Source organism: Callospermophilus lateralis, chromosome 4 (genome assembly GCF_048772815.1).
Source record: "Callospermophilus lateralis isolate mCalLat2 chromosome 4, mCalLat2.hap1, whole genome shotgun sequence".
Taxonomy (NCBI): domain Eukaryota; kingdom Metazoa; phylum Chordata; class Mammalia; order Rodentia; family Sciuridae; genus Callospermophilus; species Callospermophilus lateralis.
This window is the reverse complement of record NC_135308.1, coordinates 47586482-47658570: the sequence shown is the minus strand read 5'-3', so window position 1 is coordinate 47658570 and position 72089 is coordinate 47586482. Positions and strand designations below refer to the sequence as shown.

The window sequence follows — 72089 nt, the reverse complement described above, 5'->3', positions numbered from 1 at the left end:
GCTTGAAAACGAGGTGTCTGCTGTCCTTGGGAGGACTTGCCTGCAAACGGGATGTTCTGCCAAGTGGGCTAGGAGGGCGCTGAGAAAAATTTTATTATCTGTTCTTAACAAATAGCAGAGCTCAGCATACTCCGGGCCGAGAGTAGATTAACCATGAGAAACAGGTCACTTTGGATTAGAAAGTAAAACTTCTGTATGCTATGTTTAATTAGCTGAAAGACCTGATTTATTGATGTTGGAAGGCTGCCTTCTTTGTTCACAATACTATAAAAAGATTGCTTGTACACAATAAAGGACTTTTTTTCTGCTGCTGCTTTGCTTGCTCTGCTTCTTCTTTCTTTTCTCATGCTGACCTGCAAGTGAATTACTGCAACACTAGTCACCTTCTAGACTGCTGTTAGTAAGACCAGGCAATCTCTCCATCTCAGCTGCTTTCTTCTTGTTCAGTAAACAAAGACCATCTCTGCTCAGGGAATGGAGGGTGGGTTTGGAGTTTTCTGATCCAACCCTTGGGACAGCCTTCATTACCACGACCAAGAAGGTGACTGAACATTCAAGAGCCAGACTGGATTTCCACACAACCTTGTTCTGACTTTTGTTCTATCAAGCACAGGTGCACGAGTTAGTTCCATGTCACAAAGTTGGATGACATCTACCATTAAGCATTAATTTTGAAAGACAAAACATGTCAGTTGGACAAAGCTTTCCTACAATGCCATTGGCAGGCCAGATGTTCTCTTACTTGATGGAATACACCGCTTAGAATCTCTATCCTAATTCCTGAAATTTAGTACTCTCATAGGAAAATATTTCTCCTTTACTTATTTTTTTAAGCAGTTAAAATATTTCAATTGTTAAGTAGTCATAGGAATTCTTCTGGTTTCTCCCTGTAATTATTTTAAATTTCTACAACAGTTGCTTCTGTAAACTTAGTGACAGTGCCATCATTGTTTTCAAATGAGGTCACCCTTTGGATGAATGGGCTTCACCTTCAAGTTGCAGCAAAGTACACTGAGGACAATGATGAAAACTGAAGGTACTGAACCCAGTCGTCCTCAGAGGTCAACTGACAGTCACTGCTCAGTTGTGAATTAGAGCTGCTGTGCACTGCAGATCCATGCTACCCATCCTGCCAACTCTGCCATGGAGGAGTCAAGGTTTCTAGCACCTACGATGCTGGGCAAACTCTGTACAAGACATCCAGAGTTGGGTGCTATTGTATGTTACAGGCAGAGCAGCACGGATCATCAGGCTGAGCAGCACAATTCATGATCCTCAGAATTTATGCACAGAGTTGGTCCACCATTGTTTTATCTTTTTTTTTTTTTTTTTTTTTTTAATGTGGTGTGTCATATGTGAAGAACTAACAGATGCAACAATCACGGGGATCTTTGGACAGTGACAAGAGTTGAAGGTACTCATGGAATGGTTTTATTTTGCTTTACCACTACTTCTCATCTGAACCACTCCCAATTCATCTGCACTTTCATATTTTTCACTTTCGGACAGCTTCTCAATGTGTTAGGGTTGATGTTCAGATAAAGTTGTACCCTACCTGCTTTTTATTGGTATGAACCTTGGTTATAGGTTTACGACTCTATTTAGCACAACTGTTTTGTATCAAAGTTCCTCAGGCACATTCACACTGTGCAAAAAGCAAAACCAAACCAACAGTTGTGAAATGAAACATTTTATTCCAAAACTTTCCATTAGTCTGTCCTCCTATAGTTTCACTCAAGGGACCATTCTCATTGCTCTCAGCATGGTTTCAATGGAGTCTTTGCATCACAGGACAAATCATATTTGAATGGGACACTATAAGGTGTTACAGTTTTTGATATGTGGTATCCCCCAGAAGCTCCTGTGTGAGACAATGCAAGAAAGTTTTGAGGTGAAATGATAGGGTTAGAGGAGCCCTAAATGAAGTTGTTCCTTAATGCATTAATATGATTAAAAGGGAGATAAGTGTAAGCAGGAAGTAGTAGTTCCATGTGAACATGCCTTGGAGGTTTACATTTAGTGCCTGGTGAGTTGCTCGCTCCTTCTCTGTTTCACAGTGGTCATGCCTCAGCTGCTTTCTTCCACCACACTCCTCTGACATGATGTTTTGCCTCATTGTGGGCCCAGAATTATGAACTCAGCTGACTATGGACTACCTCTGAAGCCATGGGAAATAAACTTTCCTCCTCTAATTATTCTTGACATCTCTTTGATCATAGAGACAAAAAAAAAAAAAAAAAAAAAAAGACTAGAACAGAAATAGGTGCCAACAGGTGAGTGGCTTGCAGTGACTTGTCAGACTATGTGGTTCAGGAACTTGTGGAGACTTATGGTAATTGGGATAGAATTTTGAATAGCTTAGAGATATAAGCTGGAAAAGCTTTGAACATTGTAAGTGAAGCTTATCATGTGATTCTGGTGCAATCTCTGAAGACCAAAATGCTTATAGCACTGTTGATAGGAAAGACTGCTCATGGGGTTGCACAGGAGGATTCTGTTGGAAAAGGAACTAGAAGACATGTCACATTTTGGCAAACATATTGTATACATTGTGCACATGTCCTGTCAAATTTATGTGGCTAAATTTAGAGGTAATATACTCATTAATCTGCTGGAGGAAATTTCAAAGAAGTACAGCATTCAAGCAGTGATATGGATGTTGCTAGCAAATTTTATTCATGTTTTTTGTGATACTGTGGAGCAGAAGGAAGAGTGTAAACTTGCATTTTGGTTATAAAAGGTGGAGTAATGCTGAGCCTCAGGAAGTTGTAGTTGTTAACACATTATAGTGATGAAAGAGACTCTAAAGAAATTACACAGACACAGTAGAGAGGTAGCTTAAGGCCATTTCAGGAATTGGCAAGATCATACAGAAATCATGATCACAAGAGAAACTTATGAAGAGAAACTACCAGGAAGTTTTTTCTTTTCTTTTTTTAAAAATTTTTATTTGTTTTAATTAGTTATACATGACAATAGAATGAACTTATATACTTTGATGTGTAATACATAGATGGGATATAATTTCTCACTTTTCTGAGTATACATATTGTAGAATCACATTGGTCATACACTCACATACATACATACAATAATAATGTCTGTTTCATTCTCCTATCTTTCTTATCCCCACATCCCCTGCCTTCCCCTCCTTTCACTTCCCTCTACCTAATCTAAGGTAATGCTATTCTTTTTTTTTTTGTATTACAATTCTTAATACACATATATACCACAATTTTTGTATTTCTGTTTGTATATAAAGTATGTTGACACCCAATTCAAGTCTTCATACATGTACTTTGTATAATGATGTCCATCACATTCCACCATCCTTGCTAATCCTCTGCCCCTTCCCTTTCCCTCCCACCCCTCTTCCCTATCTAGAATTCATCTATTCCTCCCATGCTCCCCATCCCAACCCCACTATGAGTCAGCCTCCTTATATAAGAGAAAACATTTGGTATTTGTGTTTTTGGGATTGGCTGACTTCACTTAGCGTTATCTCAGGAAGTTTTTTCTCCATGGCTCAAACAGCCACTCAAAGGTTGCCTCTTTCATGGTCCTCAGAGGTTTGGCTACTGCGTGAGATGGTGGCAGACATTGGCTTCAACCACATGGTTCTTGTTCTGCAGGAATGTAGGATGCTGGAATTAGGTGGTCATGAAGGCTTCCAACAAGATTGCAAAGGAAGGCCTGGCAGGTCAAAGTGTAATGAAGTGAGAATCCATGTAGGTAGCCCTGAGAGGGTCACATGTGCAGCTACGAAGAAGGCTGAAGCTGCAGTAGTTACCCCTGGGATGAAGAGATGCTGGTAATGTGGATGATATGTCAGGGGATGTTGCTGACTGAGGATAGAGCCGGCCTATGTGAGAGGACATGGGAAAAGGCTGCCCAAGTCCTTTGGAGCCCACTGTCCACAATATGTGCCCAGATGCTCAGCATGGGGATAGGGGACTTGTTGGCCCAGCTGGATTTCAGTCTTGGTTGATAGCCATCTCTTCTTTCTATGTGTCTATTTCTCCCTTTGGAATGGAAATACTTATAACTCTGCCACTGAATATTGGATATACATGAGTTGATTTTTATTTCCACAAAGGTTGACAATAAATTTAATTTGAGTCCCAGAAGAGACTTTGGACTTACAGTTTGGGGCAATGCTGGAACTGTTCAGATTTGTGTCTCCAGTGTGTCCTGGAGATACACTGAACATAGTTTCCATGGTGAGATGTTCATGGCCTTTTGGGGATCATGCTTGGCATGTGAAATTTTGGAGTTAGGTGTATCTCAAAAGCTGAAGTGAGGTAATGTAGGAATGTTCAGAGGTGAAATTATTACATAATGAGACTGGTGACATAATCTATGAACAAATCCATTGGGTGGATTAATGATTTGAAAATATTATTGTATTGGATGGTAAATGGAGAAGTTGGAGAATGTTTGGAAGAAGTAGGTCACTGGGGGCATGTCCTTGGAGATTATATTTTGGCACTTGGTCCTCCTTTCTCTCTGCTTCACAGCAGCCATGAATTTAAAAGCATCCTGCAAAAACACCCTTCTTCCATGATGTTCAGACTCACCTCATGACCAGAGTGGAGCTGGCTTCCCATAGACTGAGACCTCTGAAACATGAGGTGTTCTGCATCACCTTGGGCCACAGCACAGCAGCCAGCCCAACACAGACTGAGATCTCTGAGAAATGTGGTCCTAGGCAACAGCAAGAATATTGATCCCATCAATATGGTTCACAAATAAAGATATGTGTGTGTGTGTGTGTGTGTGTGTGTGTATAGGAGTCACTCCTACTTTGTTTCATGCCCCTCCTCACCTGAGAAGAGCTGTAGGACCTCCCATATATATATATATATATATATATATATATATATATATATATATATATATATATATATATATATAAAATGCACCTCCCATTTATATATATATATAATAAAAGGAACTTCATCCCATTCAAAATGAACATATTTTGCCTGAAGCTAAAATCAAAGAGTCAGGCACCATTACTGGTTCCTGATTTCTGCTGGACTGTTCCACAGATTATTCTAATGCTTTTCTAAAATTGTAGCATGCTGGAAATTATTGAGGAAACATGAGTAGAGCTGTTCTGGGGTAACTGGTGGCAGTTTTGATTGGGTAATTGATACATCTAGATGGCCTCCTCATGTCAAGGAGAATCCATACAGGTATCATTTGGAGTCATGGGGTATGAATGTCAAATAACTGATAGGAAAGCAGCCCCAATTAACACTCTGAAGAGATGAGAATCATTTGGTGGGAAAAGAAGCATTGCAGAGTCCCAAGGAGCTCTACACTCAGACTAGCAGTGGACATTGGGCCTTCCTCCCTATCCTGGGGGCCTTCCTCTGACCAACAGGTCTTGTCCCCAAGCCCTTTCTCTGTCATGCATTCCAGCCAGAAGTCACAATAGGTGAACTCAATATTGCTCCTTTGGTCTCCAGAGGAACAGGTGTCCAGCTGAGCTCCTTTGGTTTGGTCACTAGTGTCAAATTGGACCTCACCAACTGATCTGAATGGTCGATCTTCAGAGCAAGTGTGGTTGCAGCCTGTGACAAGTGGCCCTTTTGGTACATCAGGCACACCTGACCGGTAATGCTTCCATTCCGTGGCAGGATCACCGAGCTGCTCCAGCAGCTTCCATTAAACCTGCCTCCAGGTACTTCTGCCAAGATCTCCATCCTGCCAGGCCTGGATCAGCTGCCTCACAGGCCTTCTCTTGCAGGTGCTGCCCTCCTCTCAGGGGCTCCTGCCCCTAGTCTCCTGATGCCTCCCTGATAAATCCAGTGCTGTCCTACACCATCTTGCAGATGTTCGGACCATCCAGAACAGTAAGAGTCCGTCCTCCTCGCTACAGACCAGTACTCCTGCCTTCAGCAGTTGAACAAGTCCATTGGGCTGTACAGATCATGACACCCACTCACCACCCTATTCCTCTTTCAGAGGACACAGAGCTAACAATTGAAGAGCAGCCTGAAGAATTAGAGGTCTACGGGGAGGAGGAGGAGTTTCCCAAAGGAACAGACAGACAGGAGGACGTGGAACCAGGTGCCCTGAGAATAGAGGAAGAAACATCAGTAAAGTTTCTGAAGACCCTGGTAGACCTCAGTTCTCTGGAACTCAGTCCTGTACTGGGGAAAGAAACACCTTTAATGAGAAGACCCATGAGTTTCCTAAGATCTTCCATGTGGGACACCTGTCATCTGCAGCTCCCGCAGACCTGCTGCAGGAGGGCTGCCCATGGCTCAGGCTGATGCAGAGGCAGCAGTGCTGCCAGAGGCAGACTCCAGCTGCTCCTCACTTCCAGACAAGTGGGCCAAAGTAAGGCTGGAGAAACACCATCTGCCCAGCTCTCCAGGCTCCCAGGACTCAAGCAAGGGGGTGAGTGGACAAAACCATTTCTGGGATTCATCAAAGAGCTGTCCTCCAGCCAGAACTGCTAACTGGTGGTTTCAAAAGAGAAAGAAGCCAATGTCTACGGCCCTGACACTGTGGCTCCCTGTCATCACCAAGGTCTTCCGCCCCCTGTTAAGAGGCCTCTCCTGTGTCTGCAGGAAGACATAGGCACCCTGCTGATGGAGATTCCAGGTGCAAAGAAGTTGGAGGATAAAATGGAGGCCTTGGAAGTGAGAAAAGAAGCTCTGGAGGCCTCCACCACCAGTTTGCCAGTCCATTCTTGTGCCCATCAGAGGCCCATAGTGAGGCTACTAACATGCAGACTGCATGCACAGACCCCTCCCACATCCCAGCTATCCAGCCAGCAATTACTGGCAATTCCAGCCTGCTGGACACCTAAATCTCTCCGTTTATCCACCTTCCCCTCACTAAGTAACAAGTAGTGGGGAATCCCTTGTTCTCTTCCTCTGTTTCATCCCACTAACTCTGATTCTCCCTTGAGACCCAGTCCCAATATAGGAGTTACTCCTACTTTGTTTTATGCCCCTCCTCACCTGAGAAGAGCTGTAGAACCTCCCATTTTTCACTTTCCCACACCTCATATCCTGTTCTCTTTCTCCTCCAACCCTACAGCCCTGCAGAATGAAATCCCCAACCCCCATGTGCCTTCACTCTTATTCCTCATCCATCTGTTCCACCTCCTAATGACCCACTTCCTCCTCCTTCTGGTCCTCCTCTATTTCCTCCTCCTCCTTTTACTTCTCCACTTGCTTCTCACCACTAGCTTCTCATCTTCCTCCTCTTCCTGCTCCTCCTCCTCTTCATTCCTTTCCAAGTCCCTTCCACCTGCACCCCCAATAGCCTTGGCCAGAACTTAACTGCTACAAGAGTCTCTCCCACCCACACAGCCAAGTCCTCTGCTCACCTGACTCACCCTCCACTGTGCTGTCTGAGGACATGGCCATGGACACTACTCCCTCTTCTATGACAGTAATATTTCCAACTGCACCTGTCTCCAATGACAGCTCCTGCCCATGCCCCAAGGTCTATGGCCCTAGGCAGCACAGGCAGCCCACTGGCTCCCCAACACCTCAGGTCTCCCACCCCAACCCCCATTTGAACCAATCCTTTGTCCCACTAACCACACCTCAGCCCTCATCTGGGAGCCCTCCTGGGTTCCATGGAGAACCTGCCTTTGCAATGCTGCCCTGCTTATAGTGATCCCAGTTAGGAACCATGCACTGCCTCCCACCTGGCACACAGTGTCTCCGCCATCATCCTCCTAGCCTGCAGCACCAGAGGAATCTGTAGATACCACCCCTTCTTCCTAGGCTGCCCTATCACTGTCCCCTCCTGCCTCCTAGAAAAAATTTGGAACATAATATGGGCTGCTTCCTGGTTCTGGGAACCACCATCAGAGTGGCAGCATTGCCTCAACTGCAGTCTCCACCAGCTGGGATACACAGCAGGTGCAGGGAATAAGTGTAAGTCTCCAGATCCCCAGCAGTTCTAGAGCCACCTCTCAGTCCTCATGTAGAGCCCTGGTGGGCAGTGGTAGCATAACACATTCATTTAGGGTAACCCACCCAGGAAGCTCAGCCCAGGCTGTGGGCTTAAACTCAGTACCCTTCCAACAGTGAGTGGCAGCAATGAGATGCCTAATTTTTTGGGTATGATATCACCCCAGACGCCCTTGTGTACATCACTCAACAGCTGGCCAGGCTTTCCTATGGTGTAGTGTAGGGGTTTAGAGTCTCCAGGACAGGCTGGGACTTGCTCATACGTGGGCTGGATATGGGACATCATATCCAGACTGCTTAATTTGCCAGCTCCCCTCTCAAGTCTGTGGTGTTCTTGAAACCTGCACTGCTGGGACTGGTTTTGAAGTGTCCATTCCAGACGAAGAGTGCTGCCTGTATTAAACACCATGGATCTAAAACACTCACTGTGGAGCATAGAGGAGATCTACATGTATGCCTAACCTGACACCACCACAAAACCCACACTCCGGTTTGATTGTAACCTGTTTGATCGGAGCTGGGCAATTTCCTGGCCTTCAATCTGGCTAAGATATAGGAATAAGCTTCTTATTCCCTCATATGTTTGCCTCCATGGGCTTCCTCTTGTCCCAAAAATGTATATAAATTCTTATTATTTCTAGTTTTTCTTTCTCTGTTTATACATCTACCTTGCTTTCTGATTAGATGTCAGAGAAAGATATTCATATGATCATAGTAATGTGTGGAGCCTGACTAAATGCAAATTTGGAATAACAACATGTTTTTTACGTGCAGAAGATTGATCCAAACGTGCTCTTCCACTGAGCTTTACAGAGGCTTTTTATTTTTCATTTTGAGACAGAGTCTCACTACATTGGGGAGGCTGCCTAGAACTCAACAACTTCCTGCCTCAGTCCCTAAATTACTGGGATTACAGGAATGCACCACCACACCTGGATGGACTAATAATTTTTAAGTCCCTTTCCCTTATTCTTAAATTTGGACCTTTGGGTGCTTTTTAATTAAGCCACATCCCCGGCCCTTTTATTTTGAAACAGGGTCTCCCTAAATTGCCAAGGCTAGTCTCAAACTTGCCATCCTCCTGCCTCAGTCTCCCAAGTTCCTGGGATTACAGGCATGCACCACAATGCCCAGCAAACAGAGCCTATTTGTATGCTTTTTATTTTTATTTTTTATTTTTTTGCATTATTGCACTGACTAGGACCTCCTGTACAGTGTTGCATAGAGGTGTTAAAGGCAAATTTCCTTGCCTTACTTGTGATTCTAGAAGGAAAACATTCAATCTTTCATGTTCTAAGTTTTTTGTAGATGGCCTTTATCATACCGAGGAAGTTTTCTTCTGTTTCTGCTTTGCTGAGGGTTGAATAGGTGCTGCATTTTGCTCAGTGTTCTTTTCTGCATCTGTTGGTCATATGAGGCCATATGACTTGTTTTGGCCAATGAAATGTGGATGGAGTTTACATCCATTTCTTCTGAGCAGGAGCTTTGATAATCAGTGTAAGATCTGCTATATTGTCTTCCCACTGCTGCAGTAATGGTGGAAGCTCCTGCTGCAATGGAGCATTGGAGTGAGCTTGTGTGAGTGCCAGCAAGAAACAAACTTGATAGGAAGAGGATAGGAAGGGCAGCAGAATACAACAGACACTAGTATGGCAGTATTATAAACGTGGCTATATAATCAAAGTATATAGTATATAATCATGCAATCTGTACACGTGGGAATAATAAGAATTCATACCCCATTTGAAACAAATGTATGATATATGATATGTCAAGATCAATGTAATGTTTTGAGCAACTAATAAATTTCTGATGTTTAAAAAAAAAAAAAGAAACAAACTTGGTTGGGATAAGTCCAAGAGTTTGGAACTATTCATTAATATGTTATCTTTTAATGGAGAAGATTTGCCCTTAGGACAAACTACTTGTCTTCATTGAGTTTACATTCTTACATAAGGGAAACAGATGTATACCATCATATCAGAAATTAGTGCAATGAAGAAAATAAAGCAGATGAAGTAGGATGTGGGATGGAGGATGTTTTGGTTTTAGGTGAAGTTATTGGGGGGGGGTGCTCTCCTTAAACAAGGCAACGATGGAGCTGAGAGGGAGGGAGCCACGAAATATCTGAGTGGAGAAAGGTGTTCTAGGTAGAGGGAATGGCTCACATACAGCTCTAACACAGGCACTCCAGATTCTCTAAGGTATAGAGGGTGGTGATAAAGTTGAAAGAGCTGTCCTCTGATAGAGTATATCCACCCAATGACCCTGTGGGTTCAAGCCAGGGTTGGGCCAGAGAGGGTCACTGCTGAGCAGATCAGCAGTGGTTGGTAGACTGGTTAGCAATGGCTTTGCTAGAATGCTCAGACATCAGTATTCTTCCACTGCCGGGATTTTCAACACTTCATTCAGGTCTCATCTCTATCTTTGCCTTGTTTAAGACCTTCCCCAATAACTTTACCTAAAACTAAAAGTAGGGCAGAGAGTAACCAGACCTCTCCCTGACATTCTGGCATAGGGGCTTCACTTGAGAAAAATAATTTGAATTTGAGACTAAGAGAGTTCATGATCATTGCTTTCTTGAAAGTCATTCTCCACCTTAAAAGTTATCAACAGCTTTCTACTGTCCCTAGGGAAAAGTCTATACTGTCTACTTAACCTCCTGACACTCCCTTCATAAAACTCTTCCAGTCGCACTGGATTTCTTTCAGCTCCTTTGTAAGCTGCGTTCTCTCTGAGCTCTTGCAAAGGCTATTCCTTTTGCTGGAAATGCACTTCTTCACTCCTCCTGGGTAACAACCCTCAGGACAAAGGTAAATTCCTCCTGGAATATTTCCAGGTGGCTAGTTTAGATGTTGTCAAATGCTACCTTAGCATTGTCCTTCTTCTAATATGGCACTAATCACACTGTTTTAAAAAAATCAAATAATTTAGGTATGCAAAGAAATATATTTTTAAAAAGTCCCACACTGTGCACACATATACCTATTTATCACCCAATTTAAGTAATAAAACGCTGCCAATTGAAGTCCACTCTGAAGTAGGCCTACCATTCTGCTCTCTTCCTACCCCGAAATTTTACTTGAATTTCGTGTGTATCTTTCCATGTTTGTCAATGCAGTTCTATTACATGTGTATAAATATTCTTACACTCACCATATTGTTTTGCCTCAATTTATGTTACTACAAAGTCAATCTGCAATCTGCATTCTCCCCCTCACCCCTACTTTTGAGATTCACCCTCATTTCTACTGCTACAAGTATCGCACACATCCTCTTACACAGTGATAGTTTCTCTGCGTACACAGCCAGTGGATCTGAGGAATACTCATTCCTTGAGGCCTTGAACTTCTTCAGAGATTGACAACAGGATTTTCAAAGTGGTAGTAAGACTTCGTGGTTTTTAAGTTGTGTCTCTTTCTCTAGATAGTAAGCACCTGGGTGTATATGTGTGTGTGTGTGTGTGTGTGTGTGTGTGTGTGTGTGTGTGTGTGTGTGTTGGGGGATACGACCCTTTAGTCTTGCTTACCTAAGGGGTCGTATTCCCAGAACTGTGGACAGATGCCTCTAATACCCACTTGTATGGTGAATGTCTTGTTGCAGGAATTTAGCAGAATGTTGCCCAGGGAAATGGTTAAGGATTGGGGAGCAAAGACTCCTGGCCTGCAGGAGTCTTTGTTTCTCCGAAGACACAAACACTGCCGCAAAGTGTAGAAAACCTTAGCTCTTAATAAGCTTCACCTAGGGCAAGGCCTAGAGAGGCCGGACTTAGTGCGGCCCGGCCCCGCCCCTAGGTCTCCCCCGCTTCCCGCACTTCCCTCCGCCTTCCCCGCGGTGACTCAGACAGCTGCAGTGACTGCTTCCGAGTGGAGGCGATGACGGGCGCGCGGCCGCCCACCGCCGAGAAGCGCAGGGCGGAGGAGCGCGGCGGCGCTGGAGCTGCGTTCCAGGAGGCGGCGCCGGGGAGGAAGCTGCGGCTGGAGAGCGCAGCGGGCGACATGCGCGGGGCGCTGGGCGCCGGCTGGGCGCTTGCTGCGCTGCTGCTGGCGGCGTCGATGCTGAGCGCCGCGCTGCTGGCCCCTGGCGGCTCCCCAGAGCAGGGCGCCGAAGCCGAGCCGCTGCGAGGTGAGTGCGCCGCGGTCCTGCTTCCCTCCACGGCCGGCCAGTGGGCGCGATGAGCTGTGCTGCGCACAAGTGTACTCCCCACGGTGGCATCTCCCAACTCGGGACGCTGAACCAGTCCTCCAGAGCCAGTTTTTGTTCGACTTCGATGTTTGAGCTTTTCCCGGGACAGGAGTCCGTGTTAGGCACATTTGTCTACAGATGCAGGCACCGTGCGGCCAGGGCAGGTGGTGGTTAGTGCAGTGGAGAAGCCGCACCCCAGCATCCAGACAGCACCCACCCGAAGGCGACAAGGCCCGACAGAGGCGCGTCCCGCGCTTGCCTTGCCTTCACTGAGAGCGGTGCTGCGAGGTAGCCTGGCGCCATTGTCCGCCCACTCTCCAGGAGGCTAGGGGCATCCTGGCACATCTTTGGGCGACTTTGGGTATGATGCCTTTGATCGGGAAATCTGTCACTTCACAAATGCAAAGCTAAGTAAGAGCCAGTAGCGGAGGAAAGGATGGAACCGAAAGCCATGCCTCATCTGGTCTATTGTTTGGAGAGACTTATACAAAAACGTAGTTCCCCCCCCCCCCCCCCACACACACACAATCCCTTTCGAAAGAGGACAGGGCGGTCGAAATAGTAAAACCCATTGGTGTCCTGCGGGGTAGGAAAGCCAGGCGCTGAAACGCGGGCCCGGAAAGGTCACTGGAGCTGCGGGACGCTGAGCACGTGACCCCTAGTCACGAGAGGGACGTTTTCCCGGGTTCGCTTTCCCGAGTGAAAGTTCAACACGCCGTAACTGGAAGGCGGCGGTGGAGGGGCGTTGCCTGAAGCCTAATGTCCGGTGAACTTTCCGGTGTGCCTCCCTTAGGCGACTTTTACTCCTAAAGCAGTGGAGCAGCAGCTGAGGCTGTGATTTGCTGGCGCCAGCGTTTTGCAGGGAATCCACAGTTAGCTTCCACCCCATGGGAGGGGCTTTGCAGCGGGCAGGGATTGGTATTTTGGCCTGGGAGAGGCAATAGATTCACCTAGTGGTTCCCTAGTTTGCCTGCTCCCGCAACTAACTAGTGGAGAAAATAGTGAAAAATAAGAATTCCAGTGCTTCTAAACACTTGGCTGAGGACCCCCAGATCTCTAGTTTATTTCACAAGTCTCCCCCCAGAGGATGATTTGATCTGCATCCAGGGATCTGTCAAGTCCACAAACTCCCTTAAGTCAGTGTTTAGGGCCAGGGGCCCAGGTAGTCCTGTCACTCGGGAGGGTGAGTCACTTGCCTCTCTTCTCCCTCCTTCCATCCCCTTTTCCGTATCAGAACACAGGAGTTTGCGTGTCTTGTGTATGTGGAGTTAAGATTGCCCCCTTTCCCCAATTAGAATCTTGTAGGAGGAAGACATAATGAATTTCTAAAAAACATCTCAGCTGAGGACATTTTATATACTGACTCCCTCCGTCTGACCTCAGTCTTATTTTCCTGTACGCCCCTCCTTTTATATTTGAAAGGACTCCAAGCTATTATGTACTCTGCCCATTCACAATTTGTCAGGGGCAGATCCCATCCAACGCTGTTCCTCTATATTTTAGCAACAGTTAGTAACAATAATTATTTTAGGGAAAAAGTGATTTTTTTCTTTTATGATACTGGGGATTGTACACCCAGGACAAATGCTTGACCGTTGAGCTACAGCCCGTGGCCTTCATGCTCATATTCTTAGGTGTTCCATTCCCATAATGTTCCTGTGAAGAAGATGACCAGGCTTTTTGTGCCAATTAAAGCCCATATTTAGGCAGGACAACATTATTCGAAGAAATGACCTGGGGACTTAATATTACTTTAAAAAAATAAGGAAAAATATATTTAAAAACATGCTCAGCAAAGGATTGGTGGTGTATCTACATGGAAGAACACTTACCTAGCATGTGGGAGCCTTGGGTTTGAGCCCCAGAAGGAGGGGTAATATGCTCACTGTTTTAGCTTTTTCATCACTGTGACCAAAAGACTTGATGAGAATAGTATTGAGGAGGAAAAGTTTATTTTGGCTCACGGTTTCAGAGGTTCAGTTCCTGGTCTGCTGACTCCATGGTTCTGGGCCCAAGGTGAAGCAGAATATCATGAAGGAAGGGGATGGCAGAAGAAGGCTCTGGACATGGAACAGGAAGCAGAGAGAACTCCACTCACCAAGGACAAAATATAAATCCCCAAAGCATATGCCCAGTGACTGCTCCCTCCTGCCACACCTTACCTGCCTTCAGTTATTGCCCAGTTAATCCATATTAGTGGATTAATCCACTGATTGTGTTTCAGCTTTCATAATGTAATCATTTTGCCTCTGAAAATTCTTGCATTGTCTCACACATAAACTTTTGGGGGACACCTTAGGTCTGAACCATAACGCTCAGCAAAGCAGAGAGCTACAACCAAAAATTAAATATTTGGAAATATAATAAAGATCTGATTTACAATAGTACATTTATCCCTGTTATTCAAAGATGTCTTTATTTGGCTTATTTTCCAACCAAAACAAAAAGTGTGTGTCTGTGAAACAAACTCTTTTTTTTTTTTTGGCTTTTAAATACAGTCAACCAGGCATGGTGGCACAGACTTGTAATCTCAGTCACTTGGGAGGCTGAGGCAGAATTGCAAGATCTAGGACAGCCTTGAGTAATTTAGCAAGACCCTGTAGCTCAATGGTAGAGAACCCCTCGGTTCAATCCCCAGTATGAACGACAAATAAACACTGCAAAAACAGACTACAAAAAACCCGTTTGAATAATGCAAAAAAGTACAAAGAAATATGTCAAAAATCTCTGGTCTCATAGTCTCTGTCTATGACCTTCAACCTCAGCTGCACATAAGAATCACTTTAGGGCTGGGGCTATTGCTCAATGGTAGAGTACTCTCCTAGCATGTGCAAGGCACTAGGTTCAATCCTCAGCACCACATATAAATGAATAAATAAATAAAATAAGGTATTGTGTCCATCTACAACTCAAAAATATACTTAAAAGAAAAAAATCACTTTGGAAGGGTTGTTTTTGTTTCTGATTGGGAAAAGATTCTGACTTAACTGGTCTGGAGTAGGGCCAGCACACTGGAATTTTGTTGTTTTTTCTTAGAGCTCTCCTGGTAATTCTGATGTTCAGTTGAGACTGAGCCCTCTGCATATTCCCAAATGACATAATTAGTAATGACGACAATTAAGAGCTTTCAGAGTCTAAAATTCACATGGAAAATCCAAGCATAAAACAAGATTCATAGAAATTTGAGTAAAAAACAAAGTCATTCCACTATGAAGGTGGACTATGATGGTGTTTAGAAAAATTACAGAGGAAAAGGTGAACATGAAGTTAATTCTAAATTTGAAAAGGAAAATCATCAAAACTGAATAAGACAAATGAAAAAAATGTCTTAAGACAATTATGACAAAGATGAAAAAGGATTTAATATTGTTGTTATGTAAAGAAATTCTACAAATACTTAAGGAGACCCCGGGGGCAAAGTGGTTAAATATATAATCCAATAACTCACATGAAAATATTGATGTTAACATCTTTTTTAAAAATATCTAGTTTTTTAGTTGTAGTTTATTTTACTTGTTTTTATGTGGTGTTGAGGATTGAACCCAGGACCTTGCATGGGCTAGGTGAGCGCTCTACCACTGAGCCACAATCCCAGCCCTGATGTTAAACATTTGGAATACATACTTAAATTTGGTTGTCATTAATCATAGTGCTATTTCCTATTCATCAATCTGAAATGTAAGGTAAAAAAATTAAAAGGCTAATCATGACCAGCTGCTAAGGAATGGTGTGCTTTCTCTCAGGAGGCTGCTAGGTACCTGGTTAGATTGACTTCACCTGAAATCCTGGCTGCTAGTAAGTGGTGACCTTGGCAAATTGGTTGATCTGTCTAGGCCTCAGATTCCTCATCCCAAAATGGAGACCTGTTGGGCCTCTTAGTGTGTCCCTATAGTCCTAGCTATTCAGGAACAGACTAAGAACTATTTCTGTGAACTATTAGGGCCTGGCATACATTAAAAGCATAGTTATTGTGTTGCCTGGGAGTTTATAATCATTTCAGTTGTCATCGTAAATCACTAAAATTGAGAGGAATTTCAAAATATATGTCATAAGCTATTCAAAAAGGGCTGTTTTTTATTTGTTTTTAGATATACATGACAGTAGGGTATATTTTGACATACATACGTGGGGTGCAACCCATTACAATTTTGATCCCATTCTTGTGGGTGAACATGATGAGGAGTTATACTGGTTGTGTATTCATGGGCATAGAAAAGTTATGTCCTATTCATTCTATTGTCTTCCCTGTTCTTATCTCCCCTCCCCTCCCTTTGTTCTCATTTACCTAATTTAATGAATTTCCATACTTCCCCCTCCTCCTGCTCTTGTTATGGGTTAGCATCCACATGTCGAGAGAACATTTGACCTTTGGTTTTTTTGAAATTGGCTTATTTCACTTAGCATGACCAGTTGTATCCATTTACTGGCAAATGCGATGATTTCATTCTTTATAGCTGAGTAATATTTCACTATGTATGTATACCACATTTTCTTTATTCATTCATTGGTTGAGAGGCACCTAGGTTGGTTCCAAAGCTTGGCTATTGTGAATTAAGCTGCTATAAACAATGATGTGGCTGTGTCACTGTAGTATGCTGATATTAAGTCCATTGGGTATAAGCCAAGGAGTAGGATAGCTGGGTCAAATGGTGGTTCCATTTCAGATTTTCTAAGGAATCTCCATACTGCTTTCCAGAGTGGTTGATCCGGTTTGCAGTGAGGTGAAATCTCAGTGTAGGTTTTGTTTTTGTGTGTTTTTTTTTTTTTTTTTGGTGCTGGAGATCAAACCCAGGACCTTATGCATGCAAGGCAAGCACTTGGGGTTATACCAACTGAGCTATCTCCCCTGCCCTCTCTCAGTGTGTTTTAATTTATATTTCTCTAATTGCTAGAGATGTTCAAAAATTTTTCCTTTATTTTTTGACCATGTATATTTGTTCTGTGAAGTGTCTGTTCAGTTGCTTTGCTCATTTGTTGACTGGGTTATTTGGTTTTTTTTTTTTTTTTTTTATGTGTGTGTGTGTTAAGTTTTTTGAGTTCTTTGTATATCTTGGAGATTAATATCAAAGGCTACTTTTGATTAAAAATTTAAAAAATAAAAAGGACTAGGGATATAGTTGTAAAGTGCCCCGAGTTCAATTCCCAGTAATGAGAAAACACAAAACAAAAAATCAAACACGTATCCTAAGAACATATTAATTTCAGATGTATCTTGCATCATTTCTTAAACTATAAAGAAATAGGGAACAGGTATTAGAAATTAAGTTAAATGAAAAAAGAAAAAACAACCTATAAAAAAATTTTAACCAGATGTTCCCAATCCTAAAGAAGCTCCAACTGTAACTTGGATCATTCTACTGATCATTTATTGAGCACTTGTTTCATGCACTGTGCCAAACATTACATATATCATCATGTTTAGCTTCTCCAACAATCCAATGAATAAGGACTCTTATGATCCCTAATTTATTGTTGAGGAACTGAGGCAGGGGGGATTCAGGTTCAAGTTGATCTAACTTGGAGTTGTACACATTTAACGTACTGTGTTGTACCCCTGGACCCAAACACTGTGTGTATCAAAAGTTTTCCAGAAGGATACTGAAGATCAAAAAAAAAATGGTGGATATGGACTGGGACTGGGGCTGTGGCTCAGCGGTAGATTGTTCGCCTAGCACATTCGAGGCCCTGGGTTCGATCCTCAGTACCACATAAAAATAAATAAATATAGGTATTGTTTTCAATTACCACTAAAAAATAAATATTAAAAAAATGATTGGTAGTCCTTTATTTATCTTAGAGAAGAAAAAGTATCATTGGATAATTAAGAGTTTTATCTGGGTGTTTTGTCTTCACTGAGCAAAGAAAGGGTAAATTAAGATAAAAATGAGGGATTTAAGCTGGTAAAGTGAAAATTACTGAACCATTCAGATGAGTTATTGGGGAAGCCTGAAAAAGGCTTTCAAATTACAAAATAAGAGACTAAGTTGATGCCTTTCTAGTGGGGTGATTACATAGTTAAGCTTATTTTATTTTATTTTATTTTGTACTGTGGATTGAACTCAGGGCATTCATCTCCAGCCCTATTTTGTGTTTATTTAGAGACAGGGTCTCACTGAGATGCTTAGCACGTAAAAATCCTCCTGTCTCAGCCTCCTAACCTGCTGATATTATAGGCATGCACCACTGCACCTGGCTGGTTACTCCTTATTTTCCTTTTGCTTAGTAGCTAGAGGGTAGATTGATTTCTTTTCCACACAATATCAGTTGGTTTAAATGAACTACTTTGCTTTAACTTCAGATAATATCAGTTCAGTTTGTTTTCCAAATTAGCAAAACATAGAGTATGCATCCTCCCCTCCGTTCCCTTCCCTTTCCTTCCCTCCATCCCTTTCCTTCCTCCCTCCCTCCCTCCCTCCCACTACAGTGCTGGCCATGAAACCCAAGGCTTCATACATATTAGACTACACCCTACATTCTGAATGTCCATCACCTTTATGTTATCCTAAGAATGTCATCTAGTCACATGGCATGTGCATGTGACTCAATATCAGAACAGTGGGTCTTCCATTCAGAATGAGGCTTACCTTCTAACCCTACAAGTGTGTAATCCACTTCTGTCCCCTCTCAAATCTGTCATTGAAGTGACAAAGAGATTCAGAACCCCAAACCAAAGTGATCAAGAGCTGGACTTCTCAAACTTTAAAGAATGTACAGGTCATCTAGGAATCCTGCTAACCTGCACATGGTGAGGTAGAGGGGCTGGAGCTCTGCATTTCTAACAAGCTGCCCAAGCTGAGCTCATAGACTGGTAACACGGTAGAGGAAAGTCAGGGTTTTGAAATTATACCACTGGGGTTTAGATCATTGATTTCATTAGAAAACTCTGTGGCCATAGGCTGTATCTAACTCTTATGAGCCTTAATTTATTCTTCTGAAAAATGAAGAAAATACTTAGTTCACAAGGTTGTCATTATATAGAAACTGTTAAATTCAGTGCCTATCTCATTTTAGCATTTGATGGATATAAGTTCCTTTCACAGTCTTTTTGCACATTGTATGTGAATGGTGTCAACCAAATCCTTGTTTGTAGTAGAGGCATCTGTGCCAAAGGGTACCGATGTGTGTATGTGTATACACTTGCATGCACACATACATTCGTGTGTACTGAAAGCAATGTTTTAGAGACTCCTAAAACTCTATAGAGTGCAGGTATTTGAGAAGCACTTACTGATGTACTTTTTTCATCTCTAGCCCATCTTTTGGGTTTATTTTTATTTTTTAACTTTTCTTTCTATTCTTATCAGATTTAGATTTAGATAAAAAAAGGCATGTGGAGCTGAAGATGGATCAGGCTTTGCTACTCATCCATAATGAACGGCTGGGAACAAACTTGACTGTTTCCTGGAAATCGGAACGCTGTTACCGTGTATGTATTGTGTTGGAACTCATATTTTTGTTTCCCTTGGGGCTTGTTTGATATGATCCTTAATGCTCTCACATCTAAGGCCCTTTACATGTTACTTTCAGTTTTTATAGGTAAGGAAACAGACAGGTTATAATAAGGAGTTAGAAGAAATGTAATCAAGGAAGAGTACCTGGGTCATCTCTAAGGACAAGCATAGTGAGAACACTAGGAAGGTGCAAGTTGAGGGAAAGACCATTATTGCAGGAATCTGCGTCTATGAAAATAAAGATTTATGTATGTAGGTATGTACTTATTTATTTATTTTTTGTGTGTGTGATACTGGGATTGAACCCAGGGCCTCATATATAGTAGGCAGGAGCTCTACGACTAAGCCACATCCCTAGTTCTTTTTAAATTTTATTTTGAGAGAGGGTTTCCCTAAGTTGTCTAGGCTGGCCTTGAACTTGTACCAGCTTCCCTGGTAACTGGGATTCAGGTATATACCACCATGCCCAACTGTAAATAGCTTTCCAGAACCAAAATCGTCAGTACAGGCATCAACTGAAAAGATGATGGAACATAGTATACAATACCCCTTTATTTGATTAAACCCATCGAAAAATCTATGAAAAAAAGAAAACCTGTAATAGTTAAAAACAAAAGAAGGTCAAGACAAAATTTATTAGCCAGGAGCTGTGTTGTGACGCAGTGGTAGAGTGCTTGCCTAGCTTGGGTAGGATCCTGGGTCCTATCCCTAGCACTGGGAGAAAAAAGTTTTATCAGCCTATAAAGAGCCTAAAAGAAGCCTGAAAAAAAATCAATAACAACTGAAATTAAAGTGACAAGAAACATAATTCAGAGAATGGGCAAATTTCTTCTAACAACATTTTAAAAGATCTAAAGTTGGGCTGGGTTATAGCTCAGTGGTAGAGCGCTTGCCTAGCATGTGTGAGGCACTGGGCTGGATCCTCAGCACCATATAGAAATAAGTAAAATAGAGGCTGATTGACAACTAAAAAAAAAAAAAAGGTGTAAAGTCCACAGAAATCAAGTTGTCCGGTGGGGGTGGGTCAACTGTATTGACAATATATGAGATGAAGGGCAGTAAGAGCATTATTAGAATAAAAAGTAGCCAGGCATGGTGGTGCATGCCTGTAATCCCAGTGACTAGGGAGGCTCAGGCAGGAGGATTGTAAGTTCAAAGCCAGCCTCAGCAACTTAGCAAGGCCCTAAACAATTTAGTGAGACTTTGTCTCAAAAAATAAAAAGGACTGAGGATGTTGCTAAATGGCTAAACACCCCTGGGTTCAATTCCTGGAAACAAAACAAAACAAAACAAAACAAAAATATCAGTCTCATTGATACAAAACATTGTCAGGTGACAGACTACAGAATCCAAAAAACAGAAGGGCTAGGATGTAGCTCAGTGGTAGAGCAATGTGCCTAGTATGGGTGAGGCCCTGGATTTGATCCCTAGTACTGCACACACACACAAATTAGTAATTTACAAAAAGGGCTTAGAGATAATTGAGTCTAAGGAAAATGTGTAAAGGAGTGGGACAGAGTTAATTATTATAGTAAGAGAATGTCTTGCAATTGAAGAAAAAGAAACTTATGACCCTTTAAAGGTTAAGCAACCAGAGAATGATATCTGTACTTAAACTGTTTTAAATTTGAACTTTAATAATTTGGAAGTCTTTTTAAAAAAAAATTAAACAATTTTTTTTTAGATATTGATGGATCTTTTTATTTTATTCATTTATTTATATGTGGTGCTAAGAATCGAACCCAGTGCCTCACACATGCTAGGCAAGTGCTCTACCACTGAGCCACAGCCACAGTCCTGTTTTGTATTTTATTTAGAGACAGAGTCTCACTGAGTAGCTTAGTACCCAGCTTTTGCTGAGACTGGCTTTGAACTCAAGATCCTCCTGCCTCACCTACTCAAGTGCTGGGATTACTACAGGTATGTGCCACCATGCCTAGCTAATAATTTGGTAATCTTTAAAAAATAAGGGTCAAAGGAGAGACAAGTATTCAAAAGAATGCAAATTATAATAACTTTATATTTAATAAAACATAATAAAAATCTGGGAAGGTAGACTGATATCTTTAAGATATTTAAAAGTGAAGGCATGCCTTAGAGACCAATTACCTAGTTGAGAATTTCCTATTCCCTTTTCTTTATCTCACTTTCCTAAAATAGAAAGACTTTTATAGATCCATAAACATAGAAAAAACATGTAGACCAGTTTTTATAGCTTGATAGCTTTTTTGTTTTGTTTTGTTTTGGAATAGGGGACTGGACCCAGGGTGCTTAGTCTGAGACACATCCTCGGCCATTTTTAAAATTTTCTGTTTTGAGACAGGATCTTGCTAAGTTGTTTAGGGCCTCACTGAGTTACTGAGACTGGCCTTGAATTTGTAATCCTCCTGCCTCAGCCTCCTGAGTCACTGGAATTACAAGGATGTGCTACCATGTCTGGTGATGGATAGCTTTAACACATCTAAAAACAATTATAATGTATTACCAAGTTCTTTTGAATAGAGCACAAGATTTAGAGAAAGTTTGTTATTGTATTGTTAGCAATGAGCAACTATTATAATGGACAGAATTAAGATGTAACTGACAAAAAGACAATGAAAATTGCTCTTAAGGATACTAAATAATATTCCCTCCTTATGGGATCTGGAGGTAGGAGAATGGAAAAGAGGGAGTGGAGGGGCTGGGTTGTGGCTAAGCAGTAGAGTGCTCACCTAGGATGTGCAAGGCCCTGAGTTCGATCCTCAGCACCACATAAAAATAAATAAAATAAAGGTATTGTGTTTAACCAACTACAACTAAAAAATAAATATTAAAAAAAATTTTTAAAAAAGAGGGAGTGGAAGAGGAATATAGAAATTCTGTGCTTTTATTGCATTGAGGGAATTCAAAGTGGTTATCTGTTACTTTTGACTGATTATTATTTTCAAGTGTAAACTAGAATAAAAAACGTTTTTTGTAAGTAGACATGCTCTAAGTGTGATAAATATAGATAAGGTTGCTGTATCTTTAAAATATTACTAAAGAAGGAAAAATATACAACATAGAAAACATATAAATGGAAAAAGAATAAAAGCAGAGGAGGGAATTCAGGGTAATTAAAACTAGAATAATTATAACAAATGCAAATGTACTAACTTCTATAAAAATAAGACCCTCAAGGGGTGTAGCTCAGTGGTAGAGCCTAACATGCACAAAGCACTGGGTTCAATCTCCAGCACTGGGGGAGAAAAAAAGACTCTCAGATTGTATTGAAAATAGTGTGGATGATTCAAAATCACTTTTGATAAGAGGACAGTTAAACATACATAATATGTTAGGGCTAGGGTTGTGGCTCAGTGGTAGAGCACTTGCCTGGCATATGTGAGGCCCTGGGTTCGATCCTTAGCACCACATAAAAATAAATAAAGTGAAAAATCCATTGACAACTAAAAAATATATTTAAAAATGATCCTTTCAAAAAACATACATAATATGTTAAACATACATAAATAACTATTGATAAATAGTTTTAAAAACCCAAACATGATATTGTACTTATAAAGAATACATTGAAAACAGAAAGGAAATCATACTTTTTGATGAGGTAGATGTTGGAATAAAAGGGTCCAGTCAAAGCTTTAGTATATACATAAGTGATAAAGGAATATTAATACTAAAATAAGGGTAGCCTAGATAAAAAGTCTCCCAATTTATGCAAAGAAAATAGAAAATAATGCTAGAAACTGCAAAACAAAGTTGTAGAGACAAATGACAATACACATTTATCAGACTGTGATAGAGCAAGCTGACTGGGGTTTAACCAGCTGAACTGAACCAGTGTGGTGGAATGAAGTGGTGAAGAGCATGGATTCCACAGCTAAAGTGCCTGGTTCAAGTCCCACCTCTGTCACGTCATCATCATCATCATTATTATTAGGTACTGTGCTTTGAACCCAGGGACACTTTGCCACTGGGCTACATCCCTAGCCCTTATTTTGTGTATTGAGACAGGGTCTCATCTGATTAAATTGCTTAGGGCCTTGCTGAATTGCTGTGGCTAGCCTTGAATATGTGATCCTACTGTCTCAGCCTCTCAAGTTGCTGGATTATAGGCATGCACCACCATGCCTGGCCTCTGTCACTTTATATCTGTGTGAATTTGAGTATGGCACTTACTTTACTCTGTGCCTCACTTTCTTTACTTATGAACCCAGAGGAAAAATGGAACTTTCTCCTTATGAACATTTCATGACTTAGTATATGTAAATTGAAGCAGAATAAGGCCTTTCTAAGTGTCTTTATTGGCAATAAACAAGTGACATTTATCACAGGAATTAAATAGAAAAAAATAGATAGCTCCAACAATATCTATATTTATTTCACAATAACATTGATCATATGTGAGGTCAAATGAGACTAAATAAATAGATAGCAAAAGGAGGGATTATATATCCCACATTCCTTTGCATAACAGAAAACAAACTAATGAAATAGCCATATAATATAAGTATTTCAATGAAAAATCTTTAGGTCAGGCGAAAGAAATTCTTACAAAACATTATTTCAATTTTTTGGGGTGGGAGGCGTTACTGGGAATTGAATACATACTCACAATAGTAGAATAGAGAGGATTTTACAAATGGTGATACCTAGATTAAGATACATACAGTGACTTTTTGTGGCCAGAGGCTTTATCAGAGTTCTGCTTTATTAACTAGAATGAAAAAGGAAAGTATAAAACTGTTGGTATCAATCTCAAAGTTTTGGCAAGCAAACAATGTAATCATCTAACACACAAAAAAGGGAAGCAATGAAAGTAATAAGTATTTGGGCTGGGGTGTGGCTCAGTGATAGAGCGCTCTGCTCGCCTAGCATGTGCTGGGCACTGGGTTCAATCCTCAGCACCACATAAAAAATAAATAAATAAAATAAAGGTATAAAAAAAGTAATAAGTATTTAAATTAGTCATGAGAAGAATTGAGAAAAAGAGTTAAGAAATGTTTAAAACTTAAAAGTCGTAGAATTCATAAATTTAAAGGAACAATGAGAATTAAAAATATTAGAAATTACAATAAATTGGGGCTGGGGTTGTGGCTCAGTGGTAGAGCACTTGCCTCGCACATGTGAGGCACTGAGTTCAATGCGCCACCTAAAATAAATAAATAAAATAAAGGTAATGTGTGCATCTGCAACTAAAAAAAATGTATAAAGAACAAAACAAAACAAACGAAAAAACCATAGGCTCAGGAAAAAAATAAATTACAATAAATATATCGGCTGAAATTTAAAATATTATGGTCTAACAAACATTTTTTTCCAACAAATATTTATAAGATATTAAATTTAAGATTCAAAACCTAATTTTCTTAGCCAGGTATGGTGGTACATGCCTGTAATCCCAGCTTCTCAGGAGGCTGAGGCAGGAGGATTGTAAATTCAAGGCCATCCTGTGCAATTTAGTGAGACCTTGTCTCAGAAAAAGAAAAGAAAAAGATAAAGAAAGACGGGTTGGTGTTGGTGATATAGCTCAGTGGTACAGTGCCATGGGGTTCATTCCCAAGTTTTGGAAATAAAAAACATCTATCAAATATTCCCAGGGGATTAAATTTAAAAAGTATACCCCACAAACTAAAAAAAGAAAAAAAAAAGCGGAATGTTTTTAAATTAATGAAGCAATAGAAGAAATAAGCCAGATTAGTATGACTATATAAAAATTTAAAAACTTTAATTAAAAATAATAAAATATAACAAGATGAAATGGAAGTAGCAGAATGGAAAAATACTTGAGATGGTTAAAAATTTATTATTACAGTATATGGGGACATTTCTCAGATTAAGTTCAGGAGAACTTGAGGTCTTATGGCTCACACCATGGAAACAAAATAGCAAAAGCACTGACCTATTTCATCTCTAGATAATTTAAAATTCATTCTTAAAGTTGTGATATAGATACCTAGTAAATGAAAAAATATAAGAATTATATAAAAATCCTAGCAAGATGGGCTGGGGTTATGGCTTAGTGGTAGAGCACTTGCCTAGCAAGTGTGAGGTACTGGGTTTGATCCCCAGCACCACATTAAAAAAATAATAATAATAAACAAATAAAATAAAGATATATATAAAAAATTCTAGCAAGACTAATAAGAAATTGATATATGTTTGTAATTTTTCTTTTTTTAATATTTATTTTTTAGCTTTAGGTGGACACAACATCTTTATTTTATTTTTATACGGTGCTGAGGATCAAACCCAGTGCCTCATGCATGCCAGGCGAATGCGCTACTGCTTGAGCCATATCCCCAGCCCCTGTAATTTTTCTTATTTGTGTACTATTTGACCACTTGTAACAGGAATCATTAAAAGGATTACTTTTTATCTAGTAATCTTACTTTTGGAAATTTACCTCAGGGAAAGAATTTAAAGGAAAGAGAATCTCATGTGGAGATCTTTTAAAACAGCATATTTATATAACAAAAAACATCAAAAGGAAAAACAGAAAAGCTTTGAAACCATCCCAAGTACACACAATTATAGTGATGGTTGAAATATGGGGCATCCATTAAGTGTTGTAAAATGTATGTTACATAGAATCATGGAAGTTTACTTGTTAAATAATAAGTAAAAAAATAGGATGCAAGATTTAATGTAGGCTCAACTTGCCAATTTGTGAAGATTGTTAATTCATAGCAACAGTCATTGTTTTAGTATAAAATAATTGGTAAATTTTACATTAAGTCATAAGTGTGAAGGAAAATTCATGATAGGATTTTCATTTGTGTAGTCATGTCCCCCAACAACCCAGAGACTCTAAAAATACCCTAACAGGGCTGTGGGGATAACTCAGCCCTGCTAAAGACCCTGGGTTTTGGGTTTGGTCTGTAGCACTGCAGAAAACCCCTCACAGTTTACCTGTTGTGCATTTATCTTACAGTGCTTGTTTCAGTTTCTGGTAAATGTTTCTCAGAGTGGGAAACCTGGGAAGCCCAGCATTGCAGCAGTCTCCGTCAGCACCCAGCACAGATCTGTTCTACAAATTAATGATACCCTGGAAGAGAAAGAAGTTTGTAGGTTCGTTTTTGCTTTGATGTGATCTAACTGAAGTCTGAGTTTTCTCTCTACTTTTTTTCTTATGTGGTTTTGTTTTTACTCTCTTAAATATATTTTATTTCTACTGATCTATACCCAGAAAGGAATATCATTTTCCCTTGGTGAATTAGGAAAGTCATCTCTGTCCCTAATCTAGCCATTTGTCATATTTTTATCTCATCATTGTAGGCTGGAATACAAATTTGGAGAATTTGGAAACTATTCTGTCTTGGTAAAGGACACTCACAATGGAGTCAATGAAGTTGCGTGTGACCTAGTTGTTAATAAGAATCCAGTTGACAGTGACCTTCGTATGTATATGCTCTTCGTTGATTTTTTTTTAAAATTTGCATTTCCAGAGGTTTTAGTTTTTGAGTACTCTTTGTAAGTTGAAGCAGTCTATGGCATATAAATGAAAATCTGACTTACAGATATCTATACCATTTAGTTATGGTATGATTATATTTTTGTTTGGTGCTAGAAATAGAACCCTGAGGATTTGTGTTTGCTAGTAAGCACTTGTTATGCCCCCCAGCCCAATTGTAATATTTTTTATTGTGTCACTGATGTACACTAAGAAAATTAGGTGATATATTAAAAATTGTATAATATATCAACATATCCCCATGTCATTATTAAGCTTAATTATCAATCATAAAAAAGTAAAAAAAAATAATTCAATGGAAAGAAGTAAGAAATAGGATAATTGGCTTTCCTTGTTTTAGGATTTAAGGTGTAGTGCTTCCTGTATGTGTCTTCCTGTATGCCCAGAGGTCCCCTTTACATTAAGAAGGGATTATTCATTCTATAATAATTCCATTGAAGAAAATCTGTCATCCTGAGATAATTGTTCTCTTGCCTTTCAAGAGAAACTAATGAATCCCTGTGGCGCTAATATATGCAGTTCACAGAGAAATATCAGAGACCAAAGTTATTGCAGAAGAATGTAGAAGACAATATGAAAGGGCCAATGTGGGACAATTTAAGCATTAAAAATAAAAATAAATGTCATTGATGAAAAATCATGGATACATAAAAACTATGGGATCATTATGAAATTAGAGTGAGGCCTTCACCCCAATTAAAAACAAAAACAAAGTAATACTTTGGTTGTCTTTGGAGGTAACTAAGGCCCTTGTGTTGATTAGGGTGATTTAAAAGTATCGGTTGAAAGGAAAGATTTAAACATTATCCTGTTTTAACTGTAATTGAAAAAGATAACCAAATTGTACTAGTTGATGAGCACGGCTTCTTTTTAGAATCCCAGCAAATGTGGCCGAATGGCAGGATATTTTCCAAGTCCTAATGAAATAATTGATTCAGGCAAAAATCCTCAGATAAAAGGGGAACTTCACACTGGAGGGATCAGGCTTTCACCAGCACAACACATCCGCCACTTACATGGTCAATTGCAGAAGGTGCTTCTTCAGTACTAGAAAATTATTGTTAAATTTTGTAAGGTGTTGTGGTTATATTAAGGAAATAGTGCATTTTAAAGAAACTTTTGATTTTGAAATAGTTTTAGGTTTACAAACATGTTGCAAACAAAACAAAACAACTCCTAAATACCCTTTACCTGGCTGCCCTTATACCCTTAAACTGTATAATCGTAGTAAGAGTAGTCCATGTACAATTATTGAAACCAGGCGCTTAACATTCTTACAATACTGATCTATGTAGGCTTATTTAAATTTTTCAAATTGTCCCTTTTAATGTCCATTTTCTGGTCCAGGATCCAATCTAGGATCCACATGCATTTAGTTGTTAGATCTTCCTTCATCTCATTCAATCTAGGACAGTTTCTCAGCCTTTCCTTTTCTTTCATGATCTTGACAGTTTTGAAGAGTACTGGCTAGTATTTTATAGACTGTCCCTGGATTTGGAGTTACTTGATGTTTTCCCATGAGTAGGTAAAGGTTTTATATTTTTTGGTAGAATACTACCAGAGCAATGTTGTCACCTTTTAGGTATGTTATGTCAGCAAGTTCATGAGGTTGATGTCTTGTACAGGTTCATTTGCATTAGAGGTACATACTGAATGCATACTGAATACTGTAGGGACGTGATGTCTGGGATTGATTTTAAAATACATTACCCCCCCAAAAAGGGAGGAGAGTTAGTAATAGATGAAGAGAATGATATCTTTTTCTTTTTCTTTTTTCTTGGTTTTCTTTTTGCAGTACTGGGGATGGAACCCAGGTCTCACTCTTGCTAAGCAAATGCTCTGCCACTGAGCTAACCCCCAGTCCTGAGAGTGACAATATCTTGATAATGCTAGAATTTGAGTGGTGGATATATATGGGTTTATTTGACAATTCCCTATAATTTTGTGTATGTTTGATATTTTTCATAATAAAAATTAGTATTCCCCTCATGCAGAGTAGTTTCTTGTTTATAGGAAATTTAATATAAAAATGTAGGCTTTTCCTATATTGTTTTCATTTTTAATTGATAGGTTAGATGTAATGATGTGACAACTTTGGTTCCTATGATGACATTTTTGGTGATAATGTTTTTCTTTTTATAGCCGTGAGTATTGCGTTTCTTATTGGTCTGTCCCTCGTCATTGCAATATCCTTCCTCAGGCTGTTGCTGAGGTAAGTTGTTGGAGAAGAAATGACTGTGGAGGGCAGAACACAGAAATAATATACTCAGAAAGGATAGTTTGATCCCTAAAATGACTATTATTTCATCCTAGCAGAGTCTCTAAAAGCATACCAACATGAACATTATTATTTGATTAAGTGAACATTTGTGTGTCTACCGTGTCTAGTCCAGTCCTAGGTATTAAAACCAGTATAGACTAAGATATGGTCTCTGTAAGGAAATTTTGACAAAAGTTCTCATGAATGTTTGCCTTCTATCCTCCCACATGGCCAAAAATAAAGAAAACACTTGAGTAATATTTTTTTCCTAAATAATCTCCCCTCCTGATTTTCAGTGAGTGGAAGTGGCTTGTGATAATTTTAGGAGGAGGCTGCTGTGTTGTGCTCTCTTCCTCCTCTTAGCCTCTGAACCCTGAGGCCACCCCTCTGTCCAACTTTCCTTTCCTCTCCCAGCCCAGGAACTGGGGGCAAAGAGGGAGGTTGAGGGGCTGTACTTCAGAATCCCACAGACTCCCTTTTATAGAGTTAGCTGAATTGGGGGATTTGTTCTTCTCTGCCTAGTTAACAGCCAGTCTGGTGAGTGAATTAGTAGACTAGAGAAGAAAAAAATTGAACATAGAATTGATCCAGACCTGGTTGAAGCAAAGTTGTTTAGTGTTTTAAAAGGAAGAAGATTGATTGGAATAAAAGGAATAAGATCGATCCTGTTAGGATATCAGGAAGGATCAAAAGACTATTGGTGAACTGTATCCAAATTGGAAAAATGAAAACCTCACCTTTGCTGGGCATGGGGACTCACTCCTGTAATCCCATCCCTTCAGGAGGCTGAGGCAGGAGTATCACAAGTTTGAGGCCAGCTAAGCAATTTAGTGAGGACTTGAGCAATTTTGTGAGACTGTGTCTCAAAATAAAAAATTAAAAGGGCTGGGGATGGGGTTCTGTCGTAAAATGCCCCTGGGTTCCATCCCCAGTACAAAAAAAAAGTTGATTAGTTTGAGGAAATCTTAAAACTTTAGGGGAATTTATGCACCGTTTTCCTTCTAGCTTGTACATCTTAGAAATAGTTTAATCCCTTGTATGCAAAACATGATTGGTATAAAAAGGTGAAAGAACTTCTTGCTTTGTAGAAGCACATGTTTAACCTAATGGCTTTTTAGGGGCAGAATAGAATTCTAGGAGGAGAATAAAATTCAGAGGAGTTCTGTGTTTTTTTGGATTAGAGTATCATCTTAACAATCTTTGATAAGATGCAGAGCCTATTCCAGTGTCTTTTTTTTTTTTTTTTTTAGCTACACATGACATTACAATGATCTTGGCAATTCATACATTGGATCATTGGGGTATAATTTCTCATTTTTCTGATTGTACAGATTGCAGAATCACACTGGTCATAGAGTCACCTATATTCCAGTGTCTTGTTAATGTGCTTTCACTTGAGGTGCTTATTTTGTGAATGGTTCTGTTCCATTTTTTTTAAAGTAATTGAGAGCTGAGCTCAAGCACTTGCAAAGAAAAGTTCCACCTTGTCCCACTGTGGGGCTGAAACTTCTATTGCATGTGGTTCTGCCGCTCCTGCCTGTGGGCAGAGTGTTACTGTCCACAAAACTACAGTCCCTTACTCTTGCTCCATTGCTTTCCAACATACCCATGGAAGTCTGGGGAAGTTAGTATTAGTAGGAACCAGAAGAGAAGCAGCAAAGGTAGAAAGAACAAAGTCTCTCTGCTTTCACTTGGAGAACAAGCACGTGCAAGAGAATTACCACTTCTCCTTTTTGCCTTTCCTTAAGTATATCTATTTTAAGATTTTTCATGTGATAGTGACACTATTAATGCTGAATAAACTAGAAATGGGAATTGTGTTGTACGAGTAAAAGAGAAATTACAAATATGTGTGTTGTGTGGATTATATTTTGATGCTAATTTGAACAATTGAACTGTCAAAAATAATTTATAGGATCAAAACTGAACTGTCGATGTGATGATATTAAGGAATTACTGCTTAACATATTAACATGATAATGTTTAGAAGAAAAAATGGTCCTTATCTTTTAGAGATACATATTGAATTATTTATGGATGAAATGAATTATTTTTGGGATTTTTCTATAAATTAATCAGAAATGAGGGTGGTGGATAGTGTATAGATGAAATAAGATTGACTGTGTGTGGGTATATTTGTTGGAGTTGAATGATGGCAATGCAGTGTGCTAGTTTTTCTCATTCTGTTTGAAACTTTTCATGACAGAACAAAAAATTTTATGTATTAGGTAATTCAGATGTGGCAAAATTAATGCAATACATATCAGTGGTTTTGTTTTTTCCAGGCTAAGGTACACTTTTTGAAAGTTTTTTTCCCCGGGTGAAGATGTTATTTAAAGAACAACCAGCTAATATATTTATATTTTCTTAATCATATAATAACTTAATGTCATCTGGATTTTTTTCTGGATTAAATCAGCCATGTGGGGAAAAAGAACCCAATATAGTATTTAAATCATTACAAAGTTGCCTTCACACTTTTTCAGTGCACACACATGCATTTTTACTTAGTTGCAATCAACCATCTATGTTGGGTTTTTGCTTTTTGTATATAATAGTTTATCTTCATTCTTTGTTCAGAGCCTGTAGTCTTGTTATTCTCATCACTGTGTCATCGTATCACACAGGTGCTGTATCCTGTGTTGAGTCATTCTTATATTGAGTAAGAATGTAATTAATTTGGTTGTTGCCAAATTATTTGCATTTTTAATTTTAATAATATCATTAATACTTTCACAACTCTTCATTAGAGTCTTCATCACTGTTTATGTTTTATTGATGAGGAAGTTATTCTGTAAAGGTCAAATACTTATAAGTATGGCTGCTATAAATTTTCATTTCTATTGTTATGTTGTTAAAAAACTTCTTCAGTGTTTAGCTCTTTAACTAATACAAACATGAACCTTCAATTAATTTTATTTCAATATGTTATCCAATTGTTTTGAAAATTCTACCAAAGAAAATGAATTAACTAAAGCTTTTATGTATTTACAGTTTGGATGACTTCAGTAATTGGATTTCTAAGGCAATAAATTCTCGAGAAACTGATCGCCTTATCAATTCTGTGAGTTATTGGATACATCATGTATTGTCTGGTTTTCTAAATTTGGAGTTCCTAATTTCCTATTTAGTAAATAGTATTACCCAGCTCAATAAACTTTGTTTACATTATGGAAAAACCAGGTTGAGGATCCCAAGTTTTTACCCCCATGGTGCTAGGGATTGAATCCAGGGCCTTGCACATGCTGACAAGCACTCAACCATTGAGCTACATCCTAGCTAACTCCTTAATAAAGAGTTGCCTAGTCCTCAGCTTCTGTGAAGGCTCCACCCTTCTCTTTCTTCAGTGGGGACATTTTCCAGTCTGGAGGCAGCACTGTTCAAACCATTCAGTTAAGTAAAGATTGTCAGGATGTGGGGAAAAGGGTACTCTTATACATTGCTGGTGGGACTGCAAAATGGTGAGGCCAATATGGAAAGCAGTATGGAGATTCCTGGGAAAGCTGGGAATGGAACCACCATTTGACCCAGCTATTGCCCTTCTCGGACTATTCCCTGAAGACCTCAAAAGAGCGTACTACAGGGATACTGCCACATTGATGTTCATAGCAGCACAATTCACAATAGCTAGACTGTGGAACCAACCCCGATGCCCCTCAATAGATGAATGGATAAAAAAAATGTGGCATTTATACACAATGGAGTACTACGCAGCACTAAGAAATGACAAAATCATGGAATTTGCAGGGAAATGGATAGCACTAGAGCAGATTATGCTAAGTGAAGCTAGCCAATCCCTAAAAAACAAATGCCAAATGTCTTCTTTGATATAATGAGAGCAACCAAGAACAGAGCAGGGAGGAAGAGCAGGAGGAAAAGATTAACATTAAGCAGAGTCATGAAGTGGGAGGGAAAGGGAGAGAAAAGGGAAATTGCTTGGAAATGGAAGGAGACCCTCATTGTTATACAAAATTACATATAAGAGTTTGTGAGGGGAATGGGAAAAAAATAAGGAGAGAAATGAATTACAGTAGATGGGGTAGAGAGAGAAGATGGGAGGGGAGGGGAGGGGAGATAGTAGAGGATAGGAAAGGTAGCAGAATACAACAGTTACTATTATGGTATTATGTAAAAATGTGAATGTGTAACCGATGTGATTCTGCAAGCTTTGTAATGTTTTGAATAACCAATAAAAAAAAATAGAATAAAAAAAAAAAGTAAAGATTGTCAAGATCAAAACCAAAGAATATGGGACATTGACATTAACTTTATAATTACCAATGGCCCACTCTAATGATTAAATATTTCATGAAATTTGTGCTAATAAATTATGGGCATGTTTGCTTCTGTCCTTGTACTTACTCAACAAAATTCACCAGAAGCAAATAAAGTGGAAAACCAAAATAAAACTAACCAAAACTAAATAATTATTCAGAAAACTATTTTTAGTTTTCCACTAATATTTTTTCCTAATATATTGAGTAATGAAATTTACTCCTCCCTTTTATTGATTGTCATCTCTTTCTCTATTTTTTCTAAAGGAGCTGGGGTCCCCAAGCAGGGCAGACCCTCTTAGTGGTGATATCCAACCAGAAATGTGGCGCCAGGTGGGCTCGCCATACCGTCTCCGTTGTGTGGACACATTCAGGGGGTATGTGAGGCTCCCTTGTGACATGGTGGGCACAGGTCCTTGATGGATTATGTAATTACACGTAAACACACTTAACTTGAGATATTTTTTACATATCCATTACTTTCTAGGGTAGAAAGTATTGTTTGGATATAAAAATAAGTCTGCAGTCTTTCCTTACTTGAAAATTGTCATGATAAGTGGTTGAGATATAGCTCAGTGGTGGAATGTGTGCTTAGCATATACAAGGACTTGAGTTTGATCCCCAGCACTCAAATTTAAAAAATAAAGAAAATTGTTATGATGTCCATTATAGTACATTGATAAGAGGAGTAGGACAAGGCCAGAGCCAGTTTCCACTACTGTATACAGTCTGCTGAGTTAAGGTCATTTGCATTTGAGCAAATGGCTATACTTGGGACTATAAACTGGGCCACCCATGTCCAATCAGTAGCTTGACAATTTAGAAGACATACAAGTCCAGAAATGAAACACCAGCCTGTGGAAGAGGAAGTGGTCATCCTTCACTGTTGGTGGAACAATTTGAAAATCAGACTCTTTTGATAGCAAGTCCATAGTTATACCATTCAGTTTTGTTTCATTTACATCTAAACATAGCCTGAAGGTAATTTCAGACAGTCTTTTTAGTGTGCCTGTTTTGTTTTGTTTGGTGCTGGAAATTTTGAATGTAGGGTTTCATACATGCTAAGCACATGTCCTGCCACTGAGCTACACTGCCAGCCCCATGCCTGCATTTTGACTGTGACTTGTCACATGAGGTCAGGTGTGGAATTTTCCATTTATGGCATCATTTCAGCACTAAAAAGTTTTGGTTTTTGGAGCATTTTAGATTAGAGATACTCAAGTAAAAACAATATAGCAATAATGACAATAATAAATTTGCTAACAGTTTTAAAGTTCTGTGTGCCAATGTGTTAGTCAGTTTTTCATTACTGTGACCAAAATGCCTGACAGGAACAACTTAGAGGAGAAAAAGGTTATCTTGTGGTCATGTTTTCAGAGGTTCAGTCCATGCATGATTAACTGACTCCATTGCTCTGAGCCCAGGTGAGGCATAACATCATGGTGGAAGGGTGTGGTGAAGGAGAGCTGCTCAGCTCATAGCAGCAGAGGACAGGGACAGAGTATATTCCCCAATTGATCTATTTCCTTCAGCCACGCTCTACCTGCCCTCAGTTACCACCCAATAATCCAGCATATGGATCAGTCCACTGATTAGGTTATGGCTTTTGTAATCTAATCAGATCTTTGGGCATTGCCACATGAACTTTTTTAGAGATATCTCATATCCAAATAACAGCTATCACTTCCCTAACTTGTCTTAATTTATTTAGTCTCTTTATTCCTATAGGTATACACTTTTAAATTTATTTATTTATTTATTTTTTAGTTGTAGTTGGACACAATACCTTTATTTTATTCATTTATTTTTTATGTGGTGCTGAGGATCAAACCCTGTGCCTCACATGGGCTAGGCAAGTGCTCTAGCACTGAGCCACAATCTAGCCCCAGGTACACACTTTTAATATGCCTGTTTCACAGATGAATTGAGCCAAGGAGTTAAGTAATTTTCCCATGGTCACTCAGGTACTAACCCAGAATTTGATTCCAGTTAGTTGAGTTACAGAGGCCCCACAAATTATTCCCTTATATACTAAAGTCTTTATTTTCTGCATTCTGCACGGTTAGCACCAAATGATAGCATATTCAGAATCTACTGTTTTCTTCTTTCTTTCCAATCATCATTGCCAGTTTTGAAGATATTTATAGGGGAACAGAAGCTAGCATTTATTAAGTGCCCCAAATATGCCAACCACATAGTCATGTGTTGTACAGAATTAATTGAATCTTAGTGTAAGGTCTCATGACTAATAAGAGAAAAAGACACAGGATATGAGTCCTTAGCTCTTTGATTCCAGTGACTCTGTACCTTCTATAACAGTTCTTTAACCTGAGACATCAAATTATTGGCACACAATTTAGTTACTGGAAATGTTTTGCTGTGTTCCCAAGTTATATAGCTTAGTAGTAAAGTACAAAATTTTTTTAAAAAACATGTCGGAAATATTTGCAACAGAACATTAGTGGATGATCCTAATTGTTGTGAAAATTGTTGCGGACAATAGTGTCTTGCCTTTATATTTCTTCTGGTGTTACAAACTGCTGTGTAGAATCACATTATTGCATGACTAACCTTGTAAGTATAAAGGAATATCTTGGAGTTCAACCATTCTTTGTCACTTTGCAGACCATGAAAGTGTTCTTTTTGTTGACTTTACAGGCTAGCTCTCATACTCATGGTTTTTGTTAATTATGGAGGAGGAAAATATTGGTACTTCAAACATTCAAGTTGGAATGGTAAGTTACCTCAAGGTAACTTTGCTTGCAGTTTCATTCAGAGAATTGGCATCTGAAGAATCATTCAACATTTCCTCTAAGGGCTTCAGAGATGAGGCCCTACCAACCTCTTCTGAGCTATTGAGCTCTTTCCCCCAGAGAATGACCTTTAGATTTTTCTGTGGGCCCTTTAGTTTCTTGTGTGCTGCAGATCTCTAATGTGTGGATCTGATCTCTAATCTGTGGATGCTTCACTAGAGTAACAGGAAAACTAAATATTTCTGTTGACACTTGGAACTCAGCAGAAGATGTGAAGAATTTGGTTTTAAATGATCATTGTCATAGATATGACAGCTACCATATTCTTGGGGAGTCTATCTTTTAAGACTCATGGTCCTTTTTGGTGCTCTCAAACTGGGATCGATCTGAGTGGTGCTGAATCATAGTTGTAATCTGGCTTGGCAGTTGGTTTAAGAATAGATTTTCTAGGAACCAAGAGAATCATTTAGAATACTTACCTGTTACGGACCACTGATTTTTTTTTTTTTTTTTTTGTACTGAGAATTGAACCCAGAGGTGCTTAACCACTAAACCACATCCCCAGTCCTTTTATTTTTTTTTCTTTTGAGACAGGATCCCACTAAGTTACCTAGGTCCTTACTAAGTTGCTAAGCTGGCTTTGAACTTGGCGATCCTCCTGCCTCAGCCTCCAAAGTTGCTGGGATTACAGTTGTGCAGCACTGCACCTGGCTGGACCAATGATTTTTGTGAAATTCCAGTAGTCTTTTTCCTGGACAGTTCATATATGTAGAGGGCTGGGGAAAAATATATATGGGGCTCATTGTGATCATGTTTGACCATTGGTACCCAGGTTCCATGTATTGATTACTGGGAGGGAATTCATGATGTCATTGCAGGTCCATGGGCACCTCTGCATCAGATCTGGAGCCCAAATACTTGTAGGACCCAAATTATATTCAAGTATTTATTTTAAAACAAAAGAGTCATGTCTCCCATTTGTGCCTAAGTGTTAGCTCCTTTTTATGCAGCTGAATATTTACAGTTACATTATCCATTAGACATTCTGCTGCAAAATAGAGAACATCTTGGGGGTGGGGGAAGCAATAAATTTTGAATAGCATTGTGTAAAGCTAGCAGACTTGTCTACATACTTGTAATTTGTTGTCCCATGTTTAGATATGGCCAGGAAATGTTCCAAGCCCATGGAATGGCTGCAGAGTCTCAAGAGAGTTTGTGTGTGTGTGTGTGTCCCCTCTATGTTATTTTTACTTTTTGTGTCAATTACAATTATGTTCATTTTGAATTTAAGAAGTATTTATATTCAAGGATCCTCTTTCCATTTGTGCTTGTGTTATTCTGCAGGTCTGACAGTGGCTGACCTTGTGTTCCCATGGTGAGTTGGCATTCTAACCATCAACTCTTCCATGGGGCATCTCTATTTCTTTCTTTCAAATGATGCTGGAGGCCTTCTCTGAGACCACCCTTGAGTTGTGCACCACAGGCCTGTGTTGGCTGTTATGGAGTCCTTCCAAAAGTTGCATCAATGGGTTGTTGTTATGCTTGGCTTCATGTTTGTGCATGTGTGTAGAAAAGATAAGTATTTTTTGTTTTTCTTTTGTGGCTCTGGAGATTCAACCCAGGACCTTGTGCACACTAAGCACATGCTCTCCCATAGAGCTACAACCCTATCCCAAAAGATGAGTGATTTTTTAGGGAACATTATGCTGAACAGATAAGATATACTAGATCCTAAAATCCTATATTATAAATTTTGAATATATAGTTAAGTTCTACTAGTCCAAAAATGCATATAAAATCATATTTTCTGAAAGAAACATAGTATGTCTGTAAATAATGATAAATATGTAGCAAGCAGTGACAGTAATAAATTGAAATTTATTTTAATAGTGCTATCCATACTCTGTTCATCCAGGGCTTCTCATTTTTGTTCAGGGACACTTTGTATATGTTGTGCAATTTGTGTCTTTGCTGTGATGCTTTGAGCACCTTCGCTCCATCATTAAGAAAGAGTACCAGAAGATTGTTATATATCGTTGGTTCCATTTTTCATCACTGATGAAGTCTTGATTTTTTGAGAGGCATATGGGTAGGGCAGTTTTACATAGGTGAAGACCTGATAGTTCTCTCTTTTTTTTAATTGATTTTTTTAAAAAAAATGAACAATATCAGAATGCATTACAATTCTTATGACACACATACAGCACAATTTTTCATATCTCTGGTTATATCTAAAGTATGTTTACACCAATTTGTGTCTTCATACATGTACTACGTATAATGATGTCCATCACATTCCTCTGCCCTTGCTAATACCCTGCCCGCTCCCTTACCCTCCCACCCCTCTGCCCTATCTAGAATTCATCTATTCCTCCCATACTCCCCTTCCCTACCCTACTATGAGTCAACCTCCTTATATCAGAGAAAACATTCAGCATTTGTTTTTTTGGATTGGCTAACTTCACTTAGCATTATCTTCTCCAACTGCATCCATTTACCTGCAAATGCCATGATTTTGTTCTCTTTTATTGCTGAGTAAAATTCTATTGTGTATATATGCCACATTTTTTTTATCCATTCATCTTCTGAAGGGCATCTAGGTTGGTTCCACAGTTTAGCTATTGTGAGTTGTGCTGCTGTAAACATTGATGGGAGGTGAACAGAGAGCATACATCTGGGAGCAAGTTTTTAACCCCTCACAAATCAGATAGAGCACTAATATCTAGGGTATATAAAGAACTCAAAAAGCTAAGCACCAAAGAAACAAATAATGCAATCAACAAATGGGCCAAGGATCTGAACAGACACTTCTCAGAAGACGATATACAATCAATCAACAAATATATGAAAAAATGTTCATCTTCTCTAGCAATTAGAGAAATGCAAATCAAAACTGCTTGAAGATATCATCTCACTCCAGTCATATGGCAGCTGTTATGCATACAAACAACAATAAGTGTTGGCGAGAATGTGGGGAAAAAGGCACACTCATACATTGCTGGTGGGACTGCAGATTGGTGCAAGCCAATATGGAAAGCAATATGGAGATTCCTTGGAAATCTGGGAATGGAACCACCATTTGACCCAGCTATTCCTCTCCTTGGTCTATAACCAAAAGATTTAAAAACAGCATACTACAGGGACCTGGTAGTTCTCTAAGTATATTCCCTGTGGGATTCCCTATAGGAAAGTTCCTGTTTGTACAGGAATTTTCTGATTAGATTGATCCTAGAAAGGAAGCTAAGGCACCTCTGAGAATACAGCAAGAGCAAGTTCTCACCTCCAAAACCCTTTGCAAAATAACTAGGAAACTTAATATTAGAATTTTCATTAAAGAGAGAATTTTGCATGATAAAAGAAAGGGGAAATACGTGTGACTGTCTAAATGGAGAAAAAAGTTAAGTTTTCATTTTTGGAGGGAGCAGGAGTGGATTTAGAAATGATTGAAGTGTTTGGCTTGTTTCTCAAGGTCTGTGAAGGTATGCTAATAAAAAATCAGTTATTTGGATTGTGACATCTTTCTTATAATTTCTCTTTGACAACTGTTTGGGAGAGTTGTCCTTGGCAATTACACTTAACACTAAAGAAGTTTCCTCCTAAAATAGAACTTGGATATATGTTGTCAAAACCTCACAGCCCACCAGGACTATGTTCTGAGTCTTCTCTCTGTTATTAGCCCAGCTTGATTTCATAATTGGCTACTTTAAACTGAATGTACTGCTTCTATCATGTAGTATATTATAAAATATTAATGATATTTAGATAAAAAATTAGAAATTGACCACCTATTTTTAACCCACTTTTTATTATTGGTGCACTGTAGTTGTATACAATGATGGTGTTTGTTGTTACATATTCATACAAAATGACCACCTATTAATAGCATGTTTTGTTTTTTAGGTTTGTATTTATTATGGGATCTTCAATTTTTCTATCAATGACTTCTATACTGCAGCGAGGATGTTCAAAATTCAAATTGCTGGGGAAAATTGCATGGAGGAGTTTCCTGTTAATCTGTATAGGAATTTTCATCGTGAATCCCAATTATTGTCTTGGTCCATGTAAGTGTTTTTTCCCTTTTGTTGGTATATATTCACTTGAAAGTAGAAAAATCATGTTATTATTTATTTATTTATTTTTGTGGTGCTCGGAATGGAACCCAGGTCCTTGCAGATGCTGGACAAGTGCTGTACCTCTGAGCTACACCCCCAGGCCTATATGTTGTAATTTGAAAGAAATGTAATTCCTCCATCTCAGGTACCTGCAAAAAAGAACAACCTTAGAAGAATACATACAATACTTGTGTAACTTTGGGCATCATCAACATTATTATTATCTTGGAATTTTAGACCTGGCAGCAATCTGAACTACTCAAGCTCTTCTGGTATATGAGAGAAATATCCAATGCCAAGAAAGATTGATGTGTTTTCTCTGGATCATGAGGAGCAGGGCAGAGGGCCAGATCAGGTTACCTTGCTCTCAAGGCCCTACTCTGCCATTTTGGATTCACCAACTTATAGTTTGGGGTGATAGTTTAAGAATTTACCTTCAGCATCCCTTGTATGCTAACTGACTGGGAAGGATGATGTCTTTGTCATTACTTTGTTGGTTGCAGTGAGTGAGACAGGATAGCTGAAGAAAGGATATCAATTCTGCACTTTATACCAGTATCAGAATCAGGAAAGGCAGTAGTCACTGTCCTCAAGGGGCTTACTCCGTCATTAGCAAAAGAGGACACAAATGTCTGGGTAGTAGCCAATCAAGCCCCCAGGCAATAAGTCATTTTATTGAAAGGCTATAGGCACTAAGAGGAAGTAGAGATTATTTCTGGTTGGTGTCACCTAAAAGCTGATTTAATGCATTTCCATTGCTCCCAGTAGTATTCATCACAAGGTTTGTTATAGGGTTGTACTCTTCCATTGGTACAGTCCCGGAGCTTGTTGGGCAAGGAGAGTCAGTCACTGTCTTGTGTTGGGTCTGCAGATTCCTGGTAGATTTGAAGGCCAAAGATTATCTTTGTTTTATCTTTGTCTCCTGAGTAAGACACCTTTGTTCTTGGTCTCCCAGTCGGCCAGCTTCATATTTTGAGGATGAGCCATATTCCTGACCATCCTTCTGATGAACGTATTGGTCTGTTCTTGGAGCTTGGATTTGAGCCTTGTCTTCTGACTATGTATATTTCTGCTCCAAGAACTTAAAAAGACTTATTTAGATGTAATAAGAGTATGTCTTCCCTTCATTAAAAAAGTAAATTGTTTTGGGGTGCAATGAGAAATTTGGGGTAATGCCTTACCTAACTTGTATCTTCTGCAGTGTCTTGGGATAAGGTACGAATTCCTGGTGTCCTGCAGCGGTTGGGAGTAACTTACTTTGTGGTTGCTGTGTTGGAGCTCCTCTTTGCTAAACCCATGCTTGAAAATTGTGTTTTGGTGAGAAATCACGGTTTTGTTGTTGTTTCGTTTTTTTTTAAGAGACGTGAAAAAGTTCACTTTGTAGTTTTTAGTATTTTTTTAAGTTCTGATTATAATAGTGTTTGTACTAATCAAATGTATTCCTTCCCTCCTTTATTAAGCTATTTTTATTTAATCTCTATCATTGTTATTATTATTTTTTTTGCATGCTTGGGATTGAACCCAGGGCCTGATGCATGCTAAGCAAGTGCTCTACTATTGAGCCACATCCTCAGCCCCCTGATTTCTTTTTAACTAATAGTTTTACTGTTATATTTCAGAGACAGAGAGAAAGAGAGAGATAGACAAACTTTATATGTATTAGATAAAAATTTGAATTACTACTATAGAGATCAAAAGAATAATCACTTGGAATTTCCCAAATACATGTGCTATTCTGTTTGCAGTTGGTTTATATGTGTATTTTTCTTCTGCCCTCAGGAGAGAAGCTGCCCTTTTCTTCGAGACATCACTGCCAGCTGGCCCCAGTGGCTCTTCATTCTGATTCTGGAAAGCATTTGGCTGGGCTTAACGTTCTTATTACCAGTTCCTGGGTGCCCTACGTAAGTGAACCCTTGCCCTACATAAGTAAGCCCTTTTCATATGTCACTTTCTGCCAAGTGAGAGGTTCTGGGCTTACAGTTTTCAAATTTCTCAAGTCAGAGGAATTCTATTTCACTCTTCTCCTTTGGGGCATACCTGGCATTGGGAGAGAAGTTTGGTGTTTGGTCAGCTGGTGTAGAAATTGTGTTTACTACCTTATCCATGCAGGGAGCCATCAAGTCAAAAGAGCATTAATGAGAATGCTTGGAGCCAGAGGGATGTTTTTGGCTTATACATGTTTGAGGATCTTTGAATTGGGCTGCATATAGTCACTATATACCACTCTGCCTTCTGAAGTCTTATAATTTTTTTTTTAGTTGAACATGGAGTCAATACCTTTGTTTTACTTATTTATTTTATGTGATGTTGAGGATTGAACCCAGTGCCTCACATGTGCAAGGGAAGTGCTTTACCACTGAGCCACAACCCTAGCCCCTGAAGTCTCATAATTTAAGTATGTTTTTCACTTTCCTAGTGGATATCTTGGCCCTGGTGGTATTGGAGATTTTGGGAAATATCCAAATTGTACAGGAGGAGCTGCTGGCTACATTGATCGCCTGCTTCTGGGAGATGATCATCTTTACCAGCACCCTTCTTCAGCAGTACGTGAGACTGGCAAGTCCTTGGACCTGGGAAACTTAGGGTCTCCAAAGTGAGGGAAAATAAAAAGAACAACCATTTTTAGACCATGTAAAATGTTTAGCTATGTAAAATGGGATGGAAACTAAAAGTTGTCTACCTTAATGACTTCAGCATTCATTATGTGGCAGTAGATGAACATTATTTTTAAGGATAAAGTGATAATGCATTGTATCAAATGAGTAGCACTTTAGTGCTTTTCTATATATCTCAGGTCAGATTTCTAGGCAGTGGAGTTTGAGAAAGAGCCTCACGTGCTAGAAGTGTAGTGGGAAGTCCTTGGTGGATCAATCCCTGTTGAAGAATGAAGGAAGCGGGACTTGGTTGAGGGAGAAGCTGAACTGCACTGTGGTTCTGACAAAAGCCCCAGTTAATCTCATTTGGAGCTGGGGACACGTCAGAACTGCTCTGTGTGTGCTGAGAAATTAGACCCTTTATATTCCTTGTCAGATATGAACTGCTTCCAACAAAGGGGTGATTCCTAGATAGGTAGACTTCTCTCCCCACCCACACCTTGCTGGGAATTGAACCCAGGGTCTCGTGCATGTTAAGCAAGTGCTCCACCACTGAGCCATGTATCTGGCCTAGCAGCTGACTTTAGTCACAGACAATCCAGAAGAGAAACTTGGCTGAGAAATTTTGGCAATTAATATTTCTAGCAGCTGGGGTAATGAATGCTTTGGGGAGGTGCTGGAGATGAACTCTAGGCCTTGTACATGCTAAGCATGCACTCTACCACTGAGTTACACCCCCCCACCTAAATGTATTTTTAGGGGTTATTTTCCTTAAAAGAAGAAAGAAGAAGATAGGAAGTTGTTGATGCTACAATAGGGTTGGTAAAAAAGAAAATAAGTATGCATATTACAAAGACTAATATATTGCACCTGAAACTTGTCAGGCTTGTGGCGCCAGGCTTGTTCCAAGCCAGATGGAGTTGAAGTAGCTGCTGTTGAACCATGGCTTATCCCTGGTGCTGTGCATTCCCTATATATACCTTTCATAACCTGGAGTATTTTGCCTAGAATCTCCATAAGTTAGGGTAATGGATTTCTGTAGCAAAATCCAAAAGAAAAAAAAAGAAACCCAGAAACATTGGAAACACCAGAATTCTTTCAAGTTTGCATTTAATCTAAGAGTTTCTTACATTCATTTTTGTGGTCAGTGAGTGAGTGCTACTTTCTTGTTCTACTTTGTTAAGGTCCTTTATCATACCAAGGTGACCTACGATCCAGAAGGAATCTTGGGAACCATCAATTCCATCGTGATGGCATTTTTAGGAGTTCAGGTATTTATTTATTTTATTAGGATATGTTTTTCTAACAGCTTATGATTATTGATTCATCACTAATTTGAAAGCATTTCAATAAAACAAAGCAATTACAAGCATTTCCTCTGTGTTACTGGTCTAATAAATTTTATTTGGGTTTGTCAGATTGTGCAAAACTAGAATTTGTTAAAATTGAGCACAAATAGTTAGGTATAATTATTATATTCTAAAAATATTATTTATGTGGCTTATCTTAACCCCATAATTTCTGGATAAAAGATTTCCCTGTGGGGTGTGCAGAGTGTTTGGATATTGGTAACCTTAGGAAGTCACCATGTTACTTATCACATTTCTTTCTGTCTTGGAATGTTTGTGTTTGTGTGACAAAACTGAGACTGGATAATTTATAAAGAACAGAAATTTCTTTCTCATAGTTCTGGAGGATGGGATGTCTACGATCAAGGTGCTGGCACTGGCAGGTTCTTTGCCTGGTGAAAGTCCGGTCTCTGCTTTTGAGAAGGCACCTCAAACAGTGTGTTCTCCAGAGGGGACAAGCACTATGTCCTGTGTGGTAGAAAGTGGAAGGGCAAAGACAAGGAACATTTTATCTTGAGACTTTTTATAAGGACATAAAATCTCTCATACATAATCACCTCCCAGAGGCTCTGCACTCTTTTCACCTTAGTGATTAGCTATACACACGTGCTTTTGGTACTGGGGGTTGAACCCAGGGCTTCACCCATGCTAGGCAAGCTCTCTACCCCTGAGCTATATTCCCAACTCTTTTAAATATTTTATTTTGAGACAGGTCTCGCTAAGTTGCCCAGGTTGGCCTTGAACATATCATCTTCCTTTGTTAGCCTCCTCAGTGTGTGTACCACAGCTAGACATAGTATGCATGTATATTATTATAAATTATAATTGACAAGGTCAATACAGGTTATTCTTGATCTATCTCACATGAAATTTTGTTAAAATTCTGAGTAGTCTCTATTTTTCTTCCAAAAGTTTTTACTGGTGATATTTGAAACTATCATTTTTTAGGGAATGAACTGAGAGTGTTAAAACATATAAATCAGTGCTAATAGAACTTTTTGCAGTGATGGGAGTTTTTATCTGTGCCATCCATTAGGGCAGCCTCTTGCCTGGTTAGCTCTTGAGTAATTGAAATGTGACTAGTATGACTAAGGAACTGAATTTTAAATTTTACTTCTTTTTAATTAATTTAATTCAAAATATAAATAGTCATATGTGGCTGGTGGCTCCTATATTGATCCAAACCATGTATATTTTGGTGATTAAATAATTTTATAATTATAAATCCTGCCTTTGTCTCTATAGCACTTTATATTATGATTTTAGATATATTCCTTGAACCTCACTGTGTGCTCTCTAGGTCAATCTGTGCCTGTTGGAGCAGTCAGTCTAATGTAGAGGTTAAGAGTGCAGACCTAGAGCTGTACTGCCTGGCTTTGAATCCAGCTCTGCCACTTGATAACTTGGTAACCTCAGGCATATTACTTGACCTCTCTGGGCTTCAGTAGCATAGTGAATAGAGATGTTGAGAAGATTAAATAATTTGTATATAATTCTTTGAACTGGCACATAAAAAGTCTTCATAACTTGTAGCTATTATAAATTATTATTAACACTTTCTCATCCTCTGATATTTCCAAAAATTAATTTTCAATTTAATGCAAAGACCTATTTTAGTGTTTTTAGTTTACCTGCCCACACTTCCATTCTGTCTCTATCCCTCTTTTGTAATGCTGCCACATGGGATGAGCTAGCAGGCTAGTCTGAGCTGGATCCTGTCATTTGGGGGAAAACTTTCCTTGGCTCCCTATCACCTATGGAAGAAAGAGCCTGCTTGAAGCAAGACCTACAAAGCCTACCTTTTTGCAGTGCCTCCCTCTATTTTTCTGCAGCCCTTTAGAGATGCTGTGGTGCTTTTGCACTCTTTTTGACATGCTTGTGCATGCTGTTCCATTATGCTCAGAGTGTCCCTCCTGCTTGACCATCTCATGATTGTAGCCTCAGCTCAAGGGTACCACGTCTCAGATGTCTTCCTCCTTCCCTGAAGAGGTACCTCATCTTTTTTTGGTCTCTTGTTTCTCTCAGTCTCCACTAGTTGAGGACAGAGGTAAAATTTCATTCTTCCTGTGATCCCAGTGTCTGAAAGTGTGCTTTGTTGAGTGATTGAAAATACGGGTGAATATGAAATAAGAATATATATCTTAAGTGATTCTCTTGGTCATATTATTTTCTTCTCTAGGCAGGAAAAATACTATTGTATTACAAAGATCAGACCAAAGACATCCTCATCCGATTCACTGTCTGGTGTTTTATTTTAGTAAGTAATGGACATTCCTTATTAAGGAATGGGATTGGGCTGGGATTGTGGCTCAGAGGTAGAACATTTGCCTAACACATGTGAGGCACTGGGTTCGATCCTCAGCACCACATTAAAAATAAATAGATTAATTAAATAAAGGCATTGTGTTCATCTACAACTAAAATTTTTTTTTAAAAAAGATTGATTTTCTTCACACACATGTATATTTAAAAAGAAATAAAATGTTTAGCAACACTGGCACAGAAGCTGTTACCACATTGTGATAGGGAATAGGCTTCATTTGAATAACAGGAACAAATATATATATATATATATAAATTTTTGGTGCTAGAGATCAAACCTGGAGCCTCCTGCATTGTAAGCTCATATTCTACCACTGAGCCCCACCCCCATTCTCAAGAAGGAACAAATCCTTACATCTAAATTTTCAGATTTATCTTCTTAGAAGATAAATATATGAATATATGTGAATATGCCACATATATTCACCTTTATACACAAATATATGTGTATATATTCACCTTTATACAAACATAAATTTTAAATAAGACAATGTTTCCATCAAATACTGGAATGAGAAATGCCTGAAGAAATGTATGAGGTATGGGTTCTGCATGTTTATCAGAAAGACTAGGTAAATAACAACAATTTTGTAAGTCCCAACTTCCAGATTTATATGTAGAAAAATAACTGAAAATTTGATTTTTTTCCTTTAATCTTGCAATCATGTTTCCTCTTAGGATTCACTATAATTTATCAGTTAGCTTCCCTTCTTCAACTCAGAGGAATACTGCAGATTTTTAGTAATCTCCATACTGAACAACATATTTTTAAAGAATTAATTCTTTAAAAATATGTTGTTCAGTATGGAGATTACTAAAAAAACTAGGGATAGAACCACCATATGACCCAGCTATCCCACTCCTGAGTATTTTCCCAAAAGATCTGAAATCAACATAATACAGCAAAACAACCACCTCAATGTTTATAGCAGCATAATTCATAATAGCTAAGTTATTGAATCGACCTAGGTGCCCATCAATAGATGAATGGAGAAAGAAATTGTGGTATATATACCCAATGGAGTTCTAATCAGCCATAAAAAATAATGAAATTATGGCATGCTGATAAATAGATGGAAATGGAGAATATCACACTAGCTGAAATAAGTCAAGCTCAGAAACTCAAAGGTCGAATGTTTTCTCTCATGTGGAAGCTGGAGTAAAATGAAGGAAAGGGGGATAGGAGGATAGGATAACATAAAGGGAGGCTCAGTAAGGTAGAAGAAGGAGCTTGAGAGGTAGAGTGGGATGGTAGGGGGAGGCATCGCAGAATGACTTCTTTAACAATCATGTTATGTGAATATGCCACATATATTCACCTTTATACACAAATATATGTGTATGTATTCACCTTTATACAAACATAAATATACATCAAATATAAATAGACAAGTGAGGTGAAGTCTAGAGTAGAGGAGGGAGGATGGGAGGGAAAGGGGGGCTCATGAACTGAAATAGAATTTTCTGCGTGTATGAGTTTGTTGGGATGAACCCACCTACTAACTATAAAGCTCTAATAAAAAAAGAGTACATTGTGGTTATACATCTTAAAATATGTTCCCAGTCAAAAGAGTAAAATATAAGGCAATTCAATAACTAATTTTTGGTTTTGAAACACAATTGTTGAGATTTTAACATACTTCCTTTCCCCTTTATAGGGGCTTATTTCTGTTGCTTTGACAAAAGGTTCTGAAAACGAAGCCTTCATTCCAATCAACAAAAATCTCTGGTAAGTATAGGAAAAAAGTGTCCTTTTAATGTTTGATAATTTCTCGTGTTAAAATTGGCTGTGTTTCTCATGAACACTAAAGTACCTCACCCATTCAACTCCTTAAAGGTCGATTTCATATGTCACCACACTGAGCTCTTTTGCCTTCTTCATCCTGCTGGTCCTATACCCAGTTGTTGATGTGAGAGGACTGTGGACAGGAGCCCCCTTCTTTTATCCAGGTAAGTCACCTCTAAATGCAAACAGAGTTGCTGATGGTGGCCCAGAGACCTACTGAGCTCCCCTGGTGCTAGGGACTGGAGCCACCATGTTTCCAAGGAACACACTGAGGGAGACAGCTGGCCTGTTCTGAAGAGGCCCTCCCCATTTAGGTTCTGAGTCATTGTATGACAATTAATAAGCTGTACTTCCAGACAGTGGCAAATTGTGGAGCATCAGAAACAATCCAGCGCATTTTACTTAGTTTTTAATACTTAGAAATGAGACTTTCTTAACACACATGTACTACCTCTAAGATTAGGCATTTTAAGAAATATCAAGAGAGGGATGAAATAGTTTAGGTGCAGTTCTAAGATTCCTTCAATGACTCATTTTAGCTTTTTTGATTTTAGTAATAATTACATTCTTTGTACCTCAAGTTTTCTGTCTAAAAAAAGTTAATGTTGTAATTTTCTTTTCATATTTAATATTCAAGAATTCATTGTTGGGCTGAAGGGTATCGCTCAATGGTAGAACGTGTGCTTAGCACATGTAGTGCCCTGGATTCAATCCCCCCCCACACACATACAAAAAAAAAAAAATAGAAAAAAGAATTTATCATAAAATGAATATTTTCTAGTAAATTAAAGACACAGTTCACATCTAATATCTCAAATATGCATCACTTATTCTCAGCAGCAGTCAGTAATACAAGTGCATGATTTTTGTTTTTACTGAACTCATTTCAGAAATTAAATAGATGATCCAATGTGATTCAGGAAGAAATTTATTTTCTGTGTCTCTCCTTAAGGAATGAATTCTATTCTGGTATATGTTGGCCACGAGGTGTTTGAGGACTACTTCCCCTTTCAGTGGAAGCTGAAAGATAATCAGTCACACAAAGAACATCTAACTCAGAACATAGTCGCCACTGCTCTCTGGGTGCTCATTGCCTACATTCTCTATAAAAAGAAGATTTTTTGGAAAATCTGATAGCTCCCACTCAAGTGTGTTGTTGGAAGACTCTAGTGGGCCTAGGTAAAGTATTGAAAGAACCTATATTGAGGGGAATCATCACTTATAAAAACAGTGGGATGTATTTCCAGATTTTGGGAGAAGGTGCTCAAGCTGGTTTACTCTGACATGGGTCATCAGAACTCTGTATATTTGTGACATATATTTGGAATGGTATGGTCTATCTTTTCTCCATCTTCTACATAAATGAATGCATTTGGAACTTCATTGTAAGGAAATCTCACTTAACTTTCCAGAAGGGATTTACTATGGGTATTTTGCATCCATGATGCATAAAACAGTCTAAGGTTTGAGGGCTGGGGATGTGGTTCAGTGGTGCTTGTCTAGCATTTGTTAGGTGAGGTCCTGGGTTTGATCCCCATCACTGCAAAACAAACAAACAAAAGTAACAATCTAAGGTTTGATTCCTACTGACTTCTTTTCCCCCTGAAAATTGCTTCTGCATGTGTACATGCATGCCAACAACAACAAAAATCATGATTTCCGACATGATAGAGTATAAACTTTATTGAATGGATGTGTTGTAATGTTTTCTCAATTTTTTGATTTGGCTCAATTTAATGTTTTAGGAAAGCCAAAGTAAGTTTGTTTTTTTTTTTTCAGATTTTCAAGGCTTTGATGAGTCAAAAAATACCTATCAGAAGCCATTTTCTCTTTTTCCCCCATTTAAAAAATAAAGTTAAAATATAGATGTATTATTCCCAACCATCTTGGTTATCTACCTGTTTACTTTCCTATTTACTTATGTACTTAGCATCTATCCTTCTATCTCCCTACCTATCATCTCCTGGTAACTACCTGAGTATCTTTTTTTTTTTAAATAATTTTTTTTGAGAGAGAGAGAGAGAGAGAGAGAGAGAGAGAGAGAGAGAGAGAGAGAGAAGTTTTAATATTTATTTTAGTTTTCGGCGGACATAACATCTTTGTTTGTATGTGGTGCTGAGTTTCGAACCCGGGCCGCACGCATGCCAGGCGAGCACGCTACCACTTGAGCCACATCCCCATCCCCCTTTTTTTTATTGGTTGCTCAAAACATTACAATGCTCTTGACATATCATATTTCATACATTTGATTCAAGTGGGTTATGAACTCCCATTTTTACCACGTGTACCTAAGTACCAGGAATGTACCTGTGGAAGAAAGAAATGCACACTGCCTTCACTATGAGTCCAGCTGTCCATTCCTGCTGTATAAGATACTGGGCAAGTCCCTTGGGCTATTAGGGCTTTGTTTACCTAATCTGTGATGAGGTAGGGTACATCAATAGCTTTTCTGAAATCTTCAGAACAACAATTTTGTTACAGAAAATGCCTCAAAAGAAATAAGAATAAAAATATTTTTAAAAACTATCATTAGAGTATGTCTTTTTAAAATGATCTTCCACCATGAAGACAGCTTTCCTGCTCAAAATCACAGAACTGAAGAAACAATTTCTTAGGAATGAAGGTAGGAGAACACATGGAGAAAGAGCATTTATCACACGATACATCATTATACTTAGAATTTTCTGAAGAATTATATATTTAAGGGAAACATTAGGGATGGAATTTTCCTTTAGACCACATCTGTGGTGAGAGGAGTCCATCTCCACTTATTCCATTTTTTCAACTATTGCCATTTCACAAACAGCTTTCTAGTCTATGTTCCCAGCTCTGCCTTCTGGCCTGGACTCCCACACCCTCTCCTAACTGCCTGCTGGCCCCCTCCTGCTAGAGGTATGCAAGCATCTCAGTCTCGCCTCTCCCCTTCTCCCTCTCCACAAATATAAGCTATTTCCTCTTCATATTTTCCTAGTTCTGTGAATGGATCAGTCTGTCTCTAGTTATAAAACTGCTCCACCTTGTCACCCACCTTACCTCCGCTCTCCTGACTTCTTTTATATTTATACATTGCCAGTCCTCTTCATTTTCTCCTGTTAACTGCTTCTTTCTCATGGTCACTACCTCCACTCCACTCCAGATTCATCATCATTTTTCAGCTGGCTTTCTTTTCTCAGTCTCTTCTTCTCCAAAGTCACCTATCTGTTGCTACCAGACTCAATTTTGTAAAACAGAAGGGGTCAAATCAACCTCTTTAAACAACTTCTATAAAAATGGAAACATCTTTCCCTGGCATGCATGACCTATGTTCAGCATGCCTTTCCAGTACATTTGGGATGTGGTTTCCCCCATCTCCTTTTACCCACTCCACTTATTCCAGCTCTGCTAGAAACCCGCCCCATCTCCTGATTATATCTTCCTGGACCTTTTCCCCTTAATTTCTTCCTCTCTACATTTAAGCTGTCACATTATTTATTTACTTTTTTTTTAACATTTAAAGTTAAAAAACTTAGAAAGTTCATAGCTAAAATGTTCAATTAACTAAAAGAATATAAGGAATGAACTAAGAGAGAAAATGTGGGAATCATTCAATAAAGAGATCATGAAAAGAACAAAACTAATACTGGAAGTGAAAGACTCAATAAATCAAATTCAAAACAGTTGAAAGCATCACCAATAGATTAAATTACACAGAAGACAGATTTTCAAGTCTTGAAGACAAAGCATATATTTTTATTTTTTGGTACCAGGAATTCAATTAACAGGCACTTAACCACTACCCACATCCCCAGGCCTTTTTGTATTTTATGTAGAGACAGGGTCTCATTGAGTTGCTTAGGGCCTTGCTAAATTGATGAGGCTGGTTTTAAACCCAGGATCTTCTTGCCTCGGCTTCCCAAGCTGCTGGGATTACAGGCGTGTGCCACCATGCCCAGTCATAACAAAGTACATAATCCTAAAAATAAATTTAACAATAAAGAAATTAAAAGACCATGACTGAATATTCAAGTAAGATGGAACAACATTAAGACACTAAGTCTAAGAATCATGGTATAGAAGTCACCAAAATGCAAACTAAAGAAATATTAAGCCTTTTCAATGAAATAATACTCAGAAGAAAATCAAAACCTTAGGAATTAGATGCAAATCCAAATACAAGAGGTATTTAGAATCCCAAATAAACAAGATCAAAAAAGATTCTAAGACACATTATAATTAAAATGCCTAATGTACATAATAAGGTTAGAATTTTAAAGCCACACACACACACACACAAAACCTGCCCCCCCAACAACAACAACAACAACAACAAAAACAGGTGGTCACACTTAGAGGTAAGTCAATTAAAAGTTTTACTGATTTATCAACCCAGACCCTAAAAGATAGGAGAACTTAAAATAATATGTTCCAAGCCCTGAAGAAAATGGGTGCCAATCAGGATTACTATATCCATGAAATTTATTCTTCAGAGTTGAAGTGAAATAAAAAATATTCCATGACATGCAGACACTAAAATCATTCATAATCACTAAGCCAGCACTATAAAACATACTCAAGTATTTCATACAGAATAAATGAAATACAAATATCAGAGCCAATGTATGGATAAATCTCACAGAATAGTGAATTAAAGGAGAATTGAGTCTGAATTAAGCATTAGAAATACATCAAAATAAAGCATTAGAAATAAAGTAAGCATTAGAAATAAAATCACCTCTCTGTAATAACACTGAATATGAATGGTCTAAACTCTCCAATAAAAAGACATAAAATAATTCTCAACTACATGTCGTTTACAAGAGTCAAAGACATCCACAGGCTGAAGGTGAAAGGATGGAAAAAGATACTACACATATGGAGGAGTGGGTACTCTCATATCTGACAAAGTAGACTTCAAGCCCAAATTAATCAGAAGAGATGAAGAAGTTCACTTCATACTGGTTAAGAGAATAATCCAACAAGATATAATGATTGTAGAAAAAGTCCCACCGCCTCCCAGTAGCACCTCTGTGGACCCAGCCCTTAACACCTGGGCCTTTGGGGACGCTGATTTCAACCACAGCACCACCATTATACTTGAGTGCTCTCAGCTTTTAGTCTGCTGTGGTCATCCACTGCTTCTTCCTTGAGAGCCCTGTTCTGTTCCCCGAGTAGTGAGATTTGTTATTGTGCCACCACAGGGGTGCCGGTTTTTGTGGCTATGCACACGTCACTGTGTGCAGGCAGGTACATTTGTGTGCACAAGGGGACAGAGTGAGGGGAGGGGGCAAATCCAGTCATGGCCCCAGAATACTTTGGTTAAAGAAAAGAATGTGAACAGAGGTTTGGGGGGGACTTTCACAGCAGCATGGCTGTACTCACCATCAGTGAACTGTACACTTAAAAATATCAAGATGGATCTCATTCTGCCCAACGGTGGTACTCCAGCAGCTTCCAGTCCAGCTTCTTCGTCTTCTCTTCTAAACAGACTTCAACTTGACAATGACATTGATGGTGAGACCAGAGATCTCTTTGTCACAGTGGATGACCCCAAGAAGCATGTCTGTACCATGGAGACCTACATCACATACAGGATCACCACCAAAAGTACTCGGGCAGAGTTTGACTTGCCAGAGTATTCTGTTCGCCGAAGGTACCAGGATTTTGACTGGTTGAGGAGCAAACTGGAAGAATCCCAGCCCACTCATCTCACTCCCGTAGCCACTTCCTGAGAAGTTTGTGGTGAAAGGTGTTGTGGATCGTTTTTCAGAAGAGTTTGTGGAAACCAGAAGAAAAGCTTTGGATAAATTCCTAAAGAGAATCACAGATCACCCTGTGCTGTCTTTCAATGAACACTTAAATGTTTTCCTTACTGCTAAGGACCTGAACGCCTACAAGAAGCAGGGGATGGCACTGCTGACCAGAGTGGGCGAGTCAGTCAAGCATGTCACTGGAGGCTACAAGCTGAGGAGTCGGCCCCTTGAGTTTGCAGCTAGAGGTGAATACTTAGACACTTTTGCACTCAAACTGGGAACCATTGATCGAATAGCCCAGCGGATCATCAAAGAAGAAATAGAGTACCTTGTGGAGCTGAGAGAATACGGGCCTGTGTACTCCACGTGGAGTGCACTAGAAGGTGAGCTGGCTGAGCCTCTGGAGGGTGTGTCGGCCTGTATCGGAAACTGCTCGACAGCCTTGGAAGAGCTGACGGATGACATGACAGAAGACTTCCTACCTGTGCTCAGGGAATATATTTTATACTCTGACTCCATGAAGAGCGTATTGAAGAAGAGGGACCAGGTTCAAGCAGAGTATGAAGCCAAACTGGAAGCGGTGGCTCTGAGAAAGGAAGACCGCCCCAAGGTGCCCGCAGCCGTGGAGAAATGTCGGGATCGGATGGAGTGCTTCAATGCCGACCTGAAGGCCGACATGGAGAGGTGGCAGAACAACAAGAGGCAGGACTTCCGGCAGCTGCTCATGGGGTTGGCTGACAAGAACATCCAGTATTATGAGAAGTGCCTCATGGCGTGGGAGTCAATTATTCCACTGCTGCAGGAGAAACAAGAGACCAAGTAGATTGCTCCTTGAAACAGAGACTCTTCTACCTGCACAGGACATGACACCCTGTACTGGAATGTCCCTGCAGTGCTGGAGAGGTGGCACTGGGGAAGCAACACAGAAGCACCTCTTGTTTGTGTATTTCTCTCGCCCCCTTCACCCCACAGTTGTTTTTGATTTGTATTTATTCATTGGTGGAGTCCGTATGGCTGTCATCATCTCTCAGCAAAAGAAGCATACCTCCATGTCACTACGAAGACTTGAAACCAAGCTTCACGGCAGCCCACGCCTGAGGCTGTGACTCTCAGGCTGTGACTCTCGTGACAGCTTCCTCTTTTGAGACAGCCAAGTTGCTGGTTGCAGGAGGGGACACAGGTCTTGCTTTTCAAGGTCACGGAGGAGGCACTAAGAAGAGGCCTCTGGCTTGCTGTGAGCCCGGCGGCTCTGCAGTTGACCTCTGTGGGTGTTGACTTGCCTCTGCCTAGAAGGAGGTGTTGGTACCTCCACCGCAAGTCCTTAATTTACGGTGGCCTGTATCTGTGAGTGTGGCCTGCTGCCTGTTTGTGATGAGTGACATGTGTTTTAAAGTCTGTGTCCACATGCATCCATGCTTGAGTGAGCAAGCCTTGTCCTTATGCGATGCCTTGGTAAACTGGGGGATGCTCCCTGATCTTGCTTCTGATACCAGAAGGCAATAGACTAGAAACTTTCATGTAAAATGAAGAAAGGTGCATTTTTCTCTGAGAAGGCCTTCAGTGTTTTTCTTTGGCCTGTTAATTGTCAGCAGTCAGGATTAGACCTCTCATTTGCAGTCAGAGTAGTCCCCCATTGTTGAGATTGGTGGGCATATGCGAGCCCACTTGTGATGTCTGCTTTGTGCAGTGTGCCTTTACCTCACCAAAAATGCTGAGCTTAATGTTTCCTACCGTGTCCACTGGACGTGTGGGCAATCTTATGGTGAGGGAGGGCGAGTATGTTGTATTGTCATGACACAGTTGAAGTTGGTAAACTCAGTGTGAATGTTCTACATAAAGTGCTTTAACCCTTAGGATTTCCTAGTCAGGAAGAAAAGTCAGTACCAGCAGGGGCCTCAAAGGTGACAGGCGTGATAGTGCGCTCTCTGCTTCTAGCTAAACTGAAGTCTCAATTTGCAGCCAAATTCCTGGGTACAGCTGGTTGTGTTTAGTCTTCGTTTCAAACTGTTACCAGGTTTACTTTTCAAATCACCACAAAACCAACAGTCAAAAAGGATCTCTCTTCAAACTCACTTTTTCCCCCCTCCTGAAAAGAAGCTACATATGTTATATGATTGTTCTTTCACTTGTGGCTCATGCTTATAAACCTGTAAATCTAAGCCTCAGACAGTAGTTTGTTGTTTTACATGAAGCAGTCGGGACTCTGCTTCATATGCAAGTTAACCTGCAAATGCCGGTCAACGTGCTGCATGTTGAAGTCACTTTATTCCACTCTGTCATCAGAGTTGACTTGGGGTCAGCCACAGCTGGGATACTGTTGGAGCAGCAATCGGACAGCAGAGGGGTGTTTGGCTGTTCCATCATGTTTGACAAAGTCAAATTTGAAATGATAATTTTTACATGCATCGGTACTTTCCTGTACTGCTAAGCTCCATCTGTGCCATTCTAAAACCTTTTGATGTGAATTTTCAGTTTGGTACAAATAGAAAAGATTCACGGAGGCGGAAGGGCAAGAACAGTCCCTCTACCCCCATCTCCGGTGACTCAGCATTTCATTCTACCTCTTGAACCATCGAGTTGGTGTGGGTGTGGATGTCCTGGTCCAGCCTGAGGGTGCGCTGGTAGAATTGGGGTGTGCATCTAATCGTTGACAGCCCTCAATTGATATTTGGCAGAAGACACCAGCCTGACCCAGCAGTGAATATTCATTTTTGGAACCTGAAGCTTTGCTTCGCGGAATGTGTGCTTTAAAAATGTCGAAGGTAACAGATGTTTGGAAAGAACCATGGAAAGAGCTACAGGGAAACCAGAATCCGAGAACCTGCTAGTTGCCAAATTCCAGAGTCATTCCTGTATAACGGTTACTTGGGAAAGAAGGCCGTCCCTCAAAAAACATGCATCGGTCTCCTTGCTGGGAGACATGGGAGGGAGATCCACAGTCTGTCTCTGTGGAAGGCAGAGGTCTGGCTCTGCAGGGTTCGGGCTCCTTGGGACTTTTTCTTGCACTTTGTCTGGTCCCCATGTGGTGTTCTGTGCTTTGAGACACCAGGAAGAGCTGCAGCATTGCGACCTCCTTCCTCCAGGCATGCCGTTGGTACAGAGTCAGGAAAACCCTGTATGTTAGACTTGCTTGGAGAAATGGACCTTCCCAGGAAGGCACGTTTGTCCCTGACTTCAGACTGGCATCTGGCAAGGTGAGGAACTCTGCCCAGAAGGAAGAGGGTGGGAAAAGGGAGCGAAGGAGGCTCTCCAGCCCTCCCGACTCCATGGCTCCCTCTTGCCCCTGAAGCTCAGCAGTCCCAAGCACTGGATTGTTTGTCTTGATCAAGCAAAATGGAGATTCACTATGAGAAGCAGAACTGGGAGCCTTCTGTGCCAAAGACTGCCTCAGAGAGGCCCCAGTACCCCATCCTCCTTGAATTCACAGAGCTGCAGTGCTGAGATCACCGACTCCTCTCATATTTATCATCCATGAGATTTTTGCATAAGGGTTCCCTTTACCAGGGCAGATGGACAGACATGTGTTGAGGAACAATGAAAAGTTGCCCCACGCAACTGTCCAGGTCCTGAAAAGAGAAGAGTTTCCTTTACCCAGGTTAAAAGTCCCGGGATGAATGCAGAAGAATTCCTAGAAGCCAGAGCAGATTTTAGAGATGCAAATGATGTCAAGCAGAAAGCAGTTGTGGTGTTGACACTGTGGACATTGCCTTTGCTCGTCAGTGTGGGGGTCCATAAGAAGATTCTGGGCCTCTGCTCAGAGCAAGGAACCACTGCTCTGAAATGAGGAGGGAACACACGACCCAACCCAGTTTGGGTTGGGTTTCATCCTTTGATAAGGCTTTACCAATGATGGCTGGCAAACTTTTAGTGTGATCAGGGAGATGATGGGTTTGGTGTTCACCAGACACCTCTCTCTAGTTGAAATAACAAACAGCACGGCTCTGGGGATCATGGTGAATGTGAGAGGTCTGTTTTCATGCCAAATTTCAGCACCCCCAGAGTGTACTCTGGATCTTGGTCCAGGGTGTTCTCTGGGTTGCCCCTCCCCAAGAGGAACAGAATGGTCACCTTTATTGAGGGACCAACAGGAAGTTCCAACTCAGAGGTGGGCATGATGGCTCCTGGCAGTTGCAAGGGAGATTTCCCTCTTAGGAAGGGAGCCCAAGGGACACCTGAAGTTTGTGTGGCTCAGTCCTGCTATTGATAGCGATGAAGCCAAAGGTAGCTGGCTCTGTTTTGTTGAGACTGTCTCTCCCCTGGATCCGGAGCTGGTGATTGGGGAGGGAGAACACAGTCGAGAACAACCTCCAGGCTGTGTGGGCCTCAGCTGTTTGGGTCTTGGGGTGGGCTGGAACTGGCTAGTTGCCGTTGCTAGAGACCCTACAGGGTGATTCCTCCTAGCAGCTCAGCTGTCTGTGGTCAGGGCAGGGCCCATTTACTGGCACCTCACCTTCCCAGACACCTACTTTAAGGGCTTGTAGCAACTGAGTAAGTTAATCATCTGGCTGGGGTGACATCGCTCTGGCCATCCTCGTTTATGGGAGGATATTGGAATTTGGGTTTGCCTTCTCCCTTTCAAAAGCCCTCAAGATGACAGCAGATTGGACACGCCCTATCATCGCTGAGGTGTCTTTTCAATCCAGATGACAGGTGGCATTTACTAGTACATTTGAGGAAAACGTCCTTACAGACCAGACTTACAGACGGATCGGGGTGTGTTGGAAATGCTCTCCTCTTCCTTGTTTTAATAATCTAAGAATCAGATTTTTCACCACCCTACTCTGTAGGTTTTTGTTTTAAGTATCCCCAACTTGCACATATCAGAGTGTGCAGGAGCTGTCTGCATTAAAAGAAAAAAAAAAAGTTGGAGTGGGGTTGTGTTCTAGGGGGGTGGACTGCTCTCTTAATCATTTGAGTTTGAAGTGTGTCCTGGGCATGACTGTCCAACCCTTAACTATGTGGCAGAAAAATGTTATCCAGGTAGTTTGTTCTGCTAGTCTGTGAATAAGTGCTATGAAAAACAGTAACTTTTAATAAACCAATAAGATATTTGTGTCATATAAACATTCTGTGTATTTAGCACTTGAAAAATCAACAAATCCAGAATTTAAAAATAATGCCACAAGACTGTTAAAAGCCTAACTCTACTTTTGAGAATTTTTCAAGACCTAATATGCCTTATTCTTCCACTAGTGTTTTTAAGATTCCAGATAGAAAGTTTTAGATATATAGTCAGACATTCAGCTTAAATACTAGAGATCTAACATAGCCAGTCCTCAGTCCTCTTAAAGAAAAGAGCCAGAAAGTGAGGGTCAGAATGAGGTGGCCTTTGGGGAGGAGAGAAGTAAGCATAGCTATTGCCAAATGATGTTTTTAATAATGCAAGGATGCCCAGGGACCACACCACCTCTTGTTGTTTTAAAGTGTGAAATATTAATTCAGTGCCTTTTAGCATACTTTTGATTATAGAGGTTACAGTATCAGCATTGACAAATCACAGATCCAGAGAACTCTTTAGATTATGACAGTATTGAAGGCTTACCCTGATTTTGCAGAACAGCTTTTGAAGGTACTGTGGGGATCTCAGAGGGGCATGTTTTGGATGGAAAATCTCCACTGGTTGAAACGCCAAAAACATTCTGTTGACTCACATAATTGAGTCTACTTCAGCAGAGCTTTTGTTATTAAACCAGAGATGAAGAGTGTTGTGTATGTGCCTCTCCCAGGAGGGCTGTCCCCCCCTCCCCAAATGATTCTGGGCTCTTTCTAGGCTGGGCCAGAGCAACCAACACCTACCTGTCCACATTCCTATTGGACAGGTTTGTTCACGGTCGTAGATCAATCTTTCTTTCAGAAATGGTACTAGGAGGAGGAAAGGGAATCACGTATTCCTCTGTGTAGAAGTGGGGAGGGGGAAAAACAGATTGCAGACCAGAATGTGAATCCGTATCATAAATCCATATCATGTCGCCTGGGCCTTCGTCGGGGAACAAACCAGCATCTCTTAATGGTCAGCACTGTCCACCGGACACCCCTGAGCCTGTGTGCCTATCCCATCTCTGTGAGTTGGGATGCATTGAGAGGTGACCTACCCCTGATATACTCCCACGAAATCAACTGCCAGAAAACTTTCTAACTTGTATTTTAACTGTTAAGAAGAGATTAAAATTTTACTTAGGACATTTCCAAATTATGGACTGTGTGTTTTTTTTTAATTTTAGAAATTATTCTTTATTTTAAAACTTTAAGAGAAAAAGAAAACTCCTTCTGAGGTGTTGATGAAGTCCTCTGTGTAAATGTGTCGTCTTCTCTTCATGCTGCCATTGAGCCAAAACAAAAGCTGTGAATATAAAAAGTGCTCAAGAAGAATGTGTGTAGATGAGAAAGCAGTTTATTTACAGACCAGAAGTTTTTATTTCATTAAGCTACCAAATGTTATAAAGAATGTCACCTTTTTTTCTTGTCACCCAGAGATTATGGAATGGGGGGAGGGGGAGTTGTTTTTGTTGAATTTTTGATGCTGGCACAAAGTTTTTTGCCCACTTTTTTTTCATGTTATCTGTGTATTAAAAAATCTGTTGTTGTTTACTATGGAATTAGTATTTTACATTTTGAGGTAAATAAAGAATTTGTATTGCTTGATAAACTATTAGCTTGTAAATTCAAACAAAGTTTCTTTACCTCAATTAACTTAAAGAAATGGACCAATAAATCTATGAAAGATGCTTTCTTTAAAAAAAAAGATATAATTATTGTAAATATTTATTCTCCAAACACATACATACATAAACAAACCCTACTCAATATAAAAAGTATAACAGATACCAATAAAACAATGCTGGATCATTTCAACACTGTTATCCACCAATAGATAGGGAATCAATTAAAAATAAACAACTAAGGACTCTTCAGAACTAAAAAAAATACTATTAATCAAATGGACATAGCACACACACATATACACACACACAACACACTCTATGAAGTTACTTGAACGCAGGAGCACTGTATCACTGAGCTACAGCCCCCAACTCTTAATTTTTTATTTTGAGACAGGGTCTTGCTAAGTTGTTTATGGCCTCCTAAATTGCTGAGGCTGTCCTTACACTTGCAAATCTTGACCTCCTGACTTGTTGGGATTACGGGCCTGTGCCATTGTGCCCAACTAACAGACATCTATAGAAACAACTAAATTCACTTTCTTCTCAGCTGCACATGGAACCTTTCCTAAAATAGACCATATTTTAGTACAATAGTACAAAACAAGTCTTAGAAAATACATATTGAGGTCTGATCATAATTATTTCCTGTCTTCTACTGATTTTAGTATTTGTTCTTCTTTTTCTAGGGCCTTGAGGTATAACATTAAGTTATTTGGGAATTTGTGTGTGTGTGTGTGTGTGTTTAATGTAGGCATTCAATGCTTTTTTCTCAGAATTGTCTTAACACTGTTCCAGAGATTTTGATACATTGTTTTTCTGTTCAGTTGTTTCTTTTCTTTTTAATTTCACTTGTTTTATTTTTATGTGGTGCTGAGGATCGAACCCAGGGTCTCGCTTGTTCCAGGTGAGGGATCTACCGCTGAGCCACAACCCCAGCCACCTAAGAATTTTTCTTATTTCTAAAAAAAAAAAAGAAAGAAAGAAAGAGAATTTAATTCCTCGAAACTTTGTTAGATCATAATGGAACGGAATTAGAAACCATTAACAAGATAAAAAACAAACTATCTTTTTTGCAGGGTTGGTACTGGAGATTGAACTCAGGGGTACTGAGTCACATCCCTAGCTCTATTCTGTATTTTATTTAGAGACAGGGTCTCACTGAGTTATTTAGCACCTCGTTTTTGCCGAGGCTTGCTTTGAATAGGAGATCCTCCTGTCTTAGCCTCCATAGCTGCTGGGAATGCAGACATGCCCCACTGAGCCTGGCAGAAACCATTTTGATGCCTGGATATTAAATAAAACACTCCAATGAGGAATGGATCATAGAAGTAATCAGGGGAGAAATAAAAAAAATTCTTAGAAACAATTGAGAACAGAAAAACAATGTATCAAAATCTCGGAGACAGTATTTAGACAATTCTGAGAAAAAAAGCTTATAGCATTGAATGCCTTCATTAAAACACACAAACACACACACACACACACACACACAAAAAAAATCCCAAATAATTTAATGTTATACCTCACGGCCCTAGAAAAGGAAGAACAAATACCAAAATCAGTAGAAGATAGGAAATAATTATGATCAGATCTGAAATTAATGCTATTGAGAATAAAAAAAATACAAAGGATCAGTGTAACAAAGTGTGAGCTCTTTGAAAGATAAATATGATTGACAAACCCTTAGCCAACTAATCAAAAGAAAGAGAAGGCCCAAATGGATGGAATTAGAGATGAAAATGAGCTACCATCATAGACATTACTGAAATTAAAAGGAACATTAGAAACAATTTTGAAATGTATAATCCAATAAATTGGAAAATCTCAAAGTTATTGACCAATTTCTAGACACATACGACCTACCCAATTTGACTATGAAGGTAAAGAAAATTTAAATAGACCAATATCAAGTAATGAGATTGAAGCAGCAATTCAAAGCCTATCAACAAAGAAAAGCCCAGGACCAGACAAATTCTCAGCTGAATTCTACCAGACCTGTAAAGAAGAACGAACACCAATCCTCTTCAAATTATTCTATTAAATAGAAAGGGAAGGAACACTCCCAAAATTAATTTTATGAAGTTGATAGCTCCCTGATATGAAAAGCAGGCAAAGACAATCAAGAAAACTCCAGACCAATATCCATGATGAACAGACACAAAAATTCTTAATAAAATAATAACAAACTGCATTCAAAAACACAGTAAGAAGATAGTACACCATTATCAATCAGGTTTCATCCTAGGGATACAAGATTGGCTCAAGATATGCAAATCAATAAACGTAATCCATCACATAAATAAAATTAAGACAGGGATCATGTGATAATCTTAACAGATGCAGAAAACGCCTTTAATGAGATTCAGCACCAGTTTATGTTAAAAACACTGGGTAAATGCAAATCAAAACTACTCTAAGATTTTATCTCACACCAGTCAGAATGGCAGTTATCAAGAATACAGACAACAAAAAATGTTGGTGAGGATATGGGGGAAAAGGCACACTCATTCATTGTTGGTGGGACTGCAAGTTGGCACAACCAATCTGGAAAGAAGTATGGAGGTTCCTTAGGAAACTTGGAATGAAACCACTATTTGACTCAGCTATCCCATTCCTTGGTCTACATCCAAAGGACTTAAAATCAGCATACCATAGTAAAGCAACAGCCACATCAATTGTTTATAGCTGCTCAATTCACAATAGCTAAACTGTGGAAACAACCTAGATGAATTGATAAACTGTGATATATATATACATACATACACACACACACACACACACACATACACACACACACACACTACAATGGAATATTACTCAAAATTAAAAGAGAATAAAATCATGGCATTTGCAGGTAAATGGACGGAGTTGGAGAATATCATGCTAAGTAAGCCAATCCCCTAAAAAGCCAAAAGCCAAATGTTCTCTCTGATAAGCAGATGCTGATCCATAGTTGGGGGTGGGTGGGTAGGGAAGAATGAAGAAATTTGGGATTATGCAGAGGGAGTGAGGGGTGTGTGTGGCTGTGGGGATGGGAAAGACGGTAGGATGAGACAGACATTATTACCCTATATTGCATGTATGATTACACTACTGGAGTGACTCTGCACCATGTACAACCAGAAGAATGAGAAGTTGTGCTCCATTTGTGTATAATGTATCAAAATGCATTCTACTGTCATGTAAAACTAACTAGAACAAATAAAAAAAATAGATGGGAGACCATTAAAATAGAAGAGGGTCAGGGGGAGAGAGGGAAGGGAAAGGGGAAGTTCTGGGGAATGAAATTGAGCAAACTGTACTGTTTTATTGTGTGCAAGTATGAATATATTATAACAAATCCCGCCATTATGTATAATTATAATGTGCAAATAAAAAAAATTAAGAAAGTGAAAAAAAAAACCAAACTGGATAAACTAGTGATAGAAAGAACTTATCTCAACATTATAAAGATTATGTGACAAGCCAAAAGTCAACATTACACTGTTGAAGAAAAACTGAAAGCATTTCCTCTAAAATTAGGAAGAAAACAAGGATGTCCACTTTCAACAGTCCTATTCAATAGAGTTCTTGAATCTCTAACCAAAGCAATAAAGCAAATTAGTGTATGATTACACTACTGGAGTGACTCTGCACCATGTACAACCAGAAGAATGAGAAGTTGTGCTCCATTTGTGTACAATGTATCAAAATGCATTCTACTGTCGTGTAAAACTAACTAGAACAAATAAAAAAAATAGACGGGAGACCATTAAAATAGAAGAGGGTCAGGGGGAGGGAGGGAAAAAAGAAAATTAGGGCTGAGGTTGTGGCTCAGTAGTGGAGTGCTTGCCTAGCATATGTGAGGCACTGGGTTTGATTTTCAGCACCGCATATAAATGAATAAAATAAAGATCCATTGACAACTAAAAATATTTTTTAAAAGGGAAGAAAATTAAAAGAATAAAAATTTAAAAAGAGGTCAAATTGTCTGTTTGCTGATGACATAATCCTATATCTGGAAGATCCACCCCCAAAAAAACTCCACCCAAAGACTTCAAACAAATTATTAAAGTAGCAGGATACAAGATCAACATACAAAAGTCCATCATTTTCTATACTCCAACAATTAATATGCTAAGCTAGAAATCAGGGACATGATCTCATTCACAATAATCTAAAAACAACAACAACAACAACAACAAAAACAAAATCCTTCAGAAAAAAATCTAACCAAGGTGGTGAAAGTCCTCTACAATGAAAACTATAGATCACCAAATGATTTGAAGAAGGAATTACAAGGGAAAGACCTCCCATGTTCATGTTTTTGTATAGGCAGAATTAATATTATCAAAATGGCCATACTGCCGATAGCATACAGATTCAATGCAATTCCCATTAAAATATCAATGACATTCTTCCCAGAACCAGAACAGTCTTAATATTCATTTGGAGAAATAAATGACCCAGAGCAGTCAAATCAATACAGAGTAAAAAGAGCAATAAACTTATGCACATGGATTGAAGCAATCAAGAGCATGAAGAAAAAGTCTACACAATGGGAGAAAATATTTGCCAGCTACTCCTGTGACAGGGGTTGATATTCAGAAAATATAAAGAACTCAAAAAGCTTAATGCTAAAAAATACCAAATAACCCAGTCAATAAATGGGCAAAAGAACTAAACAGATATTTCTCAAAAAACAAAACAAAACAAAACCACAAATGTCCAACAAATACATGAAAAAATATTCAACATCCCTACCAAAAAGAGAAATGCCAATCAAAACTACTCTGAGATTTTATCTCACTCCAGTTAGAATGGCAATCATCAAGAATTCCAATAATAATAAATGCTGGTGAGGATGTGGGGGAAAAGGTACATTCATACATTGGTGGTAGAGCTGCCAATTAGTACAACCATTTAGAAAGCAGTATAAATAGCATGGAGATTCATTAAAAGAGGAAGGGAACCACCACGTGAACTAGCTATCCCACTCCTTGGCATTTATCCCAAAGAACTAAAATCATCATATTGTAGTGATACAGCCAGACCAATGTTTATAGCAGCACAATTCACAATAGTCAAGTTATGGAACCAGCACAGATGCCTGTGACTAGATCAATGGATAAAGAAAATGTGGTGTAAATCCACAATGGAGTTTTTCTCAGTCATAGAGAAGAATGAAATTACGGCATTAGCCAGTAAGTGGATGAAACTGGAGAATATCATACTAAGTGAAACAAACCAGACTCAGAAAATCAAGTGTTGAATGCTTTCTCACACATGTGTAAAGTAAAGCAAGATAAGGAGAAAATGGGGCATTTCATGAAAATATATGGGAAATCAGTGAAGTAGAGAAGGGTATAAATGGGAAGGGAGGAGGGAGGTGAAAAGGGAGGAACTGCAGAATGAAATTGACCCCATTATGCCATGTGCATGTATGAATATACCACAGTGAATTTCATCTTTATGTATATCCATAAATTGCCAATTAAAAAAGCAATAAATAAATAGAAGGAAGGCCAGTAGAGGAAGGGGAACAGGTGGAGGGGGGAGGGGAGGAAGAGAGGATGTACTGGGGACTGAATGGAGCAAATCATATTCCATGCATGTATGATTATGTCAAAATAAACCCCAGTCTTGTATATAACAATAAAGCACTAATAAAAATTTTAATAAGTATTCGAAATTCTTCTAGCATTTAAACACTAATGAAAACATCCAAAAGTTTATTATTCTATGTTTTAAGGTGGTTAGAAATGGAGAAAATAAAGATGTTAGAAATAATACTAATCCTGAAAGAAAAAAACAGACATGCTGATATATTAAATAGATCTACATTTACTGCCAAAATAAATAATTCCTTTTTAAATGAAAACTGTTCTACAACATTTAGATGAAGCAACCTAAACTTTTAACAGCACAAGATCCATTTAACAGCTTTGAAGTACATTTTTAAAAGGTGGTGAAACATCTTGCTGATTAGAATGCCACATGACCTCATTTTTAACTCTAGGTTGGCAAAGGAACTGATGTCAGTATACAGACAATTGAAAAGAGCCTGTTTTTAACTGAAGGCTAATTAACATCAATTTTATTTTTAAAAATGAAAAATTTAGGGTCTATTGCTCTGTAGTATAGTTTGAAGTCTGGTATCGCTATACCGCCTGATTCACCCTTCCTGCTTAGCATTGTTTTTGCTATTCTGGGTCTTTTATTTTTCCATATGAATTTCATGATTACTTTCTCTATTTCTATAAGAAATGCCATTGGGATTTTGATTGGTATTGCATTAAACCTATAGAGAACTTTTGGTAATATTGTCATTTTGATGATGTTAGTTCTGCCTATCCATGAACAGGGTATATTTTTCCATCTTCTAAGATCCTCTTCTATTTCTCTCTTTAGGGTTCTGTAGTTTTCATTGTATAAGTCTTTCACCTCTTTTGTTAGGTTGATTCCTAAGTATTTTATTTTTTGGGGGGATATTGTGAATGGAGTGGTTGTCCTCATTTCCATTTCAGAGGATTTGTCGCTGATATACAGGAATGCCTTTGATTTATGTGTGTTGATTTTATATCCTGCCACTTTACTGAATTCATTTATTAGCTCTAATAGTTTCTTTGTAGACCCTTTTGGGTCTGCTAGGTATAGAATCATGTCATCTGCAAATAGTGATAATTTAAGTTCTTCTTTTCCTATTTTTATGCCTTTAATTTCTTTCGTCTGTCTAATTGCTCTGGCCAGTGATTCGATAACTATGTTGAACAGAAGTGGTGAGAGAGGGCATCCCTGTCTTGTTCCAGATTTTAGAGGGAATGCCTTCAATTTTTCTCCATTCAGAATGATGCTAGCCTGAGGTTTAGCATAGATTGCTTTTACAATGTTGAGGTAAGTTCCTGTTATCCCTAGTTTTTCTAGCGTTTTGAACATAAAGGGATGCTGTACTTTGTCGAATGCTTTTTCTGCATCTATCGAGATGATCATATGGTTCTTATTTTTAAGTCTATTGATGTGGTGAATAACATTAATTGATTTCCGTATATTGAACCAGCCTTGCATCCCAGGGATGAATCCTACTTGATCATGGTGCACAATTTTTTTGATATGTTTTTGAATCCGATTTGCCAAAATTTTATTGAGGATTTTTGCATCTAGGTTCATTAGAGATATTGGTCTGTAGTTTTCTTTCTTTGAAGTGTCTTTGTCTGGTTTAGGAATCAGGGTGATGTTGGCCTCGTAGAAAGAATTTGGAAGTTCTCCCTCTTTTTCTATTTCCTGAAATAGCTTGAAAAGTATTGGTGTTAGTTCCTCTTTAAAGGTTTTGTAAAACTCTGCTGTATACCCATCCGGTCCTGGGCTTTTCTTAGTTGGTAGTCTTTTGATTTTCTTAGTTGGTAGTCTTTTGATAAAATTTAGGGTCTATATATCAGCATGAATGCTTTATAACAAGGGGCTGTGAAAATAGACTTAATGAGGCAAACTAGTTTTAAAAGTTAATGTCTAAAAACTTCTTAAACATCAAATATGTCAAAATAGACTTTACTATTACATATAACTAAAAAGAACAAATAAAAAAATTCCTCCTGGACCCAGTTGAAGAATGTGAAAATGAAAATTCTGGAAAAGCACATAACATTTAGGTTGCTGAATGAAGGTATAGATGGACTATTAATTAATTTCCAAAACTACTGCTAGGATGTATGATCAATTTACAACAACAACCCCCCACCCCCCGCCCAATTCTTAGCTCATTATACTATGATGCCATTCCCAAAATAAGCAACAGAAATAATACATAGGTTATTAGCGTTTAAAATCATCTTATATTTACTTTGACTTGTTTCAGTCCTGGAATGAAGAATGGCATGCCTGGTGAGACAGCAGGTTTCAAACAGGAGTTTTTAAAACAGCGTTGCTTAGGCTCAGGCCTAAGGCCATCCTCACAACATCGCTATTACAAAAAAGTTCAAATTAACTTATTTTCACAAATTTTACTAAAGTCATGTAAATCAAAAGTCATTTGGGATAATTTCACAGACTATGTGCTTACTTATCTATACAATATGTTACCATGTTACTATGCAAAGAAATTATAGGCATATAATCAGAGTGCACATAAGAAAATCCCAAATTTATCATTTGCCAGTTTTAAAAGCCAGACTGTTATCTAATATAGCCTTAACCAGTCTGTAATCTTAAATTTGCATTTATAATCGAGGCTAAGTAGAAAATTTACATCTCAAAGCCTGAGACAAGCAAACAAACCTTTGCTGGTTGCCATCAGCCAAGTAGGTATGACAATCTCCTTGCCAGCTTACTCCCATGCTGTCTAGTGGAAGGACTTCTGAAAGGTGACCTTGCTCAAGGACCAGGGCAGGATCCTTGTTTAGGGTGTTCCCCCTTTAGAATAGGGCGGTTTAGCATAATAGGAGATTAGGGTGTTCCCCCTTTAGAATAGGTCGTATCCTGCTGCTGAGTTCCTCTTGAGTGCTTAGGGTCAGACAGTATATTTTGGGAGACAGAAGCCCATGCGGAGTGGAGTTGGGCAGAGAACATGGATTCCCCCAGAGCGTGTTTGTAGACTGCCGGTGTGAGTTCGGGAATAAAGAATTGCTGTTTGAATCTACAAGCTGTGTGGAGACTCGTGATTTGTGCCCAGCCAGAGACTGCGGCAAACCTTGATTAATCATTTTTTTTAACAGAGAGAGAAAGAAAATATTTTTAATCAAAATAAAAATACATAATTTAAGCATGCTGAATTAATACAACCTGGTATGGTATGCCTTCCAATAATCCCAACTGACACAGGAGGATTGCAAGTTTGAAGCCAGCCTCAGAAATTTAGTGAGACCCTGTCTGAAATAAAAACCAAAAATGGCTGGGGGTGTAGCTCAGTGGTAAATCACGGTTGGTTTAATCCTAAATACTGCCATCAAACAAATACCCCCGTCCGATTTGATGACTGAAAAATGAATACTCCTCAGGAAAATAGAATTTCCTATGTTATACAGATAAATGTGCTGCTATAGCCATCCAAGTTTAGCTTATTAAGCCAATTGTCATATAAAACAGTTGCTTTAAATTAGAATCACTTTTAGATATGAAGATCATGCTGCCATTTTTTCCCCCAAGCCAAAACCAAACCCATATGAGCTCTCCAAACAAATCAAAATAATTGATGAAAAATTTTGTCCTCTAAATTTTGTCTCATATCATCAGTAGCCAAGGACTGAATGGATTATTCAAGCCCCAAATGGCAGAAAATTTCTTACCTCATACCATCTGGTATCACAAAATGACCGACTCCAGGTCAATGAAAAGAGTACTTTAGCCTCAAACACCAGAGATAAAATTTGCATTGTGAACCCTGATATGATGACCTAGTGGGACCCATGGATTCCCATACAAATAATTTTTTCCTCCCTTATCATGAAAGCATCTGTAGGTAGTGAAGTTTATAGTAGAAAGGAAGAGAAAAATCCCAGAATTTAAAATGTCTCTGGGTACCGTCTGGAATTTTCCTAAAAATTTAAATGGCAGACTTGGCTATCCATGAGTGGTTGAGCCCCCTTCACATTAGAGATTGTTGCCAGTTTGGGTCATGTTGCTCAAGGACAAAATATTAGCTCCTGAAATTACTCATTAAAATGGAAATCATGGGGCTGGAGATATAGTACTTGTTTTGCATGCATAAAGCCCTGGGTTAAAAAAAAAAAAAAAGCCTGAAATCATGGGAGGTAACAGGATAGAATTTACCACTTGTCATGTTTCACCAAAATTTTGGGGACAGGTTGGTGAGGAAAATATTGAGGAAGATAGAGATGTTCATTTCAAATATCCAGGGATCTGGAGAGCTTTTTTTTTTTTTTTTTTTTTTAATATAAGAAAAAAGGCACAGTGAGACAAAGGAGAGGAATGTACATATGTAGATTTAGCTACCCAGAGAACAATTCAGTCTTAGTTTCTATGGTGTCTGTCCTGAGCATAAAGAACTTTAAAATTCTCAGTGTGAGGAAGCTTAGGAGCTCTCTGCTTGAAAGCACCTATGAAAATATTCTCACCAAACCACGGAGCCCAGAAATAGAAGGAGCAGACATGGACATACTGTAATGTCAGATTCGTGGGACCCCAATAGACCTCCAGGAACCGAATCTGATGCAAGCACACAAGAGTCTTTATTGCAAGCTCGAGTCTGGATTCACAACTGTTCCCGATGCAGTGGTCTGAGGGAGTGAGTCTTGGTCCTTTGTTTAGTGAGATTTTATAGGTTTTGGGGGGATACTCTATGCGTCACAACATCACACAGCAAATCATTCAATATCGAGGGAAAGTCAAACAACAACTCTTAACATTCACTGGTGGGAACAAGTTGGGTAGGGGTGATTGGTTAGTACAAGAGGGGGATTTGTTTAAACTGATTGGTTTAGGCTACGAGGGGTGTACGTGCTAAACTACATGGTTTCCCAACATGTTGTCAACCACCATAAACTACTGGGGAGTCATCTGGCATCCTAGGTATTTTCCCTGTCTCTTGCTGATTGGTGGTTGCCAGGGGTTTGTTATGGGTCCTCACCTAGCCTAACTGAGTCAGGGACACCTGGCACCACAGATCTCTCCTGTTATTTGTGGACAAAAAAACTCAGCAGGGTGGGTATGTGCCTAGAAAGGCTCTGTGGGTTTTTCCAAGGACAGGGTCACTCCCCCTTCCTTAGGACAGGCCTTGAGGTAGAAGCTCCTATTGTTCCTTTATTTTTTAAAATGGAGTCACATCAGTTTCTCACATATAATTAGCTATCTGATTGAAAATGTCTTTCATCCTCCTATATTTTCATTTTTCGGTGACTATTCTCATCACATTTTCATAAAAATGTTGCAAAAACTTGATTCAACAGAAAACATCTGGCTTTTGAATGAAATTATATTGCTTATAGACTTAATTTAAAAGTAATTGATATTTTAATCAAATGGTTGAAGGAGAGGGTGTATTTTGAAACATTTTTATTTGTTTGCAACTGAAATCACGGTTTGTTAACATGTTTTTTTTTTTTCCTAAAGAGGCAGGTCAGAAATGTTTTGAGCTTTGTACACCATCGTGTCCCTGTTGCTACAGCTCATCTCTGCTGTTATAGCACAAAAGCAGCCATAGACCATAGGTCAATTAATGGCCATGTCTGTATTTCAATTAAACTTTTTTGTGGCGCTGGGGATTGAACTCAAGGCCTGACACATGG

The 72089-nt window shown here is 39.2% G+C and overlaps 1 protein-coding gene and 1 pseudogene across 1 annotated transcript; both read left to right on the top strand.

Moving 5' to 3' along the window:
- The first annotated feature begins 11804 nt into the window (after nt 1-11804).
- On the top strand, nt 11805-51008 carry Hgsnat (heparan-alpha-glucosaminide N-acetyltransferase). The gene is made up of 18 exons (XM_076853780.1): nt 11805-12071; nt 19436-19557; nt 26493-26629; nt 26837-26958; nt 29175-29244; nt 32287-32356; nt 33834-33943; nt 36225-36301; nt 37664-37694; nt 40220-40380; nt 41633-41748; nt 42211-42332; nt 42848-42974; nt 44210-44296; nt 46554-46631; nt 48355-48425; nt 48534-48646; nt 49435-51008. The coding sequence occupies exons 1-18, from the start codon at nt 11822-11824 to the stop codon at nt 49614-49616; spliced, it is 2046 nt and encodes a 681-aa protein (XP_076709895.1). The 5' UTR covers nt 11805-11821; the 3' UTR covers nt 49617-51008.
- A 2842-nt stretch (nt 51009-53850) lies between these two features.
- Nucleotides 53851-55267, top strand: LOC143398222 (sorting nexin-30 pseudogene; annotated as a pseudogene).
- Nucleotides 55268-72089: the final 16822 nt, after the last annotated feature.

Coding starts and splice junctions, on each gene's coding strand:
- Hgsnat (XM_076853780.1), top strand. CDS start 11,822: ATGACGGGCGCGCGGCCGCCCACCGCCGAGAAGCGCAGGGCGGAGGAG. Junction 26,630..26,836: donor GAAGAGAAAGAAGTTTGTAG/GTTCGTTTTTGC, acceptor TCATCATTGTAG/GCTGGAATACAAATTTGGAG. Junction 41,749..42,210: donor TGCTTGAAAATTGTGTTTTG/GTGAGAAATCAC, acceptor TTCTGCCCTCAG/GAGAGAAGCTGCCCTTTTCT.